Source organism: Physeter macrocephalus, chromosome 13 (genome assembly GCF_002837175.3).
Source record: "Physeter macrocephalus isolate SW-GA chromosome 13, ASM283717v5, whole genome shotgun sequence".
Taxonomy (NCBI): domain Eukaryota; kingdom Metazoa; phylum Chordata; class Mammalia; order Artiodactyla; family Physeteridae; genus Physeter; species Physeter macrocephalus.
Window position 1 is genome coordinate 18,313,869 of NC_041226.1, and position 52,114 is coordinate 18,365,982.

General features: G+C 38.1%; 2 protein-coding genes across 3 annotated transcripts; both read right to left on the minus strand.

Annotated features, from left to right (window-relative positions):
- Positions 1–17,926: 17,926 nt before the first annotated feature.
- Positions 17,927–35,966, minus strand: KCNRG (potassium channel regulator). Its single transcript, XM_007105309.4, has 3 exons — positions 35,888–35,966; positions 22,518–23,164; positions 17,927–18,899 (listed from the first exon to the last, which is right to left on the minus strand). The coding sequence occupies exons 2-3, from the start codon at positions 23,096–23,098 to the stop codon at positions 18,659–18,661; spliced, it is 822 nt and encodes a 273-aa protein (XP_007105371.1). The 5' UTR covers positions 23,099–23,164; positions 35,888–35,966; the 3' UTR covers positions 17,927–18,658.
- Positions 24,454–35,997, minus strand: TRIM13 (tripartite motif containing 13). Of its 2 annotated transcripts, none has more exons than XM_028497582.2 (2): positions 35,888–35,997; positions 24,454–26,047 (listed from the first exon to the last, which is right to left on the minus strand). In XM_028497582.2, exon 2 carries the CDS (start codon positions 26,037–26,039, stop codon positions 24,816–24,818), a length of 1,224 nt encoding a protein of 407 aa, XP_028353383.1. In that variant the 5' UTR covers positions 26,040–26,047; positions 35,888–35,997; the 3' UTR covers positions 24,454–24,815. The 2 variants fall into 2 exon arrangements, with proteins under 2 accessions (XP_028353383.1, XP_007105370.2); XM_007105308.4 differs by lacking the exon at positions 35,888–35,997 and adding an exon at positions 27,631–29,549.
- Positions 35,998–52,114: the final 16,117 nt, after the last annotated feature.

Here is a 52,114-nt window from a genome sequence, read left to right on the forward strand (position 1 = left end):
CGCGTCCCCTGCATCGGCAGGCGGACTCTCAACCACTGCGCCACCAGGGAAGCCTGCGTACATTTTTAAATTTCTTTTTCTCAAGTTGTTTTAGTAAATTTGAGTACATGAGAAGATGCATCTTGTTTACCCTCTGGCTTCCTCTTTCACACCTGCATGTCATCCCCAAGGGTACCTTTGCATAGTTTGAGAGCCTTTCTGAGGCAAGGGAGGTCATTGAAGGGTTTTCATTGGGAGAGAAAGAAAAATAATTACTGAAAATGTATTGCTCAAGATTTGCTGAAGGAAATCTAAGACCATTAGAGAAATTAATGTGCTTCTTTTGTACCCCAATAATCACATCAAATTTATCAAAAAGCTGAGCTGGTGTTCTAAAATTGTGGAATTCACATTTGATATTCAAAAACCATTTACTAATTACGGACATTTCAGTTCAAACACATGCTATGGTTATCAAAATGTAAACACGACGCATATATAAATTCATATTGTATGACCTGTCTGTTACAGTGACCCATTTAGAATGTAAAGATAGTATGTCTCAACCTATTTTTCTCACATTTCAATATTTTATAATTTAACTAAAACTCTTTAACAGTAGTTTTAGACAGGCAGGTTTAGAATCTGACAACTTGGCTAGTCAAAGAAACATTTGGGGGTCTAAAAATCTGACTCAGAGGGGTGTTTGTCACCAGAACTCACCTATAGTACAGATGTCAAGTTAGACCCTCTGTTATGCCACTTTTGTCACCATTTTAGTGGGCATTGCATCCTTTGAAAAAATAGGGAAAGCACCCAAAAGTAAAGCCTCAGGTCCATAATAGTTAAGCTGTCAGACCGGTGTTTTGAATATAACTCTTTAGATGTATTTACCCCTAAAACCCAAGGAATTTGGATCTTTAAAAATTGATGACTTACTCTTTCTAAAAAGTTCCTTATAGTTATATTCTTCAGGAAAAAATTTGTGATGAGTTTACAATACTTCTATATTCATTAAACTAAATTCCTTTTTTTTAAAAAAAGGAATTGTGGATGGTTTTTTGGGTAGTCAAATTGGATAATTTAGTTTGGAATTTAGGTAAAGGTTCAACAAATTTCAAAACTAGCTTGAAAATTCTTCATTTATTTAGGCTAAACTATTGCTATATGCTAATAAACACGTGTTCTCCCAAATCATTGTTGATTGAAAGTCTTGATTTGTATGGATCATGTCAGGATACATGCAGACTGTGGATGTGAACCAGTTTTAGAGGGCATTCAGAGAACTGAAAAATGATATGTCAAATGTCCTCGGGTGGGTGGAGGTATTAAGAAGCTTGCTTGAAAAAGAACAATATTGAGACTTTTATTCTGTATTGCAAAATATAGAAGGGCAAAACTGGGGAGACTGAGTTTCAGGGATGCAGATATAAACTCTTAAGCAAGGGATTTCTACCGACTGTGGATGTGTGTGTGCATTATGGAAATGGACTGCTTTACTAAGGACCTCAGAGTGATGAAAGGGGGGCGGGGGAGGGAAAAAGATTTAAAGACATCATTTGAGATGAAGAAAATCAATACATCATCTTGAACAAATTCTTGCCTTTAAAATGAGGGCACTTGTGCTGACAATTTTTGACTAAAGGAAACTACAGGGATATTTCTAGATTTTTTAGCACAGCTTTTACTGAAAACTTATTTTAACAGAACTGACAGTATCTAAGGAAGGTACTCCCTTAAGAAGTTCAGGATCACGGTTTCAAGAAGTATGTGTCACTTGTCTGAAAACTGTGAAATAATGAAAATAAATGTTAATGAGTTACTGAAATGGGAACATAATTTTTGAATACTAAAAACTTAACAAGTTGGCATTTGTTTTCAAGAAAGATTACTTTATCAAGGCTGTTGGGTAAATCCAGTATAGAACTGGATCATTAAGTTTTCATTTTCCTCTTAAGACTTCAAAGGAGAATAAAGTTGAAGAATTTGGATAAACTAACAGGAAGCAACCAATTCCAGAGAAATTCTTAATCATACCGTTTTGATTTGAAGAGAGTTGAATCATAGTGTCAATGGGACATTCTCTGATATTTATATTCCAGGGTGCTTGGATTTTTCAGAAGACTGCTGTGCCATAGCTTGGGCTTAGAATTGCCACTTTTGGAATTCTCTCTGTAGTTAAATATAGGGGGATTCAGCTTCAATTGGAGCTTTTCTTTCCTTACTAGACACATAGTAGGTGCTCAGTTATTTATTAAGTGGAGTGTTCCTAGGAAGATCAGTCTCACTCTGAAATTGGCACTGGGTCCAGTTGATTCTGTCATCACATATACAGGAAATAATCATTCTGTATATTCTTTGCCAGTCTTTTGAGCCTAAATCATAGTTGAGACTTGATTAAGAAGTGTTACGCCTTGGCTGAGAAGATAGTTTTTATGACATCTTTTAATGCAGGCTTCTTAGTTTTTACAGTTCAAGTACTTTTCAGACTACTCTGGTTCTCTTTCAAATTTATATAGAGATTCTTGATAGGAGAGAATTGTTAATACAGTAAGGAACATCAGCCCTGGCACATTTTTTTTTTTTTTTTTTTTTTTTTTTTTTTTTTTTGTGGTACGCGGGCCTCTCACTGCTGTGGCCTCTCTCGTTGAGGAGCACAGGCTCCGGACGCACAGGCCCAGAGGCCATGGCTCACGGGCCCAGCCGCTCGGCGGCACGTGGGATCCTCCCGGACCGGGGCACGAACCCGTGCCCCCTGTATCGGCAGGCGGACTCTCAACCACTGCGCCACCAGGGAAGCCCTGCCCTGGCACATTTGTTAATGTTTATTTGTCCCTCTGGGAAATAGGTCTGTAAATTTTTATTATTTATTTTGAGTGCTTATTTTAGTGAAAGTGACCCAAATCAATCAAATCAAAACATTTAAATACCACCCCTTGGGTTGTGGATGAATTTTTTTTTAAGTACATATGGAAACCACTCAAGCTTTAGGTGCTATTAGTGACAGAAATAACTGCTGACACATTATCCTTTGCCAGAAACTTTTACATTTAAAAATCCTTTCAATTCTCATAACCGACTTATGGGGGAGATACATCATTATTCCCATATTTTAAGGTAAGGAAACAGTCACAGGGAAATAGCATGCTTGATGTCACAAAACTAGTAAGTGGGGGAGTCAGGATTCAAGCTCAGGTAGTTTCATTGCAGAGCTCATGCTCTTAATAATTATATCTACAACCTCTGTCCTATAGTTAACAAAAGGTAGGGGAGAGAAAACTAAATATTAAGCCCTAAAATGCTCAAAATGTTAGTGATACCTTCCAAAGAATGTTAAGACTTTAAAATAGGTTTGTATGTGGAAGTACTATACTAAGCATAAATTATCTTCTCAAATATTCCATGATGGTGCTACCATCCCACTGCAAGGAGGCATGCTCTGAGAAGTGTGTTTTGGTAACACTGGACGTGGGTGTTTATGTGTCCATGTCCTTCTGTACGTATGTGTAGTCCATGAATATACATGCAGCTGTATGAATTCAGTCAGCCCTTAGTAGCATTGTCCTCCCCTGAGAAAACTGCCCCACCTAATTGTCCAGACTAAGTCTACACAATCTATAGGTCATACTTGGTTGTACTGTTTTTAAGGTGTGAAAGCATCAAACAGCATTGTTATCTCACTTCACATGTCTCTTTGGAAGCTAATCAAAATCTAAGAAAATAAACCTTTTGTAACTAAAAGGCTGCAGACAAATTATACATTTAAATTGTAAACTTATTTTGCAGGTTACCTATTCCTAAGCTATGAGACATACCATTTTCTTTGTATTTCATGTTAATTTAAAGAATAGGACTTCTGGCAGGCTTAAAAATCATTAACTTCATTCTGTCTTATAGGGCAATTGCAGGCAGTATAGCAAGTTCATACTGAGCGTTCAGAAATATTCTCGGGTATTGACTCAGAAGGGCAACCTCCTCCCACCCCCTTCACATACACACACAGAAAATTAATAGCTCCCTTTTCTGTTCTATCATCCCTGTAGTAGTTTCATTATTGCTTATGTTACATCATATTGTGATTATTTTTCTTATTTCTCTATGATTAACCTGTAAGCTTAATAGGCTTGAGCCCAGACTGTATCTTAACTCAGCTCATTTGGTCACTGATATAGTAAATAGAGCCCATGATCGCACATAGCACTCAGTATTATGTTACTTCCCTTCCTTATCATGGAATACATTGATACCAATATTAGTATGGCTACTCAAAACAACTCACTTGTTAGATAGCCAGAAGATAGATCTTTTCAATGGAACCCTCCTAGGATCAATTAGGTGAAATTTCCAGATCACAAATATCACAGTTTCATTGAAGGATCACAAGGAAAGAAATGAGAAACATGAAATAGTTCTTGCCAGGTAATAGCAAGTTTTATATGTGAAATAAGTCTTTGTGAGGCTCTTTATCTCTTACTGAGATGATGCATTAGTTAAGGAATAAAAAATTTCACAGAGCATGTTTTATTTCCTAGGTAACAGACAAAAGAAACTTTGACAATATACCTTATGTAAGTCTTAGGAAAACTGTCTCTAGCAGATTGAAATTGTTACCCAGATGTTCTTCCTGAAGTGTCACAAGAACACTATGGAGGTCAGGAATTCCAGTTAGCTTTGCTACCATCTCAAGATTCAGGGTTTTTAAAAAATATTAAGTGCTTTTAAAAGTATTAAAATTATTTAATGGCTGTTTTTCCCACTTCATCATTCATCTGACTGACCCTACAGTTGATTGCTTAAGACAGCTTTTAAAATCCAAGTCAACCTTGCTTAGGCCAATGAATTCATACCAGCTTGTATGTAAGAATCCAACCAGAACAACTATTTGTGACTGCCTCTGTTTCTACCTCATCAAGAAATAGTTTTCACTTTCATCTTTCGCACTGAGGTCATAGGGTGTGACCTTTTTTCCTAGCACTGTATTTGTGTTCTTTTCTTGCTATGCACTGTATTTGTGTTCTTTTCTTGCTATCTCCCAGACTCTGAACTTTACCAGCTTCCTGAACCCACAGTACCCAGCCCCTAAATCCTACCTGCCTAAATCCATGTCATTCAGATGCTTTGTCCTACATTGGGAAATCATCTGGCTTCTGGGCTCTACTTTTGTTTGGAGGACCCAAGTATATTCCCAAATTAACTGAAGCTCTAGCCTTAATACTCTGCTTGATCTCAGATCGATTTCACATGGTGGCCTCTGTTGCTCTTCCTAGTTAATGCCTTCCAAACTAGGTTTGGCCTACCTGTCAATAAAATATTTGGGTGTTTTATAATTAATCAATGTATGCATTGATAATATACCTGATAAGTCTGCTACCCTAAGATTGTTTTTATCTTTAAGATGTTTTCTAAAATTTATTGCTCACTGCCAGTAATACTCATTACCCTCATTTTTAAATAAGGAAAAAGCCTAAGATACTATTGCATTAGTATAGGATTTTGGCTTCAAGATTCTAAATACAACACATGGCACAGTGTCAACAGTTAGTTAGCTTTAAATAGATAATTGCTCAATAGAATTTATCCAGAGACCTATGAAAGGAAGCATGAGAATGATGAAATCATCTTATAACCTCATCTTCAATCCAGGCCTGCCTAATTGCTTGCCAGGGAGGAGTCTAAAATTGTTAGAAATTCCTTTTTTTGGCTAAGTTTACCTTTCATCTTGTTTCATTTCCTGTCTTAGTATGATAATCTTTTTATATGAAATTGTGCTGTTTAAATTTTCATAATTTTAATTTATTCATGTGTAGAATGTGTAATTTTATAATTTGTGATAACTGATGTATTTCAAGTAACATAATTTCCTTACACATATAAGAACAACATTAAAATTAAACTGACACAGAGTAGATATCCAATAAACATTTAAATTAATATTGAATGAATTAATAAATTAATTTATTTAACATGGTGGTAAGTCAGAATTTTTAGAATTCTGTTATCTACAAATAGTCTTCAACCTTCTCTGTTTTCAAAGTGTTTACTTTTAATACTCAATATTTTTGTATTTAATTTCCCACAGTTGAAAAGATGAAGCTTCTCATAGAAACAAAATAATTTTTTTAGATTAAATAATCCTTTTTAGACTATGTTTTTGGTTCTGTTACTGGCTCCTAGGGAAAAGAAATTGCAATAAAATAGGCATTTCTAAAGAAATAACTTAGGATTAGGATTCCTTTAAGAATTCATACAAGAATTAAGAACACTGTAGAAAATCAAGTAATATAAATTAGAAGTGAAAATGTCCATTAGATTAATTTGATGATTCTAGACATGAGAATCTGTAAGTTATTTTCTATCATTTTGTCCTCATTTTTAAAGTCTCAGACAATGAAACTTCCATCACTTGAATCTCATTCAGTAATGTGTATACAGCTATTCATTCATTCAACAAGTAACTTTGTTCAGAGGCATTTGCCTCTGATACTAGTATCTTCAATGTCATCAAAATGCACTTTGTTAAGATGACAATTGAGCATGTAGGAGAAGCTTAAGCATTCCCACTGGTTTAGAAGACCATGAAATGAAGCAGAATAAAAAGTTATAATTCAGTATAATAAAATTTGTGAATATTATCCTAAAGAAGTGTTCAGGTAGCTTGGTTACTTTGCCAGAGGAATGACAATGTAAACAGAAGCTTAAACTGTTCCTATCCTAGAGAAGTTCAATATGGTCCTATTCAAATACTTAAAAATTGGCTCGGCTTAAATTTGTGTGACCTTAAGCAAATTGCTCTCTCCAAGGCTCAGCTGTAAATTTTAAGTAAGAGGTTGAACTTGGATCTGTTTTGTCCCAAATTTTTATAATCCTAGAACAGAGTCAGCCTCCAATGTATTTATTTTATGAATAATTCTGTACGCTGACATATTACTCATTAAAGCAAAGGAAAAAAGTTAAATAATCTTGTAGATTTATGTGGAAACCTTAGTTATCACCTTAGAATTTTGGATATTATATATTTAAGTTTTCCATTCTAGAAAAAAAAATTAGATTTGTTTTTCCTACCCTTTTGTCAGATTGTCACCTTGACTGTATGAGACATGGCCAACAAAAGGAAAACAACCCCCATAGAAACTTGAAGAAGGAGAGGCACTCACTGTAAATGAAAAATAAGAAATCTTTTAATGTTCATCAGATAAAGAAAGCATTTAATTGAATTAATGGGACACTATGGAGTACCAGATGATTTAGTTAGCTGACGTTTACAATGATCTTAAACCTTGTTTGAATATTTTGTAAAACATTAATAAAAATTACAATATTTCAGTATATTTTATTAAACAGTATGCTGAATATTGTTAAATTTTATGTAAGGATCAAGTCATATAAAGTATTATGTAATAATAAGTATAGAAGTTTTGAGAGTAGTGTTTAATGTGTTTTAAGCCATAACATCCAGAGGGTGTTTGATTATAATTTTTCTTGAAGTTAACTTCTTTTTTCTTGAAGTAGAGTGCAAGAGACAAATTCAGGTTAACTAAGGATTCAATTTGAAGAATTCCAGTTTCCTTTAAGCAAAATTTCACTTTATTTCAAACTGAACAAAATTAAGTTGTATTCATAATTTGACAACACACTTGAAAGGTGTACACTCTAAAGGATTCAAATTACAAACCTTTCAGTTATAATCTGTTGGTTGTAAGCAAGGCCATGTACTTGTAAGTTTCTCCTACTGCCAGAAATTGTATCAGAAGGGACTAAATTATCAAGAATGGCTACTGGTGTTTTGTTTTGTTTTGTTTTGTTTTTGGCTCTGTGGCATGGGGGATCTTATTTCCCCGACCAGGGATCAAACCCGTGCCACCTGCCGTGGAAACACAGAGTCTCAACCGCTGGACCATCAGGGAAGTCCCAAGAATGGCTACTGGTTTTGATCATGGTTATGTACATAAATGTATGTTATATACTCTACCAAAGTAGAGTAGGACAGTTTTATTCATATGCAAATCTATTTTTGAATAGTGTGAAAAATCTGAGGTGGTGATAATGTGAGGTGTCATATTCTGTAAATGAGAGTGAAAATAATTTCATCTCATCAAGAATAGTTATTATAATAATACTTAAAATGCCTTGAAAGTTTTCTGTTTGCATTTTTCAAGTGAGATAATCTTTTATTATTAAAGACCTATTCTATGCCCAGTACTTCACTATAGTCTAAAAAAGATGGTCACTGTCGGCAAAGAACTTCTGGCCTAGATGGTAATATTATACTAACTTACAGGAAACAACTAGAGAAGAGTGGAGTGTAAAGTCTGTCTTGCTGACCTGAAGTGCAATAGAAGCTCAAAGGAAATGTGGATTTGGACAACAGAGAAGACTTCTTAGAGGAGGTTGAAAATGAGCTGGGCTTAAAGAATAGATAGGATTAATTCAGTAAAATGAAGGAATTGGAGACCTACAAGTGCAGAAAACATGAACCAAAGCATGATCAAGCCGGAAGGAGTAAAGTAGAATTACTGGGTTGAAAACAGATTGGTATTGGGGAGTAGGTAGGGAAATGAGTGTAACCATGTTTGAGATTGTTTTCCTTCCTTTGCATAAAATGCCCTAATTTCTAATTGAAGAAAATGAGAGTATATTCGGATTGCCTGCAGCCCTTTGAAAATCAAGGTGTGATGATTTGAAGAAAAATCACGATTTGTAAGAAATGTTGGAAGGAATCTAGGCTTAAATTAGACGAGTTTACCTGAAACACTGGGGGTCTATAGCCTTTAACTGAGCAAATCAAGTGAGAAATCTTGAGAGGCAGGGGTTGCATAGCCAAAAGTCTATCAGGGATATTTTTTGCCCAGGTGAGATTGACCTTATCACTATGGGAATGATCACAAGTACCACAGTACTGTTGTTAAGCCAAATAAAAACACTGTACTCCTTTTCCAAACCTCTAATTTGCATACAAGCCTTAGCTCAAGTTATGTCCTTTCCCTCATCTTCAGATGTCTAAATATTCTTAGGCTATCTAGCCCCTGCATGAAATTTTCCCAGTTCACTTTTCTTCCTCACCCAGAAATACCGTTTCTCTCTTTTGTGCTCCTATACCTGACCTAGAACAATTAATACATCCTGCTTTATGGGCAGAGGCTCTTTTATTTTTTATTGTATACTCTGCAAGTCTAACATAGTGGGTGCTTGATAAATGGCAGTTGATTGCTGAAAATCAGTAGTAATGTGGTGATAATATGTTCTAGAAAGGCTGAATACCAGCTAGATAAATATAGAAATGCCCAAGCTCTTGCCTGGTAATTTAGAAGTTCTCCACCTTTTACTGTTTCACTTACCAGGGCTCAGGGCTCCTCTCATTCTATGCTACCTATTAACATTCAAGTCTTAGCTACCTTAAAGTTTTTTTAAAAAAACTTAATCAAAGCCAGAAACCTGTGGGTGGGGGTATGAATAGCTGGAAAGCCTATGAAATTTTGAGGGTTATAAATGATCTGATTGATCATCTAAAACTTTCCAACCAAGTATAATTTAACTGTTTCCTATTGGCTTTTATTTGTTGTCTCTCTGAGGAGATGGGAGATGGTAGTAGAATGAAAAGTCCTAACATTAAAAAATGCTTTTCAAAAAAATTTTTTTCAAGAAGCATCGTTACCATAATCACAAAAATAAATGTATTGAACATCTGCTGCAGTTCTTTAAAGTGACTCTCTAAAGTTAATTGTATGCTTCTGAATCCCTCCGCTTACTAGAGCTACCTTATTGAGTGAATTGGGTTTTCTTATAAACTTCCTTGGACAATTTTGTAAGAGAGTATCCAAGTCACATGAAAAAGCTTTCAGAAATCTCAGAAGGCAAAGAAAATTGTGGATAAAATATGTAGCATTTGTTTTCTGCTAGGACATTTAAGTCAAATTTATAATGTGATAAGGATTTATTTTTATGTATCCTTAAGAGCTTTTATATAAAATCTATAGGACATTTATGTCTGATTTCCAGAACCTATATAAATATGAATTACATTTTTTTTGAAAAGTCTATTGTTGCTATTGGGTTGGGTTTGGCTTTGAGGGAGGTTGACATATTTGTTATCCTTAACATTTAGCCAGAAGTCAGGAATTCAACCAGCAATTAAATAATGGTTCCCACGGTGAAGCAGTTTCCCCTCTACACTGATTTGCTTTATGACCTGTTTTCTAGGCACTTATTTTGACATCACCACTGCCCCCACAAAAAAAAAAAAAAAAATGTGAGAACTGACTATATCACGGGTACCTAGACCATGTGGAGAAAGGACTGAGACTGGAAGCAGAAAACACATTGTCCATACAGAGCAAAGTGCCAGACAACAGCTCACTCTAGTAAAGGGCGGTAAATGCCACATGAGATGGTCTCCTCAGTTCAAAACTGTAAGTAACTTTAGGGAATTGCAGGAGGATTAGACAGTTGTCTCTGCTGACTCAATAAAAAAAGTTTTCATTTTGTAATTTGTGGCCTGTATGCTTGTAAATAAGATGCACTGAATTGTCAAGTAGTGGACTTTTCTGATTTGTGGGTGAGAAATAGAATGCAGCCAAAATAGAATGCAGTATTCCCCCAAAAGTAACTTGGGACCTTTGCCTTAAGACCTGAGACAAAGTTTATATGAATTTAGATAACCAGGTTAGAACTAAGTTATTGGGCCTTTGCCTAGATAACCAATTAGAGGACTTTTAGTCTTGATATAGCAAGGAATAGGGAGGTATTATGGCCTCTTGAAACAAAATAATGAAAACTTACAAAATAATGGAATTTTTGGAAATTAAATGTGGCTATACTATATATAGAAGGATTCTAAGAAAGTCTGTTGGCAAAGAAACTGGGCATGTGACTACTGTGGTGATCTAGGAGTGAAGAAAACCTGAACAGAATGGTGGCAATGAGTATGGAGATAAGAGAATAAATTTAAGATATTTCAAAAGAAAAAATTGTAGAACATCATGATGAGTTGGATAAAAGGGGGTGTGTCAAAAATTACATATTTTGTGTACTGGAAGACAATCTGAAAGGAGAGAGTTAAGAGAAGCTAATTTGAGAAGGAAAGATTTTGAGTCCCATTTTTGTAATATTGAATTTAAGATGATATCCAGGCATTCCTTTTGAAATGCTTTGATTAAAAGTCGCTGAATATACAGAACTAGAATCCTATGTGAAAGTCTGGCTGGAGAGGTAAATTCGTCAGTTATCCACTCAAAACTGATAAGGGTAGACAAGCTAACTGAAGTTCTTTATTAAAGACAGTATATCCCTTTCTTTTAAAAAGAAGTACATAAACACATACATTTACATTAAAAAATTATTTGATTGGGTATGTAGTCTTAAACATTTCCAAAATGGAATTAAAACTCTCCTTTTTTTCTTAGAGTGTCATATCTCAAGCTTGTGCCTATAGGAAAATCCTACACTGGTATCAGTTATGAAGGTCAGTGACTAAAATGTGTTAATTCTTTTTTTTAATCAATTTATTTATTTTATTTATTTATTTTTGGCTGCGTTGGGTCTTAATTGCTGCGCACTGGCTTTCTCTAGTTGTGGTGAGCGGGGGCTGTTCTTCGTTGCGGGTGCATGGGCTTCTCAGTGCGGTGGCTTCTCTTACTGTGGAGCACGGGCTCTAAGGCACGCAGGCTTCGGTAGATGTGGCGCATGGGCTCAGTAGTTGTGGCTCGTGGTCCTAGAGCACAGGCTCAGTAGCTATGGCGCACGGGCTTAGTTGCTCTGCAGCATGTGGGATCTTCCCGGACCAGGGCTCAAACCCGTGTCCCCTGCATTAGCAGGCGGATTCTTAACCACTGTGCCACCAGGGAAGCCCCTAATTATCCTTGAACCTTACCTTTGCTTCTATTCATTAAACAAAGATCTTTCCCAGTATTACATTGAGGGAATGAAATTGAGAACTTAGAAATCCAAATAATTCAGTCAGTTAAAACTGTAAAATTGACATGGCTTTAATTTCTCAAATGGAAAAGCAAGTAATTGAACTGTGGGAAATGTGCTGGTCTCCAGTTTCAAGACACAGTACAGCACAAAGACCTGGAATTCTGGCTGAAGAGTTGTAATAATAAACAGAAATTTGAAAACCAGGAAGACAAGTTTTCCAAGAGTGCAACTGTGGCATTTCAAAAGAGATATAACAAGAAATTCCGGAAGATGGCCAAAAATAGGTTTAGATAATTGAGATTCCTTATTTGAATACTTGCTTTTGATGGAGAAACACAGTTAAGAGGAAATGAAGCTTCTGTCTAAGAGGTCTAAAACATTTTCTCCTTTTCACCCTAAATTGGGTTTGCTTCTGAAGAAAAGTGTTAGCCAAAAAAAATCAAATAGGAATTCGGTGCTGCTTAAATTGTAGCCAGAAGTTTAAAAAGTGACCAAAGCAAAAAAAAAAATTTTTTTTTAATTAATTGAAAGCAAGTATTTTGATTTTCTAGGAGCTAAACCTTGTTTTATAGGATTCCTATTTAGAAAGTCAAAGTATCTTGATCTGTTTACCTATTAATTACATGCCCATCATGAGACAGAAATACCACATTACTCTACATTTTAAATTAAATATGTTCTACTTTAATGATATGTAAGGAAACCTAAAATGTTAATCTATGCCTCCAAAATGGCCTTTAAAAAACTCAGTAACATGTCTTCTGAATATACCAGAGTCTTTTATACCATTTTACCTAAATCCTTGAACCATTTGATTAATCCAAATTCAGTGAACCTATGTCTTCAAGGCAGGTTATCCAGAACTGGGAACATTTGTTTCTGTATTTCCATCCTAGTTGCATCTGACTTATGTGCCTGGTTTGATGACTTCGACTATCTTTTCATGACTCCTAAATTATGGAGGTAAGTCAAGATTTAATATTGATTATAGTCATGTAACATTCATTCTGAATTTGTATTCCTGTAATATTTACTTAATTACTAAGCACTCGTAGCATTGCATTTTTATTAGCAAATTATGGTATATTCCAGTTTTGGCTGAGCTATTTTACTCTGATTAAATGTATAATTTTGCATAACTTTTTTTAAAAAATTTATTTATTTTTGGCAGCGTTGGGTCTTCGTTGCTGCGCGCGGGCTTTCTCTAGCTGCAGTTAGCAGGGGCTGCTCTTCGTTGTGGTGCGCGGTCTTCTCATTGTGGTGGCTTCTCTTGTTGTGGAGCATGGGCTCTAGGTGCGTGGGCTCCAATAGTTGTGGCACACAGGCTCAGTAGTTGAGGCTCGCAAGCTCTAGAGCGCAGGCTCAGTAGTTGTGGCGCACGGGCTTAGTTGCTCCACGGTTTGTGGGATCTTCCTGAACCAGGGCTCGAAACCGTGTCCCCTGCATTGGCAGTTGGATTCTTAACCACTGCCCCACCAGGAAAGTCCAGTTTTGCATAACTTTCAATTACTTAGTATTTCTATATACATTTAGACTTTCATCTCATTTTTTGTGTGATTACCCACATAAACTTCTAGTAGAAAATACCATGGGTTGTTTTCTGTAGTCTTTAACTTGAATCAACTCTTTCAGACTCTTTATGTAAAGTATCCTCATCTATCTTTGAATCTACTATAATTCTTGTTTTTCCAAGTGCCTGTTTACTGAGACTATAGTGTTCCAGATTTTTCAGTTCAGTTAAGACTTTTAGATGTCCAGCACTGTGGGGGAATATAAAGATCAATATAATGCACAATCCCAGTCCTCATCTTAAAAGAACTCATGGAACCTCAGACATCGCAGCCAGACTTTCTTGGGGTCTCTTATTACAAGAAGGGTAAGATAAACCTCTCCTGTTTGGCTTCCAACTTGGGAACTCAAAGACATTCAAATTCTTACCAGATTGTGAAATGAGAAAAGTAACATGAAATAGAAACACTTGGTAGTTGGTGTGTTTTACTCAACTGATAGAGTAAAAAAACCACTTTAAAACAATGATTTATGGATTTGAGGTGTTGGTGTGAAATCTGAAGGTGCAGAAAGCTCTGTATGATTATATAAGTCTTAGGCACATTTCAGTTTTGGGAGCAAATTCCTATTTATTTTCCTGTATTTTGTTGCTTATTTATTCTGTGCCATGCTTAATACTCATTTCCCCTTCACCATGTAAGGTGTTAGCTTTTTATCTATTAAAATATTTTGGGAGTTGGATCGACCTCATAGCTTAGATATATATTAAGGCATTTTCTGAGCTCAGAAATATTGAGATGATGAGTCTTTTGGTGAAATTTGCACATAACTTTTCATCTCAGATAGATCCAATAGAAGGCCTAACAATTCATGACAAAGCTGTTCTGGGACCAAGCTGGTGAGTAATTATGGTTTTTATGATGTTGTTGATTTTCCAGAAATCTAAGTATTTTTAGTAATATATTTTCATCTGATCTCTATACTTCTTGAACTTTTGTTTAAAACACTAAGTTTGATGTCACACTGGTGTTTTCCATGGGTTCACTGGCTCCAGGAAGGTAATAAAATTTCCCAAATTTCTTTTTAAAAATTTCCTCTTAGTGGCTTTTACATTGCTAAGTATGCTATTACAGAGTCAACTTCCCCAGCACAGAGGAAAAATAAAAGTAGAATGCGGGATAGTTAGAAGTCTTAGCAAGTCTTTTGTTATTCCAGCAAGGTCTCTGTTAATGTGACCATTTCTGTTATTTATGATAGAGAACCAATACAAAGACTTATAAAACTAAGCTGACATTTGTCAGATGTAAACAGAATACAAGACAAATAGAAACAGCTTACAATTCCCTAAGTCATATATTTCTCAAGCTGCTTTCCCTTGACCATTTTATATTACTTCAGGCTCCTGAATTCAGATATATTTTGAAAGCAGCCCGAATTAATTTCGACTTTAACATAAGCTAAGGATTCTTTGTAATTATGACTTGTATATTAAATTTGAGAGTAAAATTCAACACTAGAGCTCCTTTTCAGAAAATCTTTGTAGGGAGAACTTCCAACAACTTATAAGGTTACATTGTTGAGGTTCAAGAATAAGCTAAAATCTTTAGTGCCGTATCAGAAATGAAACTGTAGGTGATGGAAAGAGGCTGAAACAACCATAAGTGGGAGAATAGGGGAGGCCCAACTATCACTGGTATTGTTAAGACTGACAAACCATGCTTTGTGATGACTCATACCTGTGTATCTGAGATGGATTGATAGGAGTATATGATTTGATAGACCAGAGTTTTCAGTTTGGTTGGCCAAGACAAGCTTCTGCCATTATTTTCTTATAATTTCTTATGATTTTCTTATAATCAGTTCAGTTGAGAAGTTAAGTGATGCTCATATGAAGATGTTAAAGTCTTTTTTTTTTTTTTTTTTTCTAAAGCAGGCAAGAGTTTAAATTTGCCTGTGGTGCATCTAACATAAGCCTGTTTTCTTCCAGCCATATGCCTGCCTCCCTTTCTAAAACAAGACTCTTTTTTTGCATGTCTTGACATCCCAGTTACAGTGCCCCACTCTATGTTGGAGTGAAGACAAGAGGCTTATTACTTGGATAATCTTGACACATGTGTCTCCAGATAATATCATCTCTAAAATATTTACTAAAATAAGAAACTCAATCTGCTCTGAAAGTACACTTTTCCTAATGAATAATATACATTTTTAAATTTTGGTAATCTATTTCCTTCTAAAAACCTCTGGATTGTGAACCCATGACTTTTGAGGAACTGTTTAATTAAAGGCTTAAGTTATTTTAATTTTAACCCATTGTCAATGTTATGAATTGTAGTTGTAGTAAGCTCTAGAAGGGAAGACCTTATTTTGCTCCTTGCAGCTCCTTGCTCCCCAGTGTCTAGAATAGTATTTGGCACACAGTAGATGTCAATAAATATTTTCTGACTGAATTAATTAAATGTATATATATTACATGTTTCCATAGGGTAATGTTTCTATTAGCACATTAAAAAGAACATTTTATTTCTCATCTCAAGCTAATTTCTGGCAAGTGTGAATGACTAAGAACACGTAATAGCAGTTTAAACATTTCCTGTCTTATTCCTTGCCAACCTGTAGTTACAGTATTTTTTGCTTCACTATTCTTTTAACCAGTTATCAGTTTTGAATCATCAGCAAAGCCCTATACGGAATTAAACAGTGTAACATATATAACCATGCCAACTACACCCAGCTAGTTAAATCACACGCGTGCCCAAAACTTAGCAGAATAGAAATATTGTGCCCTCGAATATGATGCTAGCAAGGGAACCAGGCCAGACACATCATCCCCAAAACTAAGATGACAGACTAAAACAACTAAGTTGGTTTTTTCTGCAGTAAAGAGAGGATGTGTGCCACCAAAAACAAAACACTCATTCATAAGGCTTTTTTTCTTATTTGGGTCATTATTTTCCATTGCTAACCTTAACGTTACTAATCTTGAAGTATTTTGCACTTTTCCATTATACATAATCTTTTGAGGTACTATTAGGAAATTTTTTTCTTTTAATCTTCCCTGCAACTTAGTACACAAATCTATAAATAATTACTAGAAATTTCTGGAGTGTAATTTCTTTACTAAGTGTAGGGGTTTCACAGAAAGGATGGAAGAGTAAAATTTATGTCAGTATGAGATAATAGGCCATACTATGCCATAACATGCCTCCAACCCTGGCACACACACACAATCTTTCAGGTATGGCTTTTTCTTCCTTTTTTAAAAAAGACCTACCTGGTCTGATGAAAAGTAAATCTTCCTCCCACACCCAAACCCCACTCACCCAGTTTCCTCTCTACAGGTGACACATATCTTTGCTGAAAATTCCATGAATATAGATATATGAGTATTGTATATCTTTCCGCAAATGGAAACTAGGTACTGCATATAAAGTGGAAATATATTTTTCCACTTTATACATTGTCTTACACCTTGCTTTTTTTCAACTTATATATATTTGACAATCCTTCCTTCTTAGTTTATAAACTGCTGTCTCATTCTTTGTAAAGGCTGCACGGTATTTCACTGTATGAACCATAATTTATACCCATTCCCTGCTGATGAACTTTGAGTTTACTTCCAATTTTTGCTGTTATGATGATACACTGTCTCACTTGAATGTGAGTTCCTTGAGAATAAGGATTTTTGTCATGAGTAAATGTTTTAATTCTGAAAACTTAGTATAGTGTTCAACAAATGTTTAACAGATGTTTTTGAATGAATGAATGGTACTTTTTATTTATTTATTTATTTATTTTTGGCTGTGTTGGGTCTTCATTTCTGTGCGAGGGCTTTCTTCAGTTGTGGCAAGCGGGGGGCCAATCTTCATCACGGTGCGCGGGCCTCTCACTATCGCGGCCTCTCTTGTTGCGGGGCACAGGCTCCAGACGCGCAGGCTCAGTAGTTGTGGCTCACGGGCCTAGTTGCTCTGCGGCATGTGGGATCTTCCCAGACCAGGGCTCGAACCCATGTCCCCTGCATTAGCAGGCAGATTCTCAACCACTGCGCCACCAGGGAAGTCCTGAATGGTACTTTTAAAAATGCTGCTCAACTGCTTCCACTCAATGTTTTTTAACCCTACTATGTGCAGAGTACTTGGTACTCTTTGATCTAATGATTCCCTTTCTAGATATTTATCCTAATATTTTAAAGACATGTATATAAGAGAAATTCCTACAAGAGGACTCACTAAGTCAAAGTAATATGTGTAGGGGACTTCCCTTGTGGTCCAGTGGCTAAGACTCTGCACTCCCAATGCAGGGGCCCCAGGTTCGATCCCTGGTCGGGGAGCTAGATCCCACATGCCGCAACTAAGAGTTTGCATGCCACAACTAAAAGATTCTGCATGCCGCAACTAAAAGATCCCGCATGCTGCAACTAAGACCCGGCGCAGCCAAATAAATAAATATTTTTTAAAAAGTAATATGTGTATTTTAAATGTTAGTAGAAGTTATATACAAAAGCTTTTTACCAGAGTAGGTGCTAATTGGTAACAAAGGTATTTCTCAACAAGTGTTCAGCACAGTGCTTTACACATAGTAGAGTGAAAACTGTTGAGTGGATCGAGCTCACATTCAAGTGAGAAAAATTTGTTTTTATGATGGCATGTAAGTCTAGATAGAGGAAAGGGCTGATTACTATGCCTAGGAAAGGAGGAAAACAAGGCCTTACAGAAGAGGTACAGTTGAAACTGGGTCACCCATCTTCTTCATCAATCTCATCACTGATAGTTACTGAGTGCCTACCATGTGCCAGGCAGTGTGTTGAGTGCTTTACATTATCTCCTTTAATCCTCATATATCCTATAAGGGAGATATATTTATTATCCTCATTTGATAGATGAAAAAGTTGAGGCAGAGAGAGGTTAAATGACTTGCCCAAGCCATATAGCTAGTAAGTGACTTAGTTGGGATTAGAAATCAAGCAGTCTGATTCCATAGTCCATTCTTGAACGTTTTGTAAGTGTTCATGAAGAAGAGAAAGGGAAAGAGGCATTGAAGGTAGAAGGAACGTGCGCCAAAGCACGGTGTTGTTTAGAGAGCAGCACGTAGTCAGTGTGGCTTAAGCACTGTTAAGCTGTGGTTGCCCAAAGATGGCATGGTAGAAGACCAGAAAGTTAGGGTGAGTACATATTTGACTAACATATATGCCCTAAATATGGAATTTCCAAATAAGAATATGGCAATTTCTTTTTACTCTAAAAGAGAACAGAGAACCTCATTTCTTTTTCTGAGATTGCTCTGGCATGAGGGTAGTCTCTGGTTTCAGTGTTTTGTTCATGGCAAGAGATTCAGGCTTTTTTATCCTTTCAAAGCTATAGCATTCAGTTGTGTCTTCAGAGGATACTGTTCTGGTGCTGACCAGATGGAAGCCTTCCATTAATAAAGTGTCAATCAGTAAGCCGAGGACATTAGTTCCGTTGGCCAGTTTTCGGTTATCAGGTTTTATAGAAACATACCTAGGACACACAAAAATGTTCAATTATAAAACATCCCTTTAATAACCAGCAAAACTAAACAGAAATATTTGATTTATAACCTCAAATAAAGGTATCAAACCATTTTTTGATCAGATTTTTTTTTTTTTTTGTGGTATGCGGGCCTCCCTCTGTTGTGGCCTCTCCCGTTGCGGGGCACAGGCTCCGGACGCGCAGGCTCAGCGGCCATGGCTCACGGGCCCAGCCGCTCCGCGGCATGTGGGATCCTCCCAGACCGGGGCGCGAACCTGATTCCCCTGCATCGGCAGGCGGACGCGCAACCACTGCGCCACCAGGGAAGCCCCCTTGATCAGATATTTTTAAAGACTTCATGTATAAATCCAAGCCAGTACTTTCAGGCTACTGAAAACAGAGACCTTGCTGTGATCTCCAAAGTCATTTTAATTCCACATTTAGGAATATAGCTAACATTGATGAATTTTCATTGAGAAATTATTTTCTGGAGCGAACAATTTGATCAAACAATTAAATTAACTTAATTTTATATAATGTAATTTAACTATTTCCAAATTTTGTTTTAAACTTACTAAATATTGTTTTAATCAATTTAATTAATTGATTCAATCATTTTAATGAACATCTGATACATTTACAGTTTCCCCCTAGATCTAATTTTACCCATTACCAGCACTGACATATTACAAATTTTCTTTTGTGACTTTCTCCTATCAAATGCATTTTTCAGGTGAAATTTTGCAGATGTTAAATGTCAAGAAGACTTTATTGTCAATTTTTCTCAATAACTGTCCATTGTTGAAGAGCAAAACATGGGGTCAAAAGGCTTCTGGAGTCAAAATGACAAAACTTTCTGGAAAACTCGATAGATATACATTATTCAAGAAAAATATACCTGAACTTTTCAGATTGACTATATGTTGCTTTAATAATATCAACATAACATGTCCATAAAGATATAGCTATATTGCCCCTTCTTTATCTACCATCAGGATATTTTTATATCCTTTGTGTCCTCCCACCATTTGTTTATGAGACATGAAAAAAAAAAGCTTTAGTTCCAGGCAGCAACCTAAACTATCTGTGGTTTTATGGGATAAAAAGAGCCTTGGGGTCATCCCTAGCCTCCTTTTAATTATGATTGATAGAGTGGTTATTGTAGCTCACATTTAGAAACTCATTCTAGGCAAATAAAAAAATTCAATAATAACATATAAGAATTATAAAACTACAAAGTACATATCAAAAGCACATTTATGTTTAATACAGAAAATTTTTAACATTAGTAAATCATTTCATCTATCCCCAAACCCCAGATCTTGATTTTATAGCCTAGAAACTTTTGTGAAAGAGAAAAAATGTTACAGAACATCTCACAAAATTAAGATGCAGATAGTATATAGTAGGTTATAACACAGTGGAATGTACTTGCAAGAAATCACTTGGCCTAAATACTTGATTCCCTAAGAGGCCAAAATGAAAAATGGAAGATTTCAAGGCATAAGAAAAAGATAAAAGAAACTAATGGGAAATGGAAAATCAAAACTTATTTTAAAAACTTAAAAAGGCAAGTACACTTTTCCATTTGATCTAGTTTATAAAGGAAAGGTCAGATAGAAGATGGCTACCAAAGAGACTGTAGAATCCTGTGACTATAACTTGACTTGATAATGTGGTATGGCCCTCTGCAAGATGCACGCCAAGTATTTCTAGTACTGTGAACTTGAGAGATAATAACAGAGCAACTTGCTAGGTTACCAAGACCTCAGAGTGATAAATCATATTAGTAGAACATACTGGACAGCTGGATGATACACCAGGCTCTGAGGAGCCATTCAGGCTTTACTCCTCCACTTTCCACCTTCAAAAAAACATCTGAATGGACAGATTCAGACCACAAGGAGTGAGCAAGAAATAAAAATGATTGCTAGCTAAATAATTGTATACCTAAGGTGGGCCTCTTAAGACCAAGAGCTTTCATCCGATCACCTGAACTCCCAATAATGTCACTTTATTTGGGTTATCTACCTCTACTTTGAAATTGGAACTATAGAAAAAAATCACGACCGCTTATAGACTGAAAAATTTCTAAACTTCCAACAACTGAAAAGAATACTCTTTGGGAATGCAAGAAAAAGTCAGTTTTAAAAATAGCTTCTGGTTTTGGAATTATCTATTTTGGAATTTAAATATAATGTCATTCTCTCATTAAGATGAAAAAAAATTTTGTACTATTTGTAAAACACAAACACTTAACAGCAAAGGGAAAACTACTGTCACTGTGTACACACAAAGAATATCCCAACTTGAGTTTCTAATGTTTTTCAAGATTATAGTCATTTTCTCCAAATGCATAGCTTTTAAAGAGCATTTAGTATTTCCAGGATACCTTTTTATCTTGCATGTTTCGTCTTGAAATCAATGACACCGTTTTTCCTTAGTGTTTTAACTTTTTAGAAAGGGATCCCCAAAGATCTTAATCACACAAATTAAAAAAAAAAAAGAAATTGGTAATTTCCCTTCTATTTACGTTAGTACCCCACCAACTGTGCCGAGGTATCTTAAAACATTTTGAGGTGAAGATAGGGTCTTAGATTTTCTTCACAGTCAGCCTGTTAGCTGGATCTCTTTCCCCAAAATGACATTTCATGCCTCTTTGGAAAGGCAGGAAATTATAAAGCGTAAAAACTTAAGAATTGTCCTACTGCCCAGGGTTCTTCAGCTGGTATGCAGGACCAAGGGGTGTGTTGTGGGAGGGGTAAACATTGATCGTTCCTTATGGTTACTGCGAAAGTTAAGAAAATATCCCAAAATATGTCTACCTTGACCCCAGAAACGTGTATCTTATTTAAATACTGTCAGTAAAGAACATATGCAGACTTTTTTTTTCCCCTCCTGAAAATTAAAGCCAGCTTTCACAGTAAAATAATAGTGGGACAGCATTAAGACATTTCTAAGGGGCAAAAAAAAAGTGTCCGTGACAGTACAGTGGAAATCCGCCTTAGGGTCCAGCCAAGAATAACGGGGAGAAAGTGACTGACTCAGAAGCAACTATCCTTAATATACTGACAGCCTATCCCAGTATTTTGAGTTGTGTAAGAGTGCCAACAATGTAATAGGAGACCAGATTTGCCATGAGATATATCTGCCTTAATGGTGTCTAAAAATAAAGTGGAATGGAGAAAAATCAGTAGCCAGATCAGAAGGACTGAAAGAACAACTGTACATAGTGTAAGGAAATCATGACAAACTGTTGAGCCTTTATTATATACCAGCAACGAAAAGAAACCCATGGGGAGAAAAAGGCTTCTCATTCCATAGGAATGGAACATAATCTATAAAATTGTTTCCTCCTACAACTTGAATGACCATAGTCCCAGTTTTCCCTGGACAATTTTGATTTATTCCTATTGTCCCACATAATAACAACTCCTTCTTTCACTCTGAAAAGTATCCCAGTTTGGACAATAATTATCTGGTCATTCCACCCAACTCTGCTGGTTACTCCCCCCAAAAAATCATTTTGAGTAATCATTTTTTTCCAAAACTGAAATGAGAAAATTTCAATTTTGAGGGGAAACATCAGGAACCGGTGTAGAATAGAGGCTTCAAAATACAAAATACCTGATTCCAGTTTGGTTATCAGTCGTGCTGTCAGAGCCGCACTGGAAAACCAGGTCATGGTAAGAAGGTCTTTGTGGAGGCAGTGGAAGTAAAGTCATCTGAGGAGGGAAAGAGTTACTACTCCAGGTCGGTGCTGAAGGTTGCTCTATAAACACTGTAATTCTCCCAGTTAACATCTCGATTGTTTTGCTGCAAGAGCCAAACACCCTGAAAAAAGCTTGAGTGTTTCGGCTTAGGAAATGTACCTCCACAAGAGCAGGTCTTGGCTGTAGCAGGTGTTCTTGGTTTAAGAGATCCACCAGAGGATCAAGTTCATAGAATACAGCCTCCCTCTGAAGCCTGAGATAGTCTGAAAAGTCAGTGGGTAATAAAAGCTGGTGAGTTCTCAAAAAATCTAAGATGAAACTAAATAAAACACCATCTCTGTCCACAAAAATCTGGCCACCAACCATCTTGAATTCTTGGTCTCTGCCATCAAACATACGTGTCAACCGAGAGGCAGGAAACTGCTTTAAGGTTGAAGACCTTGTGGTGAATATCTTCCCTCCCACGTTCAAAGTGACCAGTTCCTGACTACTCATTTTCCTCTTGCTTCACACTAGAGGCTACAAACCATCAGGCACAGACTTAGGAACTTGAAAATCAACCTGTAACCACAAATGTTACATATGATTAAGAAATGTAGGGGAGGGGAATATAACAAAAACAGAGACCTCGATTTCCAGGTAACTACTGTTAAAGCAAATAGTGTGTCCATAGCTGTGTTTACAAATTTGAGAGTTGCCTGGGAACGTACAGTATACAGAATGAAAAAATAACAGATGAGGAACTCCATACTTTAAGGAAAACTACCAATATGTCTGAGGACATGTGTCAAATAGATCCCTTTACTGTATCCCATTAAAAAAAAAAACCTTCATAAAAACCTCTTGTAAATCTATATTAAAAAAATATATATATATATATTTATATATTCTGGGAGCAGAAAAGCATTCCCCCTCTCCAAACCTCTTATCTACTGAGTCCTCATGGCAGAGGTAATATTTATAGATAAACATTGTCTTAATTTTTTATATCCCTTTAGCAATTTAGTGGCTAATCTTGGATTGTCAGTTGGGGATAAGGCAGTCATTACCTCAACTAGCAGCTTATTTTGACTACTCTTCTCATAACTAGAATGATTCTTCTGTACTTGAAATTTAGTTGCCACCTTCTTTTCCTGTCCCTGCTTGTATTACCTCCTCTCAACCAAATTAATGGACTGGGGTAAAGACCCTCTGGACTGTCAAGGAATGTCTTGTCCCATGACAGAAATAAGGTTGACTGAAAGCAGTTCTAAGATAAAGTCACTTCTTGTTTTCATCTGAATTCTAAACAAGGTGAAAAAATTTATTTTTGTTCCGTGGGAGACAGGGCATCTTTATCTCATGTGAGCAGATAGGACAGGCTTAGTGTTTAGCTGATTATTTTGTACTTTATAATAGCTGATAGATTGTTTCATCTATCGTTAAATTAGTCTTACTACTCTTAAAAAATTCTTTAAACAAGTGAACTGATTGGTTGTACAGTTGCCATGATACTTTGGAACAACACTTAGCTGCCAGTAAAAAGGCGGCTTTTCCATTTCCTGCTCTTGCAATGTGTGTTTTTGTTTGTTTTTACCCATGCCTTTGCTTGCACAGTCACCTAACAGTTTTGTAGTTTACCTCCAAACTCCTCTGGTGATAAATTTACAAAACCTAAGCAGATAAGAGGCAAGCTGAGATAAATCTCCACCCTCCTTAAAACGTAAACTTCGCATAAGGTAATGCCAGTTTTTGTTTACATGAGATTTACATTGTACCAAAAAAAGAAATCAACCCTCTGCAGAAAAAGTTGGAAATTCAATCCATATCTTATTCCTTTTTTAAAGAATGTTCACTTTCAAAAAAAAGTTGCTTTACAAGAGTAGTCTTTATTACATGCTTAAGAACAATCATTATTACACTACCTCATCAATATTAAATCATGTACTCTCTCACATCCCCTTTTTTCATGGCATAAACACAACCAGTATTAGGGGTAGGATGCTTATTTCAAAAGCACTTTAAAAAGAAAGGAGGGTTCAGGACTACACTATTAAATTTCACTTTTATCTTTATACTACCTAATTTCAACAACATGTGTAGGACATTGTTTTTGAAAGGAATACTTGTGGAGGAAAATATCTGACTGGAATCTTGACCAAATCTGAACTACCACTCTGTATTCTGACCAATTTCTAACAAAAGACACAGAACTACGTACTTTAAACAGATTTTACAACAGTTTATATTTGCACACAAATTCTGCCACATTGTTCAGCACCACCAAAGTAAAATTCTTTAATCTTTCACTGAAAATGAAAAACCCATCTGCCAACTGTTCCCAGTAGAAAACTGATTGTTCTACAAAATCAGCTGATTTAGTCAGGTAGGAACTAAAGTTTGAAAGATTGTCTTTCCAAGTTGTGATTTCATCAAATAAAGACCATTCTAGGAATATGGTAGGACTGAGGAAAATGAGAAGGCCAAGCAGAAAGATTACCACAAATAACAGATAAAAGCTCCAAGGAATCTTGCTAATGAATGTGCCAGTGTCTTGAGGCAAAGAAAGTTTATCCACATCTACTAGTTTTATGTCTTCCCACTGACTGGTATCAAAGTTCTTCATTAAAGGGCTTGAGGGCAAATTAGAGGGAGGCAAAGGAGTTTCCTTGATGACTTTTATTTTCTCCCTGAACTCCTGCATCTGTTGCAGAAATATGATGGGTTCTGACACATCTTTGAAAGCCTCAGCAATGTTAAAGGCCATTCGTTGTTCCTGCAAGATGGTGTTGAGTTTGTTGATCTCTGGGTCATAGGCCTGCATAACTGCAAGTTTCATGGTCTCAAAGTCAGAAAGGATTTCATTCTTCTTTTGATCTAATGTGTGTTGTAACTTCTCAAAAAACTCCTTCACTTTATCTGAATCTTTAGTCAGCAACTGTAGAGATTTCCTTTTGCTAGTTTCCAAGGTATCCAAGCGAGAAAGAGCATCTCCCCGACGCCAGGTCTCAAAGCTCTGGAAGAGGGACTCAAAGGCATCCCTTTCCTGAGCATAGGCATCTTCGATAGAACAGAAGACATGCTTGGTGTGGTCACCACGAGTAGCACAGATCCCACAAATCAGCTGCATATCAGTCAGGCAGAAAATGTTGAGAGGCTGCCCCAAGTGTCCTTTGCACACTGGCATTTTGGGAGAGATCTTTATCTTGTTATACTTTTCCACAATACCCTTCAGGGAGTAATTAACCTGCAGGCTACTGACCCCGGTGGCTGAAGTTTCCTTGCGGCATGTGGGGCACTTGAATGGAGATGATCTCCACAATGAATTCCGCACGTTCCCCTCTAAGATCCCTTCTAAGCATTTTTTGCAAAAGTTGTGCGAGCAAGGCAAAACTCGAGGATCATCAAACAGACTGCAACAAATTGGGCACGTGAGATCTTCTTCAAGCAGCTCCATCACATCTCCTACCAGAGAGAAAGAAACATTTTATTTTACTCCAGTAACCCCTTCATTTGGACTATGGACTAGTTAGAAGAAACTATCTTCACAGCCATTAAAAATGATTTTTCACTGAAATAACCAAACAAAGGAAATAAGTGAGAAATTTGTGAAGGGAATGCACACCAAAGCAGATTTAATCTGCTGGGACTAGAACACGCTCCTTATTAGTAGGGCTCCCTGTACACAAGGCCTTTGTGTGGGCTTTCCAACAACAGTCTTTGGCTGAGACAGGGTTAGGACTAGGACAACTGCAAGTTGAGCCAGCAGGACCCAACTGCTTGTTTTAAAACAGAGCTGACTACTAGCTGTCAGAAACAAAGCCACTCAGTGTCTGAAGAGAATGAGCTCTTTAGTCTGGGCCCACAATTATAAAATGGTATGCTATTTAAAGAAAGCAGCACAAAAATATAAATCCAAGCATGCACTGTCACGTAGACTTTTATTAAAAACTGGCATATTTTTCTATTTCAAAGGCAAGATTACAATTATTAAAATCAGAGGTAAAAACATAAAATGAGACAGCTGCAATTCATTCTTCCCTGGAGAATTAAGTGAATATTTTTTCAAACCACTGGAACAGTAATCAAAGCCAGTGGGGACAAACCTGGGCATCCATAAGACTCTTCCAGGGCATCTGTGAGGACAATACTATTTTCATAGTAATACTGAGATGTTATTTACTTTTGGCACAAAGTTGACAGTGCACTGTAAAAAAAGCAATGGTGAGTAGACACTGCTGGAGCCTTAGCAGGAATCAAACAAGGCAACAGGTAGCACCAAACTGGATTCCTGGTTATTGTATTCTTCACCACCACGTACCCAACGGTGGGGACAGGGGTGAGGGCAGCCAGTTTCATTTTAGAATGTTCTAGATGAAGCAGTAAAAATTACTCATTTTACTAAATCTTGATCCTTGTGGACATGTCTTTTTAATATTTTGTGTGACAAAATATGAAGTAACCACAAAGCATTTCTACTGCATACCAGCAGATACTGTCTGGAGGAAAAGCAATTAGGTGATTGAGATACAAGCTAAATCAGCTGCTTTTTTCATGGAACACCATTTTTACTTGAAACAGCAAATGACGAACTATGGCTGTGCAGACTTAGGTATCTGGCAGATATTTTTTTGAAAATGAACACAATGAACCCATCACTGCAAGGGAAACAAATGACAGTATTTCTCGCCAATGATAAAAAGTTGAATTTTTGAGTGAAAATTGGATTTTGCAAAACGTATTTGCCACTTAAGAGCTTGTAATGAAACAAGTGGTGATATTAACATTGGGTTTTGGCTTTTTTAGAGGAGAGATCGTGTATAATGAAATATGTCACTTTGGAGATCTACATTACACAGTGAACTAATTGGTTCAAATCACCAATGCATGTTATAAATCATACATTCTAATACACACACACATATCACATTACCACCAAAGTAACAAAATAGGGTCTACTAATCTCTATGCCATCTTATAACCAAAAGTAAATATATTTTTTTATTATATAATACGTTTTTTAAAAAAATATTTATTTATTTATTTACTTGGTTGTGCCAGGTCTTAGTTGCGGCAGGTGGGCTCCTTAGTTGCGGCTCGCTGGCTCCTTAGTTGCAGCTTGCGGGCTCCTTAGTTGCAGCTTGCCGGCTTAGTTGCGGCACGTGGGCTCCTTAGTTGCAGCATGCATGTGGGGCCTATTTCCCTGACCAGGGATAGAACCTGGGCCCCCGGAATTGGGAGCACAGAGTCTTAACCACTGCACCACCAGGGAAGTCCCAGTAAGTAAATAAATTTTAACAGTAATTTTAAGAATCATAATTGGAGCTACAATCTAGAAGATAAATAGTATTTAAAAGATACTGAACTTGCAAGACTAATTAGTTTATGGTTTCCTATTAGGTTGTGAGAGATATATGTATAACAAATATATAATACATATATATGTAGAATTAAAGCAAAGAGTATTCTGTCAAATTTAGTGTTACACGGCAAAAATGGTGATGAAGCTTATTTTTCTGAAAAATCTTTTGTGACATGGCAAATCATACAACCTTTGAAAAGCAGTGAGAAGAGAACAGCTACAGAGACTGAGGTTAGTGTGCTCTCTAAGAAGTTATCAAGCATCTATAAAACATTCTGACTCTTTAGAGCAAAGAGGAAAACTTTTGATGATCTTCCATCACTAGTCCTGGGGTTCTACACTTTTATCACCTCCATTGATCTCTGTCATCTTTCACCTAAGAATTCTATGCTAAGGCTAGATTTTGGAGTAAACTGTAGAAACAGGAAAGTAGTGGCAGCAGCATTCAATAAAGTAAACCTAATTTATTCATCCTTGCAAGGTTAGTACTTCCAGAGAATCCTATCCAAGCATATTAAATAAATAAAAGGAAAAACAAAGGATACCAAGTTTTGTCATGAGATGGCGAAAAAGGGCACCCAAGACAAAGAGAAACTTTGACGAAAACTGAGGGACCAAGAAGAATTTTAAGGCAATCAAGTATGATCAAAAGGAAAATGTCACACACAGGAAAATTTAGAAATAATAAACAGTCATCCCAAAGCCACAATCAACTTACAGCTCTTAAAATGAACCAGAGGAAAAAAGTTGGTATTTGGAAAGTCCCTTTTTAAAAAAAATTGCATCAAAATCATGGTAGATCCTATTGTTCCAATTTTAGTGATATAACTTAACAAATTTTGGTTTATAATTTAAAGATTCTCATTTTAATCCACATTAAAACTAAACACTATTTTCTTTTCTTAGCTTTATACTCAAAACTTTAATCACAAAACTATGTGACCACTTCCACAGCTGACTTTTAGAGAAAACTGCGACATATAGCCTAACAACCCAAGAAACCATGGAAAGTTTGTTGCCTTAAAAGTTTTAAAGGAAAATACATAATAAGGTTTTTAGTCTCACTAAGTGAAGGGTATGCTTTTCACAGTAAAGGAACTTATAGATCCTTTTCTTAAAGTGTGGCTAGGCTTCCCTGGTGGCGCAGTGGTTGGGAGTCCGCCTGCCGATGCAGGGGATGCGGGTTCGTGCCCTGGTCCGGGAGGATCCCACATGCCACGGAGCGGCTGGGCCTGCGCGTCCGGAGCCTGTGCTCCGCGGCGGGAGGGGCCGCGGCAGCGAGAGGCCCGCGTACCGCAAAAAAAAAAAATAATAATAATAATAAAATAAAATTTAAAAATCTAAATAAATCAATTGAGCTTACTCCTTTGACGAAACCAAAGTACATATTCCCCCCTTCTGGGGGACAAACATAGATATCAAGAAATTTGATGTGAACAAAATTACTGTTCACCAGTGATAAAATTTCAACTTAACCAATGTCAAATTAAGTATATAAAGGCAAGTAAGTTTCCAAGATTCATTTCTTCTTTTGAATTAAAAATTTCCCAAGATTTATTTATTTATTTACTTACTAATTTATGTATTTACTTATTTAGGCCACGCCATGCGACTTCTGGGATGTTAGTTCCCCAACCAAGGATTGAACCCATGCCCTCAGCAGTGAAAGCGTGGAGTCCTAACTACTGCACCGCCAGGGAATTCCCAACAATTTCCCAAGTTTTATACCAACAAAGAAAGTAGCCAAATATATACCCAGTTATCTACCACCTCTCTGGTTTTCAACTTCATTTTCCTACCATATTTATACTTTAAAATATACTTTTTAATTTATGTAGAATAAAACTCACTCCTTTCAGTACGCCGTTCTATGAGTTTTGACAAAGGCACAGTTGTATAACACCACCACAGATTTATTTTTAAGCAAACATTCAAGATAGCCACACTTAAGGAAGACATGAAAACTGTTTGAGCAGTACTACCTTGAGTGGGTATATAGCAACAACAGTCTCTGCAAATGAAAACAGTAACACAACCACCAGAATATTAAAAATGGAAAAGCCAACACTTACAAAGGAGTGATAAAATAGAAGTAAAAGCTAATATATATGACTTCTCCCTCCTGGAAGCCCTTTTGTTTTTATATGATCAACCCAAAATGATTACAATTGAACAGGTGCTCATTTTATTCACTATTAAAAGGTAATTTTAATAAAACCTTTTGGGCTTCCCTGGTGGTGCAGTGGTTAAGAATCCACCTGCCAATGCAGAAGACATGGGTTTGAGCCCTGGTCCGGGAAGATCCCACATGCCGCGGAGCAACTAAGCCCGTGCGCCACAACTACTGAAGCCCGCGCGCCTAGAGCCCATGCTCTGCAACAAGAGAAGCTACTGCAATGAGAAGCCCACGCACCACAACAAAGAGTAGCCCCCGCCCGCCGCAACTAGAGAAAGCCTGTGTGCAGCAATGAAGACCCAACGCAGCCAAAAGTAAATAAATTTATTTTTAAAATAAATAAAACCTTTTAATTAAAAGAAACTTTCCTATTAAATCTTTGAACTTCATTAGTTGATAGCAATATAAAGTTCAAAATAATACCCATGATTTCTTTTCCAAATCCCATTACAGAAGAAAAAGAAAAGCCAATATATTATACCTTATATCTGAGAGATTTAAATCAAATTTCCATCCTGCTTTGAGGCATCTCTGAATTCAGGAATTTCAAAGCAGTATCTAAATACCTAACAAGTAACTACATAGCAAATTCTGAAACTCACTTCATAGACAAAACTAAATTATGTGAGCTCTACTAAACAGACAGCCACCAATCAACCTTATCTTGGAACAAAGCTTAGAATAAAAGAGCTCACCTTTAAAAAAAAAATCACTTCCTCTCATCCCACTAGTTAATCTTATTTTCAAGTTGTATACTGTATTTTCAAGAAGTATACTGATATTTTAGTATGAGGTCCACTAATAATCATTTCTTGAAATTTACTAAGAATCTATTAACAACTACTGAATCTAGATAGAGGATGTAAGGATATCTATTGTAATATATTTTTAATTTTCAGTATATTTGAAAATTTTCACAATAAGAAGTTGTAAAAAAAAAAAAAAACTAAAGAGGGGACCAATAATAAGAAAACCATATAGGGCTAAAAAAGTAAAACTTCAAAAACATTAACTATGATAAGCTTCACAGAGAGCTTAATCTGCTGTAATATTGTTTCATCTTTTATAAAATAAAAAATATATTATTGGAATCTGGATCAAGGCCTGTGAGGAGAGTGACATACTTGTTTTGCACTCAGTCTATGACCTTTGACAAACCACTTATACATATTAGTTTTTCTCCTCATTGAATAAGTGTTTTGAAAGGTATCTAACAATATATGAAAATTATTTACCAAGTTTTTTTTTTAATACCCTATATCAATGTGTTATTAACACCTCATTCTGGCTTTTAGAGACTGTTCCAAAACTTATATGATCCAAACAGGATAAAGTGAGATTAAGAAAAAGACAAAATTTCTGATAACTTAAAAAAGGAATATTAAAATTAATATACCATATACTCCAATAAAGATGTTAAAAAAAAACCTTAAGGAGCCATTAAAAAAAATAAATAAAATAAATATACCACATATAACATCTAAAATAGCTTATCTAATTGTTATGTGGCCCTTTGAAACAAAATATAATTTACCTTTGTGTCCATATAAGACATAAGTAACTTACCTTTTCTGGCATTATCCTAGAATAAGTAGTAGTCAAAATTTCCTCCAAGGTATTTCTAATAGAATTCCTGATAAGTAGGGCAAAATAAACCTAGTACAGAAGGTCCAGCAGCTTGGAAGGCCTACCTACTCAGAAAATTCACAAGTTTTTGGACTAAGGTGACAGTCTCAAAAACAAAAAACTAGGTCATTACCTTCATAGTCCAGAAAAACTTGGAAAAAATGAGTTTTTTCCTTTCCTTCATTCTCTTCTCTGTGCCACTATTTTGCCTCGACTTTTCCTTTGTTTATTCTTCTTTTAACTCATCTTCCCCATTCTATTTCAAGGAATGCAATCTTTTGATTTCCTCTTATTCCTTCCTTATCTCACACCTCCTCTTTACCTTACTTCTTATGTTTCTTTCCCTATTTTCTTTTCCCTGTGTCACCTGATAATCACCCAAGATATTATTCTGTAATCCTGTAAATCAGCAGCATTAAATCAATAGTTTAAGGATACCAGCTGATCAGATATCCCTATCCCATTTTTGTACAACTACTGAGAAATCTATGAGGACACCGAATGGTGCTGAATCGCATTTTCTCCCACCCAGATGAAATCAATTTGAACATAATGAGGGTCTGAATTTGAAGGAACCATACATATAGCCCAAATTATTCTCCTCGTTTGGTACGAACCAAACCCAGATTACTTATCTTTACCTTTTAAGAGTTAAAATTAACTTAAATTGGAACTACTGACTTCTGCAAAGGTTTTACAAACTAGAAATGTTTCTTTTCTCCCAAATAAATGTAAACAGGTTTAAATAGAGGTGGCAAAATTCTACCCCTAGAACAAATTGTCTTCTTTCACAATAAACTTGGCAATCATTAACCTAAATTATTATCCCCAACAGGTTGGTATCTATTAAGTTTTCATCATCTAGCTCTGCATTTGAGGTTAATTCCAGCTTTCAGAAAGTACTGTCAAAGTCTAGTATTCAATACACAGCAAGCTAGATCTATGTAGATAAGTGAAATTATTTACATAGTATGTAATACTGTGCCAAGTGAAAACAAGTATTTAGTGGATAACTAATAAGTACTACCTACCTGCTAATAAGAACTTACTTCTGAGATGGAAATGTAATTGGTCTGAATAAAGTTCCTTTTGCTCAGTGTAGAATTACATACGCATTTTATTCTAAGTAAAACTGATCTAGAAAATATTTCAAGTAGAAAGCTAATTATGCTAAACTTCAAGCAATTTTTAGGTTGGCTATATTCTATATACTATGTTGGCACTCCTCACTCATATTCAATACTGCACATATGCAGGGGAAGAAAGGAAGAGCTCCTCTGGGAGTTTTAAATGGGGAGCCAGGTTACTGCCAAGGAGATATACTTGTGGTGCTTATGCCACAGGAAAGACAATAATTTAAACTATTGGCAAAAATTTTCAGTTCAACTTTTCCTTAGAAATATATTTACATCTATAATGCAAATGAATTTGAAAGTGTTCACATTATGAGAATTTCCTTTATATTTACAGAAGGCTTAACTGGAATATAACTATTCTGTATGTCAAAGGACACCTGTTTTTGGTTAACTGTTATGAATGTACTATTCCTCTAGCACCATTCTAGTATCTAAGAGTCCCAAGGCAAGGTAATGACAATGGCAGTGTCTTTCACGAATAACAAAAATGGATAATCCAATGATCTAATGATATTTTAAAAGATGAAATATAAGCCAAAAGTCAATTCCTGCCCTAAATTCAGAAATATAGCACATTTACAAAGGTACTGTTACTATAAAAGGTATGATAACTGCCTTACAAAAGGACATAGAAAGCTGACACCACACCGAAGTTGGAGAGGTTATCCATGCAAGTGGACTTTGTTTTTCTAAAATTATAAAAGTAATTTGTGATTATAGAAAATTCAGAAAATACAGGGAAAAAATTACCATAGTTACATAGGCAAGGAATAACCATTATTATTATTTTGGTATATTTCTTCTAACATTATTTTGGCACATTCCTCCCAATCCTGTGTCTGCACACACACATACTTTAACAAAACTGGAAGCATAACACAACTTTGTATCTACTTCTTTTCACTTGTTTTATCATATGCATTTCCCCTATTGTTATAAATTCTTCTAAAACATGACAGTCTATCTTATGGATATGCTGTTTCTTATTGATTGTTTGTTTTGGGGGGATTATAACATTTTAATGAACACTCTGTAGAAAAGTCTTAGTCCAATTGTTAGGTGGGTCAAAGAGTAGGAACATTCTTAAGGCTCTTGAAAAGACTGCCAAGTTTCCCTCTAGAAAGGGCGTACCATTTTCTGAACTCTGACCAATGATGTATGACAGTGCTCCACCTCTCCATGCAATTCCCAACCTTACAACAGAATCATACTTTTATAGAGCTTAATAAAAAAATAAGAAAAAGGCATACTTTTTTTACCATACCTACCTAAGTTTAAAATATAAAACAGTTTAAGGCAGTTAATATTAGTATGTGTCTACGTATTACCAATATATAAGAATATATGGGGGCTTCCCCGGTGGCGCAGGGGTTGAGAATCCACCTGCCAATGCAGGGGACACGGGTTCGAGCCCTGGTCTGGGAAGATCCCACATACCGCAGAGCAACTAAGCCCGTGTGCCACAACTATTGAGCCTGCGCTCTAGAGCCCGTGAGCTACAACTACTGAGCCCGCGAGCCTCAAGTACTGAAGCCTGCGCGCCTAGAGCCCATGCTGCGCAACAAGAGAAGCCACCGCAGTGAGAAGCCCGCACACCGCAACGAAGAGTAGCCTCCGCACACAGCAACGAAGACCCAACGCAGCCAAAAATAAATTAATTAATAAAATTTAAAAAAAAAGAATATATGGTGCTAAAAGTTATGGGGTAGGAATAAAACAGAAGTACTGGGCTTAAAAACATCTTAGAGATCATTTAGCTAAACACCTAACTTTACAAGTGAAGAAACTGAGCCTCCCCTGCTCCCCCAAATTGTACACAGCAAACAAGGCATAGGACCTGAGTTTCCCAATTCTCAGACCTTAGCACTATCCAGAAAGTGGGTCAGGAATTCAGTATCCTCATTCATCAAATGGAGAAATTTAATCATGAGCTCTCTAAATCCCTTCTAAAATTCTATAATTTTTACAAAGTAGGTTGTAACAGGTTCTCCAGTGAAGGGTAAAGAGCACTGAACCTGCATCTGAATACCTAGCTTTAAGCACTAGTTTTACCCTTCATGGAATGAGGATTTTTACAGTACCTACCTCATAATGTTCTTGGAAAGACTAAGTAATGTGTGACAATTTTGTAAACTACTGAGCTACATCAGTGTAAGATGATTTAATTACATGTGTGTACAGATACTGTGAAAATTTTAAATACTTATTTACAGTGTTATGTTAGAGCATGAGTGTATTAACCAAGAAAGGTCCTAAAGGAGAGCTGGACTCCCTTGAACTGTAATTTCAAGGGAGGACAAAGTAAGTATTACATAGCATAGCAGGTACAAAGCATGTTCGTGGAAATGGGCATAGCTGAACAACAGCTATGGCAGAAGGAGGGCCAGGTAACCAATAAATGTAGAGAATGAAAATAACCTGGTGTTATGGAAGGACTTGCCAGAGAGGTTTAGTACATCAGCTGGTACAAAAAAGATGGTATTTTAAGGAAAGATAGGAGAGCATGAAGAAACATATGTGCTTATTGTGCAAGACAGAAGTATAACCAATTAATCAATAGCTCCATCAAGTTCTACCAGAGGGAGTGGCTATGTAAAAGAAATTCTGCATTTAAAATACCTTTTATATAAAGGTCTGTAGAGTCAGAAAACTGAAGCCCTGTTGTATAAGCCCTAGCAGCAGTGACACAGAAGGAAAAAAAAAACCTATTAAAAAAAAGAAAGAAAAGCTGCTGTAGCCTCTTTTCCTTTGCAGTATGAATCTTTGGATTATAGTATGTTTCAAATAATTGTCACATAAAGAATTTCCAAGTATGGAATCAATTTTTCTGAGTTTTGACAAAATATGAAAAGAACAAAGACCATCCATGAGGGTGGGAACACATACATTCTACACAGAGTTCAATTTTGAAAGGTTCTGGGACTGACGAAATTGGGTGCTTTCTTTTTTTGTTGGTTTTTGTTTGTTTATTTGTTTTTAACGTAGGGAAAAGTATTGTAGTTTACCTCTGTCCCCTGCAAGCAGGTGTATTGGTCAGGGTTACTATTTCCCAGGGCAGAGCAATCAGGTTTTGGTTTTGTTTGGTTTTTTTTTTTCACGTCGTGACTAGTAATCAAAGGAGGCTACTGTAAAGAAAGAACAAAGAAAGAGGGTATTATGCATTTATGTGCACAGGGTTCTTATTTTTCACCCTCAATTTTTTCAATCATCCCCCACAAATAAAGCCAGCCTGCTAGGACCTGATGAAAAAGCCAGGAGCATGGGAGAGGCTGGCCATCTCTGTGCTAAGGAGCTTCTCGGTTAGGGCGCCCTCCCACGGGGCCAGGCAGCCTCCCCAGGTTCAGTGCCAGGGGGTGGTCGCGTGCTCTGACTCCGGTTCATGGTCGCCTTTTCTTTTGTAGGCGATCCCGAGGCGCTGGAAGTGAAGCCAGGCGTGTTGGGTAGCGGAGCAGGTTTTCAGCAGCCCGGACGCGCTGCCCCCGCCACCCACCCGCACGCCGTTGCTCCCCATCCCCCCGTTCCGGGGCCTGGCTGCTTTCCGCTGTGCTGCCGGGACTGGAGCGCCGACTGAGCTCTCCGCCAGCGCCCCCCCGACTCACGCAGGTGCCTGCCCGGCCAGGGCAAGTCCCCACCCCCCTTCCCCGTAAGGACCCGGGCGGCGGGTACTTATCTCGGACCTCCGGGGCCGCTGCAGGGGACCCGCCGGGAGCCGTACAGCGGCCAGTCCTCCAGCTGCGGGCACCGCGCGCTACGAGCCGGAACGGCTGCAAAATGGATTCGCGGCGCCGACGGGCCCCGCCCCAAGGCCCTCCTCCCCCGGCACCTCGGTCCGCCTCCCAGGCCGGCCCTCGCCTTTCCCCCGGGGAGGGAGTGGGTGAGGGGAGGCGGGAGTTCTTCCGGTATCTCCAACCGCCACCACCGACCGCCGCCGGCCACGGTGTGCCTGGGAGAGGGGAGGGTTCCCGGCTGCTCGCTTCTCTCCTTTCCAGAGGGGCTGCGCGCGCCCGCGAAGCGCCGTGCCCCGGGCGCCGGGAAGGGGACGTGGATCGCGCAGACCCGTAGGCTCGGCCTGGACCGAGCGCGGGCGACGGGAGGCGGCGTTGTCCCCGGTGGAGCCGCCTGGGAAGAAAGCCGGCGCGCAACAAGATGGTTGGGTTTGGATTGTTGTACTTTTTTTTTTGTTCGTTGCATTTTTAGGAACAAAAAAAAAAGCCCAACCCTTCACACCGCTTCATCTGCATCTCTCAGGACCAGAGGCCCGGCCACAGCGGCTTGGGGGGACGGAGACGACTGTCCGCCCCGCACCCCACAACCCGGGTTGGGTGGGACGGGCGCCCGCGCTGCTCCAGCCGCAGCACAATCAAAATTGTTAACTACTGCACCCACCCACACCTTGCATCTATGTATTTCTTTGCAGGCTTTAGGCCGAACACTAGCCACCCAATTCAAGGTTTCTCTTTAGGAAAAACACCACCGCCCTTTTCTTTGGAGAGAAGGAAAAACTCCTCAAGTATGGCTCTAAATTATCAGCCGCTAGCCTGACTCACTCTTCTGACGTCCGGCGCCCTGTATAGGGACCTTCTCTAATAGCAAACGCATTAAGCACTTACCAAGGAGCGGTTGCAAGAAGATTGCAAAGATGAAAGAATGGCTTCTCCAAAACTTGCCATCTTGGGGGATGTGAAGCGAGGACAAAAATCACAGAATATGCCCTGGGGTTGAGTTCGCGCCCCGCCCCACTTGTGGAAGTCTGGGATTTGGAAGTAGAATTGGGGGGAAAGGTATTCGAGGTCTATTTACAGTACTTGGACCCGGTGACTAATAATGCTAGCTCAAACCCCATAAAAAGCTCCTCCCCACTCCCTTCTGAGATGTCCAGTTCCTCACCATGCCCGGGGTCCCTTAAATCCAGTTTTGTGTGTGTCTCCCTTAAACCCAGTTTTGCCTTTGAAGAACAGTTCCTATATTTATGTCATTTTGTCTTCATAAGAACACTGTGGAATGGAAATTATGATCTTCATCCTATAGTTGAGGAAACGGGTGAAGTGATTTCTCCAAGGCAAAAAACAAGAGGCAGCCATGAGACTCTAAAGTCAGATTCCAGGTACACGGTCTTTCTACAGCACGGTAACTGTCAGTGCCAGCGAAAACTGCACCCCAGTCTCCTACTAAATAAGTGTTATTAAAAGAAAATCAAACACCTGATTTGTAGAAACATTTTGAATACCCTAATATTAAAATGATACAAGAGTGAAAGGTTATTAACTCATAAATCAGAAATTGTCCTATGTGTATCTGGTTGTTGGTAGACACTAATTAATTAACTTCTAACCAACTAAATGTAAAACATTGGTTAAATCTGCATAGAAATCCCTAGATTGTTTTAAAAAATAATTAACTACTAAGAGACCATCGTATATTAAACTCTCAAGTGTAGAAAAATAGGGAAGGAATAACAACCTACTTTCCCTCCCATGGTCGTAATAAAACAGCCAATCAGGGAATCACCACATATAGTGTGACTAGAAAAAGAGATTAAAACCTGCATACACGGGGCTTCCCTGGTGGCGCAGTGGTTAAGAATCCGCTTGCCAGTGCAGGAGACACGGGTTCAAGCCCTGGTCCAGGAAGATCCCACATGCCGCGGAGCAGCTAAGCCCGTGCACCATAACTGCTGAGCCCATGTGCCACGACTACTGAAGCCTGCACGCCTAGAGCCCGAGCTCCACAACAGGAGAAGCCACAGCAATGAGAATTCAGCGCACTGCAACGAAGAGTAGCCCCTGCTTGCCGCAACCAGAGAAAAGCCTGCGCGCGCAGCAACAAAGACCCAACGCAACGAAAAATAAAATACATTTAAAAATTTTAAAAACCTACATACACGGATTAAAACCCACCCACACAGCTACCTCCTTCCTGGAAGAGCACACTCTAACTAGATCCCATACCAGGGGACTGTCAAAATTCTTATCACACTGGAATTTCCTTTTATTGACTGTTCTTCAAATAAGCAGACTAAGCTTAAGACTGGAATTCATATGTCACCACAGCAATAAGATGTAGTCTTATGTAAGTTTGTCTTTTGTGAAAAATATATTTTTACAGGTAGAATTTCTAATGTTATATATTTGAAATATATATATACACACATATATTCTTATTTTTGTGATTTATTTCATGGTGTTGTTTTTGTCCTGAGCCTTGACAAAGGTGAAATCCTCCAGCTTTCCTTCCACCTACCAAGACGTGATCAGATGTTCCATAACAAAAGGGACAGTGCCAAATTTGGTGTACACTGAAATGTAAATTATCAGAGTGGGGAACGTCTAATAATTAAGACTGGAGCAGTTATGTGCAGGAGAGGGATGCTGGTGAGCCTCCTTAGATTTACTGGAACATTTCATTACTATTCTGTCCTTCCCTTCCCAATAGCTGCCAAAGTCATGAATGCAAGCCCCAACATTCCCCAACGAGAATTCCTGGCAATACAAGGCACTGACATTACAAGGTGTAGCAAAAAGAGCAGACACTTTGGATCAATTCTGCATCCAAACTCTAGCTCTGCCATATACAAGTTGTTCAAGTTACTAAGCATCTCTAAGGCTCAATTTTCTCTTCTGTAAAATGGGGATCGTGTTTCACTTGATTGTGAAAATCAGATAACATACAGAGCAACCAACATGGTATCTGACATATAGGAGGTACTTAATAAATGGTTGCTACTGCTATATGGGAGAAGAAAACCATGCTGGTTTTGAACAACAGTTGCTTTGGAATTGTAATGTGAGGCTCAAGCACAATAGTCTTAAGCAGAGCTAAACTGCCTATGCAGTAGAGGAAGCTAGCACCATAATTTCTGCTTTTTTTACACCCAGCCCAGGGTGGCCTTTTATTTTATTTTATATATATATATATTTATTTGTTTGTTTGTTTATTTATTTATTTTTGGCTGCGTTGGGTCTTCATTGCTGCGCGCATGCTTTCTCTAGTTGCTGAGAGTGGGGGCTACTCTTTGTTACATCGCGGTGGCTTCTCTTGTTGAGGAGCACCGGCTCCAGGCACACGGGCTTCAGTAGTTGTGGCTCGCAGGCTCTAGAGCACAGGCTCAGTAGTCGTGGCCCACGGGCTTAGTTCCTCCGCATCCTGGACCAGGGCTTGAACCCTTGTCCCCTGCATTGGCAGGCAGATTCTTTTTTTTTCTTTTTTTTTTTTTTTTTTTTTTTTTTCAGTACGCGGGCTTCTCACTGTTGTGGCCTCTCCCGTTGCAAAGCACAGGCTCCGGACGCGCAGGCTCAGCAGCCATGGCTCACGGGCCCAGCCGCTCCGCGGCATGTGGGATCTTCCCGGACCGGGGCACGAACCCGCATCCCCTGCATCGGCAGGCAGACTGTCAACCACTGCACCACCAGGGAAGCCCTGGCAGGCAGATTCTTAACCACTGTACCACCAGGGAAGTCCCCAGGGTGGCCTTTTAAAAGCACATATCTTTCCACTGCTGTACCTCCTTTCTTGTGCTTAGGGAAAGGAGAGGAAAAGGAAAAAACATCTCACTTAATGAAAGGAAGACTCTGCAGTGTTTTTTAAAGCTTTACAATTTCAGTGAAATTGTTGGAACATCCAAAACATTCCATTAAAAGGAAAAGAATCTACCTGTAAAAATACATTTATCACAAAAGACAGAAACTTACCTAAGACTTGATGAAATTAAAGGAATTAGTCCTTGGTTTGAAGAGAATTATAGGTTGCATATATTTCAATTGCACAGTGAAGATCGTGCATTAGATGGAGCAAACAGCAAGATCAGTTAGCTTTGGGAGAGGGTGAGAGACGCTTAAGCAACAGTAAACTTGGCCTTTAGTTGTGCCGCTTGTTTAGATGGAAAAATAAGTTATAAGAATAAAATGTCAGAGGTAATTAAGATGATATTAACATATGCTTATAATTATATACTCAGGATTGTGCTAGGCACCAACGACACTGAGGAATTTCCCATTTGGTTGAGGAGACAAGTCTTAACAGCATGAACTAGTTCAGTAATAGTGGCTGTTTAAGAGTCTATGTGAGTGGTGCTGTTTAAGAGTCTATGTGAGTGGTGTGGTGAAGACAAGATCAGAGGAAGGCATGGAAGCATCACGAAGATTTCACAGGGGAGGTGAGAGTCAAACAGAATTAAAGATCATAGGATTTGAAGGTAAGAGGAAGAGCATTGGAGGTGAGGAACACAAGTTCAGGGTGGGAATTAGCTTCACTGATACTGAGTCAGGGAAGAGCATGGCCTAGTTTGGAGAAAAAGTTTGAGGCCAAATTGTGGAATGTTTTGATGTCAGAATAAAGAGTTGAACTTCATTCTGTAGAAAATGGGAAGCCACTGAATAATTATGTATATGGCACTAACAAGATGAAAACAGAATTTTGGGAAGACTAATCTGATAACAGGGTCCAAGATTTAAGGGAGAAGAAATTTCCTTTATTTTAATAGTTTTGAGGTTATTGAAAATTATAGATTTTTTTTTAATGCGGTAATGTATATAAAAGTACAACATATGTGCCCAGGTTAAATTCCATTGAACCATTTAATTTCAAATGTATTGTTTACTAAAATTTTCAATTTGTAAATAAAATGTAATGAATGTAGAAAGAATTAACGATGACAAATACTCCTAAAGTCCTCTGAGAGGAAATTATGTATATATATATATATATATATATATATATATATCAATCCTATATAATTTATCTTAATATAATGATCTTAACTATATTGTATGACTAAAGTTAGTATGTTGCTTAAATATTAACTACATTTTAGAGTACATCTCACTAGAGCTTTAAAAATCGTTACATATACTCTGAAATGTAGTGCTCTGTTTTGATATTTTTAACAATGATTACACTCAATTATGTTAATAATTTTTTCTCGAAACTTAATTCCATACATGTAGAATTTTATTCTTGATGAAAGTCACTTAATGAGGGCCTTAAGAAATGACTCATTCAGGTAAAGACTACTGTTGTATAAATATTTGCAGTTGTTTAAGAGAACTTGATTTGTAGAAACTGTTTATTTTGGAATCTTTGTGTAGCGTTCACTAATCATTATGTGCTCTAGTTTTATCTTGAAAAATGTCAGTTATAATAGTAAATTTTATAATTTCAATTTAGAAAACTACTCTCACCCTGCTCTATGAGACATTTTTAGAACAGTTCTTCTACAAATAAGGGTACAACAGTTTTCTATTATAGTTTTCAATAGCTAGTAGATTCCTGTACTTTCTTTATCTTAAGTAAAGGCAGTAGTATATCTCATAGAACTTTGGTTCTGAAGGTCTAAATTTATCAGATACCTACCTATACAGGATTGCACAAGAAATGCATGCTTCTGTTTTTTAACATGAGTCCAATTGAGTCTCTCTGATATCAAAGCATGTGATAATAAATACCTTATCAAAAATGTATTTATCTTATAATGGTCTTGTTGTTTATAACACTATGCTAGTTGTTGCTAGAATGTGGCCGGATCTCTGGGAACTTGCGCTGGATCTAAAGCAGCCCACACTCCTCCCAGTCAGGCAAAAGACACAGACAATCCAGAAGATGTGTGAGACTCCTTACACAATATGAACACAGGTTAGGCATTTTGTGAAGGTCATTGACCTCTGTGTTGTGAAATTCAATGGACATTTTTTCAGTTCTCATTTGCTTTGATCTCTTAGCAGCTCTCACTGCCTCCTCCTTAAAAGGCCCTCTTTCCCTGGCGTTTAGTAACATCATGCTCACACCGGGCTTTTCTTTTTCCAACTCTTTCAGGGACTCTCGCTGGGTTGTACCCAGCATTTAAGTTCTGTAATTCTTTGAACAGTCAGGTTCAAGACACTGTCAGGACTTCAGCTAGCATTTAATGACTCTCACATTCCCTGTAAAGCAGGGATCACAAACCGTTAGCCCGTAGATACACCATTTTTAAATTTAAATACACTTCAGCGAGGCACGTTCCTTCTTCCTCTCCCAAGGTCCTCCCTCTCTGCAGGCATCTGTGTTCGCCGTTGTGTTGTTGCTGAAGGCCCCTGCTCCTTCCAGATTCAGGATTCCTGCTCCTGAAGTCCCTTCTCTCCCGAAGGAACCCCCTCACCGGCCACCAGATTCCTCCTCCTCGTCCTCATCCCCCAAGCACAGCACAACGGACACATCCCAGGTATGTCAAGCTTTCCAAGAAGTTCCAGGCCAAGGTCAGATCCCTCATGATCATCTCATACCATCCTATGCTCTTCTTCCATTGCACACGCTGCCATTTGTTATTATATATTGATTTGTGTAATAATTTAATAATGTTTATCTCCCCACTTGACTGTAAAGTCCATAAGGTCAGCGATTGTGTGTGTTTGTAGGAGTGTGTTTATCCGTGTTTTCTCATCATTGCAGCCCCAGCACCTAACCCAGTGATAATAATTATTTTTTCATGAATGTTTTAGGGAAGTAAGAATTCTCTTTTTCAGAGATTAGTGGTATGTTTCAAACTTCTAAAAATTACCTGTTAAGACCAGCTGAAATGGTAATGTATTCTGAATTTTATTCACTTACAATAGGCACTCTAATATATTTTATTTTATCAAAACAATATTTTCCCTCTTTCTCTGCAAAGCAAATCTTTCCAGACTCCTCCTATAGCTTACACAGATGTGTCAGTAGTCTTTAGTCTTTTACAGTAGAGCTTGTCTCTTAAAAATGAGGATAATTTGGGAGTTCCCTGGTGGTCTATTGGTTAGAATTCAGTGCTTTTACTGCCGTGGCCTGGGTTCAATCCCTGGTCAGGGAACTGAGATCCTGCAAGCCGTGCAGCACAACCAAAAAAAGTAAAGAAAGAAAAATTTTTTTAAAAGGATAATTTTTTGAATAGTCCATCAGAGAGAGTTCTTTTTTTTTTTTTTTTTTTTTTGCGGTACGCGGGCCTCTCACTGCTGCGGCCCCTCCCATTGCGGAGCACAGGCTCTGGACGCGCAGGCTCGGCGGCCATGGCTCACGGGCATAGCCGCTCCGCGGCATGTGGGATCTTCCCGGACCGGGGCACGAACCCGTATCCCCTGCATCGGCAGGCGGACTCTCAACCACTGCGCCACCAGGGAAGCCCTCATCAGAGAATTCTTATAAAAAATTGGGAACCTTCTTTTTAACCATAAAAATTAAGCAATATGCCATAAAAAAGAGACTTAATGATATGACTAAATAAAAATGTACAAAAAACCCGTTATGTTAAAAATACAATATAGTGATAGTAGTATGTAACTATTAAAAGAAGATATAAAGCAGGACGTATTAACAATGAGATATGTATAAGATATAGTAAGTGAAAAATCAAGTTAAAAACAGTATATATGCTATGATTCCAATTTTGAAAGGAAATGTAATTCATAATATATTGATAGGAAAAAACACTTGGAGGAATATACACCAAGTTATCAATTTGAGAAGATGGAAATGGGAAATTTTCAGTATCTATGTTTTATATTATTATAATTTTTTTGTATTTTTACATCGAGTATCTATTACTTTTATACTGTATAAAAAAGAAAAAAGATAAATTTGTAAAAATCACAAACTCAATTAGAACAAATACATGCAATATATATAACTATGTTCTCTTCCAAATGAATAACAAATCAAACAAAAGGTAGAAAAACAAGCCAAGAACACAAAAAACAGGACACAAAAAGAAGAAATACAAATGACTGATAAGCATGCGAAAAAAATTTCATTCTCATTGATAAAGAAATACCAAGCAAAACACTTATACAGCCTTTTTTTCATGACAAGTAGGCCAGCATTGAGTGGTACAGGCCATCCTGTTTGCTGCTGGAAACCAACATAGATGGATACAACATTTTGGAGGACAGTTAGGTAATCTGTATAAAAAACACTCAAAATATATATACTTAATTCAACTTCTAGAAATGTATCCTACGAAAAGAATCAAAAACATAATTTATCTAACAAGGATATTGTTATGGAACTTTCAAGGGAAAGTTAGAAATATCCTAATTATCCATCAAAAAGACATGAGTTATGTGAATCCTGGTACATTCAAACAAAATAATAATATGTAGCCATTTAAAAATCATGTTTTAGAAGGCTATTTAACAACTTGAAAAATTCTTTTATTATGTGAAGAAAAGCAAATTTCAAAACTATATGTAGCATGATACTGATTATTTGTGTGTATGTGTGTGCATGCATATGCACATATTAAAAAGCCATCACAGGATTAACAGTTGTTATCCATAAGTAGTAAAAAGTGAGAATGATTTTTATTTTGTCCTGATTCTTTAATGAATTTTTGAACATTTCTATAATGGTTATATAATGTATTACTTTTATAGTAATAAAAAAGAAGTTCTTTTAAAGTTGCTGGCCCATGCTTTGGAAAAAAGTTTGACCGTTCCTGTAAAGATTAAACATAGAGTTACTGTATGATCCAGCAAATCTACACCTAGATGTATTCCCAAGAGAACTGAAAGTATATGTTCACGCAGTAACTTTAACCTGAATGTTCATAACAGCATTATTCAGAATAGCAAAAAAATAAAATAAAATAAAGGAAGCAACTCAAATGTCCATCAATGGATGAGCAGAATGTGGTATATACATACAATGGAATATTATTCGGCCATAAAAGAAGGAACAAAATACTGATTCATGCTACAACATGGATGAAGCTTGATTACATCATGCTAAGTGAAAGGAAACTGACAAAAAGGTCACATATTGTGTGACTCCATTCAGATGAATTGTCCAGAAGAAGCAAAACCATATAAACAGAAAGTTAGCTAGTGATTTCCAGGACTGGGGAGAGGGAAGAATGGTAAGTGACTGCTAATGGTTACAAGGTTTCTTTTTGGGGTGATGAAAAATTCTGGAATTAAATAAAACCTTGTGAATGTACTAAAACCCACTGAATTATACACTTTTAAAAGGTGAATTTTATGGCATATGAATTATATCTCAATTCTTAAATATGGAAAAAAGTTTATGGCCCATCAAAGTTTCCTGGAAAAAAAGAATAGCGTTTAAATGTATAGAGTACTTTGTATATAAACAACCTACAATATGGTTAGCGCTATGATAGAGGGATGGAACATTAAAAAAAAAACATCTAACAGTACCTGGGGGTTAGAGGAAGTTTCCATTAAAACAGAGATTCTTGAACTTTTTGAGAATAATAAATAAAATAACCTTTATTTATTAATCCATTTAAAATAATAATGATCCATTGCATTACTCATTCCTCTCAATGATGACATCTTATATAACCATAGTACAGTACCAAAACTAGGAAATTAACATTGACAACTAAATAGACTACAGGCTATTCAGGTTTTACCAGTTTTAGCATGCACTCACTCTTTTAAAAATTTTTGTAATTGAAAGGACAATACTGGGACTTCCCTGGCAGTCCAGCAGTTAAGACTCCACACTCCCAATGCAGGGGGCGTGGGTTCGATCCCTGGCTGGGGAAACTAAGAGCCCACATGCCAGGCCATGCAGCCAAGAAAATTAAAAAAAGAGGACAATACAGCAATATTAAAAATTTTTAAATAAATGATTAGAGGGAATTCCCTGACAGTCCAGTGGTTGGGACTTCGTGCTTCCATTGCAGGGGGCACGGGTTCAATCCCTGGTCAGGGAACTAAGATCCTGCAAGCTGTGCAGCGCGGCAAATAAATAAACATCTTTTTAAAATTTTTTTAATAAAATAAATGAGTAGAACTACCTATAATCTCACATTAAAACCAATCTGATTACCTTATATAGAAATACATTAAATTTTTATTACAAAATAGTTTAAATATACAAAAAAGTGGTAACATAAAAAATAGCCAGGTACCCACATTATCTCCATGTATGTTTTTACACTTTTACCACATATGTAAATATCCATGCAAATATGTTGTATTATTTTGCAAGTTTGAAAATCTTATATAAAAGTTGTATCACAATACACAAGGATGCATCTTTTAAATATTGAGTTGGTCAGAAAGTTAGTTCAGGTTTTTCTGTAACATCTAATGTTTCTATCATAGTAATACATGCTGTCAACTGCTAGTTGGGGATGAAATTTTCCAACCTCTCTTCCTACTTTCCCCAGGAAGGGGTTATCATGGAGATCAGAGCTGAGACCCTAGAGAGGCCTTGCCTGGACTGGAATCCAGAATCTTCTATTCACCAGCAGTGGAACATTTGACAAATTACTTACTCTGGTCTTCAACTTCCTCATATGTAAAATAGAGGTAATGACAGTCCCTATTTCATAAAGTCATTTGAGTATAAATTAAGGCTATGCACGGGAAGCACTTGGTACAGTGAAGCACAGCATCTAGACGTGCTCACTAAGTGTTTATCATCATTGTCATCATCTTTATTATTGCAGATAATGAATCTAGACGTTGCTCTCTCTTCCTGTAATGAAAGAGTGGTGCACATAACCAGAGCCAGCTCAGAGTAGGGGAGTAACATGTTTTCTGCCCTCTCCCAGTGGTGTGCTAATCAACAGTTAACACGCAGCTTTGGGCAAGGGTGGGGGATAGGGAGCCACACTTTGCAGTGTTTATCAGTTTCCACGTTGTACATTCTCCCACCATGGCTGACTGCAAGCTGTCAACTTGAGTTCACTGAATGCTGACTGCAGAGTTGGGAAGAGTTATCAGAATCAGCTCTCAAGTCATGTGAGCCTGCTCCAGCACACTCAAGCGAGAATTTATCTTTTTTGCTGCCTCTTTGTTCACTGCTGAAACCAGGATCTGTTCCCTCTCAGGCAGAGGACCAGGCATACATATCTGATGTGCTCCTGCTGAGGTAAGAGTTTATTTATGCCTGGAAAATAGAGGAAGTCTTCAGATCTGAAGCCCAAAGCAGTGCTCAGGCCCAGCTAACCAGAGTACACATAGCAAATGATATTTTAATTCTCATTTGTTATGTTCCCTTTGTGTCCCTGAGGGATCTTAGGTGTGAGTGTGGGTGTGGCCACAGTCTAGGGTAAGATTCTGTTATCTTTGGTCATGTGGCCATAATGCCTTCTTAAGACCAACAGCACCTTACCTATTTTTAACATGTAGCATTTTGCATTGCACTATTTCTACTTAAGACGTTCAAGTAATCATCTTTCTACAGTCTTTATAGAGATACATTCTAATGGCTGCATAATTCCATTAATACACCTAAGTATAAGGTATAAGTAAAGGAAAAAGAACCAGGAGGCAAAAACTGGGAAAAATGACATAAATGTAAGAAAAAAATAAGAATTTCAAAAACTGAGTATGGTCTTAGCTGTTGATGAGAAAAGTAAATTGAGCCCTGAAAAATAACTGAATAATTGAATCTTACAATTAGGTCTCTAATGCTTTCAGGAAGAGAAAGTTCATCTCCTTACGTGGGGCAGAGGTGGGTAGGTGGCGTGAAATGCATTACCTCGTGTAGAAGTCAAGTGGAGAAACTAAGGCTGGAGTGATTAATTAACCTGCTCAGGATCACACAGGGCAGATCACCCAGGCCAGGCTTCATTCCACTATAGTCAGGAGTGAATGAGAATTAAGGAAATGGAGATAGGAGGTATGAACAATTCTTTCCGGAAGCATGATGGGGAAAGAAGAGAAAGAAAAATAACTAAATAAAGTATGAGGACATGGAATCACTGCTTTTATAATAAATATAATGCTCAGCTCCTCCAAAGTTGACGTTGAAAAAGGCACCAGTGAGTGCAGGGCCAGAAGCAGACAGACCACAGAACCCTAAATGCTGTCCTGGAGATTTGTCTGTATTTTGGGACACTCATCATCTTTGTTCCATCAGAGCCTCCTCGGATCCATTCTTCCTTTCATATTTGAGGCCCATATGTGAGCTGACAAAAGACATTTCTTTTTTTTTCTTTTTTTGTGGTATGCGGGCCTCCCTCTGCTGCGGCCTCTCCCGTTGCGGAGCACAGGCTCCGGACGCGCAGGCTCAGCGGCCATGGCTCACGGGCCCAGCCGCTCCGCAGCATGTGGGATCCTCCCAGACCGGGGCGCGAACCCGGTTCCCCTGCATCGGCAGGTGAACGCGCAACCACTGCGCCACCAGGGAAGCCCCAAGAGACATTTCTTAATATCCCGTGGCACAATCAAGTCAAAGCCAGAAAGTTTAACCCAGGGGTCCCCAACCCCGGGTCCGCGGACCAGTACCAGTCCGTGGCCTGTTAGGAACTAGGCCGCACAGCAGGAGGTGAGTGGGCCAGCGAGCGAAGCTTCATCTGCAGCTCCCCATCGCTCCCCATTACTCCCTGAGCCACCCTCCCCCAACCCAGTCTGTGGAAAAGTTGTCTTCCATAAAACTGGTCCCTGCTGCCAAAAAAGTTGGGGACCACTGGTAAACAGCTTTTCTCAAGGCAAGGGCAATGTTTCCTAACCTTGCCGGTCACAGAGACTGCCCCAGACACTCATTTAAATATACGGACTGTCAGGAGATTTGGATTCAGTTCTCTGGTGGGGGCCTGGGAATGGGTATTTTAAAGTAATGCCAGTTATCCTTAAATTCCTGCAGGTTTGGGTATCACCGTGCTGGCAAGTAACAAAGAGAAATAAACACAGTGGCATAAATCCCCGTAGTTTGGCTCAAAAGAAACGGCCTACTCATAACCATGCTGGGGTCCCCAGCCTACCCCTGTGATTTGATGCCATCTTGGCACGTGCTGGCTTAATCTCCAGCCCAATCTGGGCACAATAGAGGGAGCTCCGTCGCCAAATTATCAGGTGGCAGGAGAGAAGGGCCAGAGGGCTTCTTCTGTTCTTAATATGTTTCAAACTGACTACTAGTTCCTAAGCAGCATGCCAATACAGACAAGACCTGTCTTTGCCCACCTCATCCCCTTCTTCTCTGTCCCTCTGGCAGGCACCTCCTTCCTACAGGTTTCTCAGTCTTTGGGATGGTGACCCTGACATCTTGGTTTGCCTGGGGGAGAGTCTTGACTTAAGCCCAGAGTTCTCTCTGGTTTGGTGTCCCCTTTCATTCTCAAAAGGGTTCCAGTGTGGAGGCTAAATTATATCGTCATGCTGTCTATGAACAGAGTGAGAACAAAAACACAAGTACACAAAAGCAAGAAGTAGTCTGCCAGCAATTTACACAATGACTTCCAGTTATCAAGCAAATCACTCCGTGACACTGCATACATCATTTCAATTAATTCTCACAGCAACCCCATGAGGGAGCTTTGGGCACATGGATTCTTGCAGGTAAGGAAAGTAACCGGGTTAAATGACTTGACCAGGGTCATCCAACTATGAGGAGCAGAACTGGATTCAAACGTCCATCTGAGTGACTGCAACTTCTGCTCTAAAGGGGGCCTGCCTGACTCCTCAGGCCATGTGGCCACCCCACCCACCAATTTCTGACTGTGTTACGAAACAGAACTTGGGCTTCCCTGGTGGTGCTGTGGTCGAGAGTCCACCTGCCGATGCAGGGGAACCGGGTTCGCGCCCCGGTCCGGGAGGATCCCACGTGCCGCGGAGCGGCTAGGCCCGTGAGCCATGGCCGCTGAGCCTGCGCGTCCGGAGCCTGTGCTCCGCAACCGGAGAGGCCACAACAGTGAGAGGCCCGCGTACCGCAAAAAAAAAAAAAAAAAAAAGAAACAGAACTTTACCAAGAACGTTGGGCAGTTTCAACACTAAAGGAACTCTCTCAATTTTCATATTTTTCATCTTACATTTGAAAGTAGAGTCTATTTCTGCAGCTGTGTATATAATTCAGCTCTTGTTTCTGTAACCTAATTTGAAAGAACACTTCCAAAAGAAGCAATGAAGTCTACAAAAGCACAGTTTGACTCAAGTGGATCCAACCAATTTGCAAATGGAAAATAACACTGAGGAATAAGTTTTGCATCACAAGTGTGGCTGCTTCAAGTCATCCTTCATGAAACTAAAGATGTAAGTGTAACCCAGAAAAGGGATGGTTCAAAATCTTTGCTTTACATCTGCATAGCTTTATCTTCTAAACCAGTTGCTCTCCGAGGAAAGATGAACTTAAAGTTTCACTCTTTGCTTTCACCACCAGATTGACTGCAGTTTTCTTTCTTTTAAAAAATGGGTAATTTTTTAATTTTAATTTTTAATTCCAAAAGCACTGCCTTAATGCATTTTCTTTGGAAAAAAAAATCATAAATAAGTCTTAAGTGGCCTTCGATCAATACCCCAATCTCAGACCTGTACATTGTTACTGGTTTGTTTTTGTCCTTCTGTTTTTCTATCCAGGAAATTATTTTTCTACCTTCTGCCTTTTCCAATAAAGCTTCCAGTAGAGGAGTATTTTCCTTCTTCCCCTCAAACTCCATCCACAGGGAAGCTCCTAAAATCTCAGAGATTGAAAGCTCCAAGAGAGCTACAGCAGCTTCTCTCTCCTTCTATTTCTTCTTTCTCTCTGTTGAGTGTTTAAGAGCAAAAGCTCTAGAGTCAGAGTGCTGGGTAGGAATCTTACCTGCATCACGTATTAACTGAGTGACCTTGGGAAGTTCATGTATTCACTATTCATTTAAATTTATTTATTTACTGAGTGCCTTTTACATATCAGGGATACAGTGGTATACAAGACAATGTTCCTACCCTTGTGGAACTTACATTCTAGTGGGAGACACAGAATGTAAACATATGAATGAATATAGCATAACTTCAGGTGGCAAGAAATGCCACAAGGAAAAATGAAACAGAGTCAGGGGACAGAGACTGCCTTTTACCTAGAAGAGCAGAGAAAACCTCCCTGAGGATGTGATGACAGAGCAGAAAGCTGAGCATAGTTAGGGAGCAAATCATGCAAAGATGTGAAGGGAAGAGCAAGTGCAAAGGCCCTGAGGCAGAAACAAACGTGAAGTGTTGGAAGAACCGAAGAAGGCTAGTGAGCTGACACAGAGTGTAGGAGAGAGAATGGTGGCACGTGAAGCCTCCCACTTTTCACCATCACCTCCCGTCTTCCAATCCCATCTCTAAAAATTCCCCAACTCCATTCGATCCTATAGTCTACTGTTTCACTACCTTTTGCTTGCTCCCCTCCTGCCTCATGTCCTCACCTCCCTCTTTTTTTAATTTTTATTTATTTATTTATTTTTTTGCGGTACGCGGGCCTCTCACTGTTGTGGCCGCTCCCATTGCGGAGCACAGGCTCCAGACGCGCAGGCTCAGCAGCCATGGCTCACGGGCCCAGCCGCTCCGCGGCATGTGGGATCT

Coding starts and splice junctions, on each gene's coding strand:
- KCNRG (XM_007105309.4), bottom strand. CDS start 23,098: ATGAGTAGTCAGGAACTGGTCACTTTGAACGTGGGAGGGAAGATATTC. Junction 18,900..22,517: donor GATAACCAAACTGGAATCAG/GTATTTTGTATT, acceptor TGTGTGTCCTAG/GTATGTTTCTATAAAACCTG.
- TRIM13 (XM_028497582.2), bottom strand. CDS start 26,039: ATGGAGCTGCTTGAAGAAGATCTCACGTGCCCAATTTGTTGCAGTCTG.